The sequence below is a fragment of the Trachemys scripta genome, chromosome 14, assembly GCF_013100865.1.
Source record: "Trachemys scripta elegans isolate TJP31775 chromosome 14, CAS_Tse_1.0, whole genome shotgun sequence".
Taxonomy (NCBI): Eukaryota; Metazoa; Chordata; order Testudines; family Emydidae; genus Trachemys; species Trachemys scripta.
In genome coordinates, this window is record NC_048311.1 from 3,470,467 (window position 1) to 3,531,414 (window position 60,948).

At 45.9% G+C, this 60,948-nt stretch overlaps 2 protein-coding genes and 1 pseudogene across 2 annotated transcripts in view; all 3 read right to left on the reverse strand.

Moving 5' to 3' along the window:
* Positions 1–13,256, reverse strand: part of LOC117887179 (L-amino-acid oxidase-like) — a 15,418-nt gene extending 2,162 nt beyond the window's left edge. Inside the window, exons 1-5 of the mRNA XM_034789507.1 lie at positions 13,244–13,256; positions 5,001–5,224; positions 3,896–4,002; positions 2,363–2,564; positions 382–435 (exon numbers count right to left, since the gene is read on the reverse strand). Of these exons, the coding sequence (XP_034645398.1) occupies positions 382–435; positions 2,363–2,564; positions 3,896–4,002; positions 5,001–5,224; positions 13,244–13,256 (600 nt within the window). The remainder of the gene's footprint in view (positions 1–381; positions 436–2,362; positions 2,565–3,895; positions 4,003–5,000; positions 5,225–13,243) is intronic.
* Positions 13,257–33,171: 19,915 nt separating this feature from the next.
* LOC117887178 (L-amino-acid oxidase-like) lies at positions 33,172–48,902 on the reverse strand. The gene is made up of 7 exons (XM_034789506.1): positions 48,890–48,902; positions 43,491–43,714; positions 41,200–41,306; positions 38,593–38,794; positions 35,725–35,778; positions 34,694–34,827; positions 33,172–33,985 (listed from the first exon to the last, which is right to left on the reverse strand). Exons 1-7 carry the CDS (start codon positions 48,900–48,902, stop codon positions 33,172–33,174), a joined length of 1,548 nt encoding a protein of 515 aa, XP_034645397.1.
* Positions 48,903–59,042: 10,140 nt separating this feature from the next.
* Positions 59,043–59,964, reverse strand: LOC117887201 (annotated as a pseudogene).
* Between the last annotated feature and the right edge of the window lie 984 nt (positions 59,965–60,948).

Sequence of the window (60,948 nt, forward strand, 5' to 3'; positions counted from 1 at the left end):
GGAGGAGAGTCCTGTCTTCACGACTCAAACACTGGGTGTATGGGAGCACCAAGACTGCTTGCTTTCTATGGGCTGGTGTTTTGGGTAGAGAGAAGCAGAGATAACATGGATCCATGTCCCTGCCCTCCTCCTGCTGGAAAGCAGAGCCAGGAAGACCCAAGGGGGAAGTCCCCTGTATGTCCCCTGAAGATCCATGAATAGAATGTACTACCTCTGCCCAGCCAGGATCTTTAGGAGAAGTCCCATGCATTATCTTCTACCATGACTGTGTGCATGTGGCAAGATCTATCCCACAAGGAGTTCTATTGGCTAACGTAATGAAAGGTTTAGGAAACTAAAAACATTTAGATTCAAAGATACTGGAATGCCAACTTCCATTACCTTGGTGGAAAAGGAATCATACTTCTCTTTCAGAGCACTGCAGTCTGTTGTCACCTGGGGAGCAAACAAGAAAACAGTCATTTGTTTCATGATCATGGCTCTGCCTTTAAAGGTTCTCCTTCCGCCCCTCACCCCACCCCTATGTGATTATGTACTTACAGACTAGGGCTCTACCAAATTCATGGACAGTGGAATCAGAGGCAGGGACAGGGCTCTTACTGGCCCCCCGGCTCCAGTTGCTAGTCTCCTCTGGGCTGGGGAGGGATGTGACTAACCCTTCCCCTGTGCATCCACTCTGGGGTGGAGATCAGACCCACCTCTGGATATCTACACCAGGATCTCCCCCTCAGCCCGGCCTAGACGAGCAGTTAGGAGCCCCCAGCTGGGGCACTCCCAGCAGCACAGGGGAGATCAGACCCAGCTCCACCTCCAGAAACCTCTTGCAGCTGCAGAAAGCTCCAGAGGGTACTGTTGTGAAGGCAGCACAGAAGTGAGGGTGGCAATCCCACAACCCCTCCTCAACAGCTTTGTAACACCCCCCCATCCTCACCAGCCTCCTTTGGATCAGGACCCCCTAGGGTTACCACTCCATGAAATTTCAGATGTAAACATCTGAAAACATGAAATTGATTAATTTTCAAATCCTATGGCCATGAAATTGACCAGAATGGACCATGAATTTGATAGGGTCGTATTAAAGACAGTGTCCTAGTGCATATGAACAAGGGGGCGGGACATGAAATGACTGCTCAGGTGAAAGAGCTGTTAACAAGATTGTTTTAATAAGGGTAAGGTAGTTTTTTGTTTTCCACTTCTACGGTTTTCTAGCTAACTGAACTGCTTTCACTCAGACTTTCTAAAATATAAAAAATAAATAGACCAAAGGGAAACCTTTCAGTAGTGCCTAAATTAATTTGGGGCCTTAACTCCCATTTTCATAAGTGACTTAGGTACTCGGGGGGGAGGGGCAGATTTTCAAAGATATTTAGGCATCCAGAGATGCCAATAACCACCTTCTGGGATTTTTGAAAGCATATTGGGTTGGGATTCGCAAAGCATTTAGGAATCTAATTGTCATTAAAATAAGTGGGAGTTAGGAATGTCGGTCTTGTGAAAAAACCACTAGGTGCTAGGGCCCACATTTTGAAAGACATTGCTGTGCTCATTGACACACTGATTTAGGAGACTAAGTCTCATTTTGAGATGGTGCGATTGACAAAGCGATTTAAGTGCCTAACTCCCTTTGTAATTGATTGGAGTTAGGAGCCTAAATATCTTTGTGAATCCCATACTTAATCATCTCAATCCCATTGACTGTCTATGGGAATCCTAAGTGCCTAAATCCCTTTTAAATATGAGATGTAGGCTCCTCAGTCAGTTATCTTTAAACATCTGGGCCTAGATTCCCACAGGGACTTAAGCATTGCATGCTCAGTATTGCAATACCTAACAAGTAAGTGCCTAGAAATGCACTGGGATTCACAAAGTCTGAGTTAGACGCTCAGGTTCCTACCTGATGAATGGAAGGAGATAACACCCAAGAATGGGAACCACAAAAGCTAGCATGCCAAGTCACTTAAATGAGCCAATGGGAGATGCCAAGGAGAGGGGTGTGTCCTAAGCCCTACTCCTCTCAGCAGGGCTTAATTTTTAATGAAATGTTCAAGCAATTTTTTTTTACATTCATAACTGATGTAGCAAGCCCAGTAATGCCGAGGTTATGAACTTCCTAACCTAGAGGTGCCAGGGCTCAGTCTTGGCAAGCCCTGGCACAAATTAAGCACTGTCTCTCAGGCAGGTCAGCACCTAAAACTCAAGCTCTGCCAGCTAGCCTGGGTTGAAAGGACTCTTCAACTTGAGCGAGATGGTTTTGTGTCTGTGGATGAGACAGGTTTAGGACCAAAATCTGATGAACATCCCATGCTAACTTTGAAGTGAAGACCTACCTACAGTACATGATTCCATTCCACAACACACATACCTTATCCAGTGTCTGCTCATAAAGTTGAGTGGCAGATTTTCCCTTCTCTGCGGGATGCACAGGGTACCGCAAGATATCAGGGTTTTTTTCCACATCTTTATATCTTGCTCTGACATTGTTAACCAAATACCAGGCATTCGCATCAGTATTATAGAATGTATTCAGTTTAAGTCTAAATTGTTTGATAAATTCACGCACAATCCTAGAGATAAAGGAAAGAGGAGACAAAAAGAAAATGTCAAAAATGTGAAAGAATGTTATATGCTCATATATGATCCTCTAACAAAAATCAGATGGCTCCTACCTATGTAATTGAAATTATTTATGGGTATATGACCCTAAAGATATATTTCACCTGAAAACAATCATGCAACTAGTGCTGTTAACTTTTTTCAATTGTGAAAACTTTTGAAATATTGACATTATTTCAGTTTTGCAGGGCTCACATCAGACTCACTTTCACAACTTCTTAATTAAAAAAAACGGGGGGGGGGGGGGAGAAATGTACTACAAACCCAAGTTTTCAGTAAATGAGCAACATTGATAAGTATTTAAATAATGATTTGTTTCCAATAAAAAATGTAGGTAAATGTGTCATGAAAAACATTGGTAAAAACAGGAAATGCCATTTTTCAATGAAAAATACTTTTTGCTTGAAAAATTTTGACCATCTCTTCCAATCAGAACAGTCCCATTGACTTCAATGATTACACATGATGATCAAGTATTACATCTACTAATTGTAAAATCAGACTCTTTCTCACTCATTACAAGACACATGACAGCAAAAATGTCCCATTCCTAAAATTCTTCAGAGCAAAAAAAGATCAGATATATACATGTATTTGTAATAACACTACTAGGGGGTGTATCTGCAGGGATTGAACCTGGGACCTAAGGATTTAAAACAAAACCCTGCAGTGGTTGAGCTACAGGGTAAGGGAGTAGCAGACTCATAAGTAGAGCTGTTTGTGAAAACTGTTATTCTATTGCGAGAGAAATACTGGTATTTTCATGTTGTTTTCATCCCAGAGTGTGATGAAAGGTTCTGAACATAAATGTCAAAACATCTAGACATTCGCAAATCAAAATGTTTCAGTTTGGTTGGCTGACTTGAAATGAAATGTTTGTCTGCGACTGCCTGAGCAGCCACAGACAAATCTTTGATTCCATTTTGCTTCTGGGGGAATTAATTTGGAGTAATCCTGGGCCCTGGGATCTCTATGGTCATTTAGTTGCACTGGCTGGTGCAGTAGCAAGCCATTACTTAACCCACTCTCTGCTTCAGCCCACCCACTCCCAGCCCCTTTGTGCAAAAAGAGTGACAGCTCCAATTTTTCTCCTTCCTGCAGATAGACTGATGATTCAACGTAGTGCTTGTAGTCCACATGAGAGAATAAAGGGGTATTTTAACTATTCAAATCTGTACCTCCAAAGATTTTTTTCCCTAGGAATTATCATAAAAATCTTTAAAATGGGATTTCCACTATTCTGAACAAGATTGGTGGCTGAGCAGGACAAACTGTATATTACCTGTGATGTTTTGGCAAACGCATGGGTCCCAGATCCATGTACCAATCTCGTTCTCGATAGGTCTCGATGCGTCCTCCCAAGCGGCCACTGGCTTCCAGAATCATAACCTAGGAACATGGAACACAGGCCATCATTTTCAATCCCTTGTCGGTATGTTTCTTTCTTGTATGGTAAAGGATGATTTGGTCATCACAGAAATAAAATTAATATTTTATAAAAGTAATTTTGGACAGTAAGTAAGCACTCAGGCATTGATTCAGGAAAATGAGTAAGCATATGCTAAACTTGAATTTGAACTCCCTAGGATTTAAGCATGTACTCAATGTAAGTATGTACTCAAGCAGCTTTTCTAAATAGAGATGTATTTCTGAACTGAGATCTCAAGGATCAGATTCTAATCTGGTAGTTTTTACACTAATAGTAGCCTTTCCCATGTATTGTAAGTACCAGATTTTCAATGAGAAAGTGTTTAGAACAACAACTAAGCGCTTAAAGTCTAAGTGCACAAGTGAGCTCTGTTGATTTTTCCAGCCTTGGGGGGCTGTAGTTCATGGGTGGTCTCTAGAGGGAGAGTTGTGGATGTGTAGGCAGTGGATAGGGATAGTGGATTTCAGTCTTTCCCAAGGCTAACAAGAGTAGCTCCTTGGAAAAACAAAAACAAACAAAAAAGACCAGGTTGCAAATTAAGGTTTTTATGGAATGGCTAATATCAATTTTCTCACAGAGAATTTTGTTAGAAACACGTGGACTGTAAAGAGGTTATGGTGAAGTGTTTGAGTCTTTTGGAACATTTCCTTAACTATTCACCATCTTCATAAAATACAGTGATTGCAGGGCTTATTTGTTACAACATTATTATTTTTTCTTTTGGTTATGTTGTTATTTTACTAACAATCTTAAGTTTAAGTCAATTAACTTTTTGTCTGGAAATAAAAAAAAATCTGCCATCCTTCTTTCTTCTTTTCTTAGTTCACCCAGCTTACTTAAGTTCACCTCCTTTGGTTCTTCTGCATTGTTAATGCTTTGAAAAAGAAACAATAAGACTATTTCAAGGGAGCACGGACTCTCTGGCCTTTCTCTGGCTCCTCTCAGTTGATATAATTACCTTGCAACCAGCATCTCTCAACACTTTGGCAGCTGTGAGTCCACTGATTCCTGCCCCAACAATCACCACCTTCTTTGAATTACACTTTTTTTCCAATCCGTTTTTGGCAATATCCACCAGTTCGTCATAGTCAGGGTCATTGAAGCATTGTTCCCACTTCTTCAGTTTGCCAGGCAGGCTCTCCAAGCTCGGGAATGCCACAAGGAGGAAGAGCTGAAGAAATACTAGAGACAGATATACAAAGAAAACAGATGACACACGTGAAGGCAACTCTTTCTCTGAGAACACAGAGCTCAGTAATGTCACTGACATGATGCACCTCAGCTTTAGGAAGAGGCTAACACCCTCAAATGTGGAGCTCAGTTGTATGAACAAACTAGGAGAGTTATTATGATCAAATGCAGAGAGCATATAAGCTAAGGGAAGTTAATACTCAAATCCTCTAAGAGTTGATGCACTCTTCTAAACTAAAATATCACATGGCCCATTCAAAACGTTTTCTACACTGAGGGTCCTGGCCCCCACAGATACATTTAAATCTGTGCATCTCACAGCGAACTGATGATATGGGGGCTGGCTGACCTGTGAGGGAATGGCGCAGGACAAATTCATATGATGTAACTGATAATTAATATGGAGTTATACCTATCTCATAGAACTGTAAGGGACCTTGAAAGGTCATCGAGTCCAGTCCCCTGCCTTCACAGCAGGACCAAGGTACCATCCCTGACAGATTTTTGCCCCAGATCCCTAAATGGCCCCCTCAAGGATTGAACTCACAACCCTGGGTTTAGCAGGCCAATGCTCAGGGCAAGAAATAACCACAAACAAAGGTCAAATTGAAGCAGTACTGAGGGTTAATGTATTGCTTGCTTCCCTTATTTGCACAATTATACTCACACACACATTCCATGCATACTGGTGACAGGCTGTAGATGAAAGTGTTGCTTTCGATCTTAGGTGACTGAGACTGGCCAGGTTTCAGCTTCCCAGAGATCGAACCACTAGGTGACGAGACCCCGCGGAATCCCTTTGGATCTGCGGAAGGACTCTACTTCTTCTGGTCCAGTCTTGAGTTCTTGCTGTCGTGGGTTACATCTCTCTCTGGCCACTACTGCCATAGGTTTATATACAGTCCCATATACACCTTGATTATCCTTACATAGTAATATTTCAGTTCAAGCCTTGTAACTGGTTTCTTACACGCATACTATCTCACTCACTCCTTACATATTACTTACATATTCATAAGCATGAATACAATTGGTAATATAGCTTTAAGCAAGCCCCTCATATCAGCGAGGACTTCCACTGGTGTTTGTGGTTCAGACAGGAAGCTGTGCAAACTGCACTTCAAAAGCAAGGTAAGGACATGACAGGAAGTCTACACAGACACAGGCAGAGACTGCTTGAAAAGGCAGATGCAGGGGGGCCATGGGCTGCTCCTCGTCCCCATGGAGTAGGAGCTGCTCCTGCCTGGCAGAGACCAAGCCATGGATGGGAGCCACGGCCTACTACAATAATAAGGTCTTCAAGACTTGACCTCATGGGTTGAATTGAGGAACCTAACCAGAGTCTTCTTCACAGCATTTAAAAACTCAGTTCTGCTTTTCCTTTTCATGGTGCAGGACAATTTTTTCTTCTGTTTTTCCAACATATAAATCCCTGATTCCCCCTCTCACAAAGCACAAAGGAGTTCCCACTCCTGCTGAGCATTGCTGTTTAAGTGTCAGACAGCGAACAATGTGGTTCATCACATAACCAATTCCCAATCCAGTTAGAGCTTTAAAAGATCAAATCAACCATCTAAATTCTATTGTACGGTTCAGAGCAACCTTAGTAGCACCCACACCACCCTTCCTTCCCATGCTTGTGTAGGCAGCATTGTTGAACAAAAAAGAGGTGAACTTTATACCTCAGAGCTCTCTGACAGTTCCTGTGAGCCACTGGCCACTGAAATAAATATATCTTGCAAGACACGGCATAATATATCTTGACTTTTGTCAGGCTTTTGACAAAATCCCACATGACATTCTCATTAAAAAAATCTAGGGATATGGTCTAGGTGAAATGAATATAAGGTCGGTGCAGAACTGGTTGAAAAACTGTACTTAAAGTGTAGGTATCAATGGTTTGCTGTCAAACTGAGATGCTGTATCAAGTGGAGTCCTGTGGAGGTCTTTGTTTGGTACTGTACTATATAATATTTTCATCAATGATTTGGATGATGGAATAGAGATTATACTTATGAAATTGACAGGTGACATCAAACTGAAGGGCTTGAAAGCACTTTGGAGGATGGGATTGGAAATTGAAAATGATCTTGGTAAATTGGAGAACTGGTCTGAAATCAACAGAAAAAATTCAATTAAGTCAACTGCAAAGTACTATACTTAGGAAGGAAAAATCAAAGGTACACATACAAAATGGGGAATAACTGGCTAGGTAGCAATAGTGCAGAACAAGATCTGGGGGTTATAGTGGATCACAAACTGAATATGAGTCAACAATGTGAAAAGGCAAATGTCCTTCTGTATTAACAGGAATGTCAGATGTATGACACAGGAGCCAATTGTTCTGCTCTGCTTGGCTCTGGTGAGGCCTCCACTGGAGTATTGTGACCAGTTTTGGGCACCACAATTTAAGAAAGATTCGGACGACTGGGAGAGAGTCCAGAGCAGAGCAACAAGAATGCTAAGAGGTTAAGAAATAATGAACTATGAGGAAGGTTGAAAGAACAAGGAATGATTGTTCTAGAGGAAAGGAGGCTGAGGGGAACATGATAACAGTCTTCAAACATGATAACAGTCTTCAAAATATTGTTATGAAGGAGATGATGATCAATTGTTCTCATGTCCACTGAGAAAAGGACAAGAAATAATCAGCTTGATTTGTCACAACAGAGATTTACATTAGATAGTAGGAAAACTTCCTGACTGTAAGGATAGTCAAGCTTTGAAATAGGTTACCTAGGTAGGTTGTGGAATCCCCATCATTGTAGGTTATTAAGAACAGGTTGCACAAACACCTATCAGGGATAGCTGAAGTATACTTGGTGCTGCCTCAGCACAGAGATGATGGACTAGAAGAATGCTTGCGGTCCCGTCCAGCCCTACAATTCTGTAATTTCTGTGATGAAGTAAAGGATGTCTGAGCCTCCTCTAGTTTTCCTTTGGCAGTCAGCATAAAGTGGAGCAACTCTGAACATCCTTTCGCTTACACCACTGGCAGGCAAAAAGCTAAGTTTGGTCCAAGCTGCAATTCAGTCCAAGAACTGAGCGATTGAAGAGATGGAGGGGGACTATCTTCCATATCTGGAGACATAGTTAGTGCCTCATTTATAGTACCAAATGGAAAGTTTAATTTTTGTTTTGTGGTATTGAAAGAATAAGGCACTCTTAAATTTTCCTTAAAAGACAGTATTGTCTGCCCATTAAATCCATGACTCTGGGTGAGGACAGAGCCATATATTTCAGATTGACTGAAAGTAACTGAGCACAAAATGTATCCAACCCTTTGAGCCCAGGAATTATATAGGGTCTCCACAGGTAGAAATACGCTTATGTAATGTATTTCCTCCGACAGTGTGAGAACTCCAGGAAGATCTGGATTGAAGGCACTGAACATTGTGTGTCACAGTTCAGGGCAACTGCACCTGTGTTTCCCCTTCCCCACCCTTAGGCTTACAGCTCCCCAGCCATCACCCCTCTTGGGTGGAGACCTGCATCTCCCTCCTTCCTGACTGGGGTATTTCCAGGTTGCACAGCTGCCAGCCTACACTGCAAATTCCCTAGCAAGTCAGACTACTCCAGCAGGCCTAATTTGCTTTCTCCTCAGACGTCATAAACAGCATAACTGTCCACTTCTCATCACAAAACTCTTTCGAAACAAGTACATTCATTCTTAAGGTGAAAGCGTTACAGAGGCTATGTCTACACTACACAGCTTTTAGCGACATGTCAGTGTCACTACAGCCGTGCCGTTAATAGTCGCACAGCGTAGCTGCTGTTTGTCGGCTCTCTTGACGACAAAAAACTTCCATCCCCAAGGAGTGGCATTTGTGTTATCGGCAAGAGAGCATTCCTGCTAACAAAGCGCTGTTCACACTGGCTCTTGTCGTCACCAAAACTTTTGTCTTTCAGGGGTTTTTTTTAAACACCTCTGAAAGACAAAAGTTTTGTCATGCAATTGCCAGTGTAGACATAGCCAGAGAAAATCTATTAAAAACAATAAAAGAACTTAGACACGCAGTCCAGTAAGCTTACCAGAGACCACCCTAACTCCAGCCAGGGCAAGCCCTATAAACCCCACCAAGGCAGCTTTCTATGATCACAAGTTCATAACAGCTATTCCTCAGGACAAGCACCCTCATTAAAAGTTTAGTCCCTCCTTTATACAGCCAGGGTCTTTGATCTGTAAGATGTAAGCAGAGTCAGGATGAGCTCTACCCTGACATCTGGTGATGAATTATGGCGAGTGTGGAAAAGAACCTCAGGCTGATCTTGTTTGCATAGGCACACCCACATGCCTAGCATAAGCCCACAGCAACCGAAAGTGGTTACTTTGGCTGGTGTGGGATCCCCAGTTTCTCTGTTATTGGGAAAGGAAGAATAAAGTGTTGTTACCCTGATTATGTGAATCAAGGCCAGTGGAACTGTTGTATGCCACAGGAACTCACCATTAACTAAGTAGCACTCGCTAGACAAGGGGCATGGGTTCCAAAACCCAGTGAATTGAGAGAGGAGGGGGACAGGTATTTGTATGTGATGGTATAGGCCCCCCTTTGAGGGCCTGAAACACCAATTGCACCACCACCGTGGAATAGCAGAGCTAATTTTGATTCTATTGAGAGTCTAGTTACAGGCTGCTATGTGGAATTCACTTTGGGCCAGTGGTGCACCAGCACTAGGGCTCCCCTACTACTAGTGCAATCACTAAGAGCTGAAATCACAAAAGAGCTAAAGTTACTAAGAGCTGAGATCACTGTGTTAACTAGTGGGGGAGCCTGAAGCTATATTGCTAAGCGGTTGGCGGAGCAGTTTGCGTGGACGGCTGGCGGAGCGGAGCGGAGCCTTGTGGAGATGGTTGGAGGGGCCCAAGGAATGGTGAGTGGAGCCATTTGCGGGGACGGCTGGAGTGGCTCACAGGTCGGTGAGCGGAGCGGAGCAGCTGGTAGAGCAGAGCAGTTTGTGGGATGGCAGGAGCGGCTCACGGGACGGCTTGTGAAAGTGGACTGGCTTGTGGTGAAGGCTGAACCCCATGGAGAGGCGGCCATTAGGCCTCAGATCACGTAAGGTGCCCCTTAACACCATGCATGCCCCCCCTTTGAACTCTGGGGCTGCACTGACCAGGGACAGAGACTTTGGGGGTTGTTGGACTTTTGGGACTTTGGGTGATTCTTGGGTTGCTGGATTCAAGAACCAAAGGGAAAGGATACAGCCCAATTTGCTGGGGTGGGTCTTTTGCTCAGGGTTTGTGTTATGAATCCTGTTTGTGGTGTTTTTCCAATTTACTGCTGATGTTGTTTTCCTGATGTCGTTTTCCTCATGTTATTAAACATTTTCTGCTACACTCAGACTCCGTGCTTGCAAGAGGGGAAGTATTGCCTCTTAGAGGCACCCAGGGGGTGGTATGTAATTGTCCCAGGTCACTGGGTGTGGACTCGAGCCAGTTTTGCATTGCGTTATTGAAACAGAACCCCTAGATACTGAACCCGGCCCTTGTTGCTGCCAACTCAGATGGGCAGAAGTGTTACAAAATAGATAATTTGCAGGCAATGTTTTTCTCCTCAGGGTATAGCTTCAAAAGGCTGGGAACTTGCCCAACTGGAAGTGTGACATTTGCATACCCTTCCTCCTGTGGATTTCCTGGGAAACTCCCTTAACTTTAAACATTTACATTGTTTCAAATAGTCCTTTTAAGATCATAACACTTATCAAAGTTTAATTTGCCATGTCTCCTCCCTAGAAATGTCCCCTACAATCCCACAATGATAGATTAACATTTGCATTTTTAATACAGTGAACTCCTAAAATATTGATGCTTAATTTCGTAAGGTTTGTCTAGGATATTGCATGAGATTTCTATATTAGTCACACCTAGGTTCTTCTTACTCTGAAATTATCAGCATTCTTTTCCTTATCTTTTGTATGCGATAGGACTGATATGGAAATGATTGGGCTGGAGAGAGAAGTTCTGATGCCAGTGATATATTCGCTATTACATTACAGAACTAGAGATGTCTACCAGAGCTAAACACCAACCAGAGATTATTTGGCAGAGGTTATATCCATCAACAGGCAAGCAGGAGTGCTTGCTTTCAGAGCTCAGCTGGGAACATAAAAACAATGTGGATGGAATTCATCCTGGTGGAGAATAAAGTCCTACACACCACATGAGTTCCATGATCACTTGCTCCTGAAAGGAACAGCCATCTTCGGGATGGTATGGAGCCCTCTACATCAGAAGGTATGCCTGGAGGAAGGGACATAAGGATGCGTGGGTTGGGAATGGTCACCATAATTTCATTTTTTCTTTATTGATGGATTTGAAATTAGTCTGCAGGCAAGTGAAGCAAGTGGAAGAGGAAAGGAAAACAAATATAATGGCTATGTCGGACCGCTAAGCATCCAGCAGCAATCTTTGATCTAAGGAAACATCTGCAATTTCTTTTATTACTTTTTTCCAGTCATGTCCAACTCAATTCAGTTGTGGGCGGTGATATACAGCTGAACAATTCCTATGTTTGCTTCCCTCAGCCTACCAAATCTATTTCTCTCTTATTTGAAATGAACCTCAAGCAGCTAATCCTCATAAATGCCCTGATCTCTTGCAACCATGGGATCATCAGGTTCACTGCATTGTCAAGGGTCAAATGAGAGGGGATTATCATCAACACATTATCATCAGCAAAGCCTTACAAGTGCTGTATGTTCTCCCTCTCCTCTGTAACCATACACCATGAGCCTCTCATTGTCACAGCTTAATCATCCCCTTCAACTAAGTCTATACAAGTAGTCTCACTCAAAGTGTGGATCTGGCATTGACCCTTCCCAAGTTTCATGCCACCAAGTCAGGTATCTTGCACTATGGAGAAGTAACAGAAAAAGTCAGTCGACTGACAGTACTTTCCCGCTGAAACAAGTGAAGGCTTTGCAAATAAAAAGTTCCCAGTGCAGAAATAAAGTGAATTAGTGCTAGACAGAAAATTGTATTTTCCTTCTTTTTTGTTATTTATTTGTATTTTTTTGTAATAGACTGGTTTCATTTTTTCCTCAGAAATGCTTGTGGAAATGTTCTGTTTTACTGACCAAACACCAAGCCAAAACCCCTGGAAAATAATCCTTTTTCATTTTTTTTCCAAAATATTTCAATTTTTGAAAACAAACAGAAACCCCCCCCCCCCACAACAAATCAGCATTCAGTCTTTATTAAAAATGACTTCCTAAACAAATAAAAAATTCCATGAACATTTTTTATTTGGAAAGCAAATCAATTTTCCACTGAGTAATTCTTCATATGATACATTTTCATCAGCTATAAAATTAATTTAGATTTCCACATTTGCATTCGCAACTCGTTCCTCTTCCTTGGTCAAAATCAAATCTAAGGGCTTGTCTACACTTACTGGGAGATCGACAAGCAGCGATCGATGCATCGACCGCAGATCGCTCTCCCGTAGACCCCTGTACTCCACTGGATTGAGAAGAGTAGGGGGAGTCGATGGGAGAGCATCTCACGTTGACATTGTGTAGTGTGGACCTCATGGTAAGTAAGTCTAAGCTATGTTGATTTGAATTACACTATTCACGTAACTCAAATTGCATAGCTTGAATCGAATTTCCCCATGTAGTGTAGACAAGGCCTAGAATAACTGCCTCCCACCCCAGATACTTCCTCCACCTTCTGAAACAAAAAATGGTTTCCAGTTTGGACAGAGCAGAGCTATTACACCAGCGTACCACAATACAATTGATTTTGCGTGTAATTGAGGCCAAGTGCAACCAAAAATATGCCATAAGTGCTGTTGTCTGCCACACTTAAAGAGAAGTAAATGATAATGGGAGAAAAATGACTGAAAGAGAGAGAGAGAAAGAAAAAGACAGAAAATGAGACACCATAACAAGAGAATGAGAAAGATGTGAAACAGGAAAGTTAATTGAATATCTGGTAGAGTAAGATGTTCCCAAAACAACGATCTATCCCCATCCCTCTGCAAAAGTTTTAAGAGAAGTTTCACTCACAGAACTTGTCCATGTCTCAAGTGGAAGCTCAAGTCATCAAGGGAGCCCTCTCATTTTATACATACAACTAGCCTGGCTGATAAATAGCCTCTAGGGAACTGCTAGCTCCATGTCTAATAAAGCTTGGAGATCAAAGGGCTTCCTCCTGTGATGTATTCAGCACAGCTTGTGGGTTGAGTCAGCACGTTCCGGGTAAATGGGACTCAGGATCAAAGAATGTGTGGGTATTGAGAGGCTCTGCCCTTTCCTTAAGTCCCTCTGAATCTGGTAGCCCTCCATTCTTACCTGAAAAGCACGTTCTTTTCCCTTCACCTCCTTCTGCCTCCCTTGATCCTCTGTGCTCCATAGCATGCCCACTGAACCCAATAGGGTATGTGATACTTTATACCCTTTTTCATAGTCATATACTTTAATCACCATGCAAATTATGGCTTTGACTAGACCCATAACCAAGGCACAAACCACCCAGTCTTTATTTAGGATCCAGTCCTGCAAGTTGCTCAGGACACTCAGAACCTCACTGGATCAGACCTTATGGTTCTGGGTAGCACCCAGTTCTCTGAATTTCAAATGGCTCGGGTGTTTCCATATTCCAATTTTACCGTGCACCCGGATAATGGAATTGGAGCAAATCCACGTAAATAACTAGGATTAGTACAAGGAATATACAGTGCACTTGGTATCAGAGAGAGTTATACATGACACAAGGAGCAAAGCCAATTGTCTGTGATACATAATTGTTATATCCTACAGAGAAAGGAAGATGTTTGGCTGACATTTCTATTCAGGCAGAGCTAAAGTCATTTTGGGGCCTTGTTTGAAAAGCACAATTCAAATCTTTATTTCCTCAGTTTCATAGACTCATAGACTTTAATGCCAGAAGGGCCCATCATGATCATCTAGTCTGACCTCCTGCACATCACCGGATACAGAACCTTGCCCACTCACTTCTGTAATAGACCCCTAACCTCTGGCTCAGTTACTGAAGTCCTCAAATTTTGATTTCAAGACTTCAAATTACAGAGAATCCGTCATTGATTCTAATTCAAACCAGGAATTGAGCCACGCCTCATGTTGAACAGTAAGGCAGGATAAAACCAAACACCCCAGGATCTCTGCCACTCTGACCTGGAGGAAAATTCCTTCCTGGCCCCAAGTATGGTGTTCAGTTAGACCCTAAGTATGTGGGCTAAACTGGGAAAGCATTCTTTATACTAACAGAGAGCCCTCCTTCTTCAGCATCCCATCTTCAGGCATTGGAGATATTCACTAATAGCAGTCACAGATGGGCCATATGCCACTGTAGGACACTTTATCATACCATCCCCTCGATAAACATATCAAGCTCAGTCTTGAAACAAGTTAGTTTCCCCTCCCTCTTATTACTTCCTTTGGAAGGCTGTTCTTGAACTTCGTTCATATGACAGTTGTCTAATTTCAGGCCTTAACTTGCTGATAGCCAGTTTATATCCATTTGTTCTTGTGCTGACATTGGCCCTTAACTTAAAGAACTTCTCTGCATCTCTGGTGTTTGTCCTTCTGATGTATTTATAGAGATCAATCCTATTTCCCCTCAACTTTCATTTTTTTAAACAAGCCAACCTTCTTCTCTCATAAGGCAGGTTCCCCATTCCTCCGATCATCCTAGTACCCTTTCTCTGCACGTGTTCTAACCTGAATTCATCTTTCTTAAACATGGGATACCAGAACGGCTCACAGTACACTCCCTTGTCTCTACTGGAAATACATTGCTAATGCATCTTAGGACTGCATTAGCCTTTTTACAACCACTACCACTACAACCATTGGTAGCTCATAGTCATTTTATGATCAACCAGCAGACCCAGGTCTTTCTCCCCCTCTGTCACTTCCAACTGGTAAGTTTCCAGCTTACAGAAAAAATTCTTGTTGTTGGCCCCAAAGTGCATGACCTTGCACTTTGAACTACTAAATTTCATCCCATTTCTATTACTCCAGTTTTCAAGGTAATCCAGATCTTATTGTATGATATTCCTGTCTTCGTCCACATTGGCAATACCTCCCAACTTGGTGTCATTTGCAAATTTTATTAACACATTCCCACTTTTTATGCTAACGTCATTGAGGTAAAGTTAAATAAGATTGGTTCCAAGACTGATCCTTGAGGAACTCAACTTGTAACCTTCCTCCAGCCTGACAGTTCACTTTTCAGTATGACCCGCTGTAGTCTCCCCTTTATCCAGATCCTTACTCACCTTTCAATTCTTGTATTAATCCCCAGCTTCTTCAAGTTAAATGAAAATTTTCTCATGTGTAACTGTATCGAATGCTTTATTGAAATCAAGTTAAATTAGATCTACTGCATTTCCTTTGTCTAGAAAATAATTATCTTCTCAAACGAAAAATTCAGGTTGTCTAGCATGATCTGCCTTTTGTAAAACCATGTAAAACCATGTTGTATTTTATCCCTATTGCCATTTATCTTTTAAGCCTTTAATTATTCTCTCTTTCTAAATTTGTTCTAAGATGGTTGTTCCCAAATGTTTTCCCTGCATGACCCCATTTTCGGATATATTGCTTCCTGTGACCCCAGATAGCATGGAGGATACCATTCAAAAATAGCGTCCTCCATGCAGCTTGGCTTCTCACGCACTATACGTGCAAGGTCATGCCACATCAAGGACACCATGTTGCTTTAGAAAAATGGCATCATCCACACAGTGTGAACTTGCACATGTCTGGTGTTTGCAAGGTCATGCTACATGTTTTACTAAATAGCATTTTTCGCATACTTGGGATTGCCGCAACCCCATCTGCTCATGGAGTGGCTTCATGTGAGGTCATGACCCACAGTTTGGGAATCACTGTTCTACCACCATGGATACTATTGAGGTCAAACTAACGAGCCTGTCATTTCCTGGATCATTTTGTTTTCTTTCTTAAATATAGGTACTATATTTGCAATTCTCCAGTCATAGGATATGACCCCCGAATTTACAGATTCATTAATCATCCTTGCTATTGGGCTTTCAATTTTATGTGCTAGTTCCTTTCTTATTCTTCAGTGGAGATTGTCACTCTGTCTGGAGTGTTTCACAACTGTGCATGCCTACCTCAGGGCAGACTGTGAAAAACAGGGCAGACACCCCAAACTGGTGATATGGTCTATAATTACATTTTAACAAGCCAATAACAAATGTGAATTCCTAGATCACTATAACAGTTTTACTATGGAGTCACAGACTGGTCCCCTGAGACTCTCCAGTCTGTCTTGTCACCTAGGCAAACTGGACTTAGTGATAAATGGTCACTTACACCAAAAATTACACCAGTCCCAAGAGACCAGTCACTTACTCTAGATCAATTGGTACCGTAGAGCTGACACCAAAGACAACACCAGTAGCCAATTCTGTAATAAACTTTCTAAAGGTTTATTAACTAGAAAAAAGAAATAAGAGCATTATTTACAGGTTAAAGCAAGCAAACGTACACACAAAATGAGCTGCAATCTAAATCCTAAGAGAGACAGAGTTGTAATGTTTTGTTAATTCAAAATATCGTTCAGAGCAGACACAGGAGGTAGCCTCTGGGTCTGGCTTCAGTTTGGTACCTCTGGCCCTGTGAGAGACCAAACAGCAAAGAGATGGAAAAAGTTTCTGTGTCTTTTTTTCATTTCCTTCGTTCAGCGTCCAAGTCCACAGGACAAGCTTCCTTGCACGTAGCATTTCCAAGGTGTGATAGGGCCACTAACCAATCCTTTGTATTGCTGCGTTCCTTGATGGCCCATTTGATTTTGATAGTTCCTCTGGATGGAAGCCAGGGGAACACTCTTCCCATCTGGATTCACAAGTTTAGAGTAAACATTTTCAAAGTCGTAAAGCAAAACTAACATATTTCCTGCTAGCATGAAATACAGACATTATAAATATGATTAATGCATGCAGCAACTTACAAACATTCTATAGAGTCTAAACACTGAATACATTCTTATAAGACTAATACCTATTTTGAGCAACACTAACACGCAAGTGAACTGGTCTGATCTTCAGCTATGAGTTTGTCAGTTCTTAGCTAATGCTTGCAGCCTTGGCAAGAGCTGGCCTTTGGCGTGCCAGCATCACACAAATTATCTGGGGCCCCTAGTTTGGTCCCAATAAGCTGTTTGAGTCTGCGTTCCACCGCATATGTGGTAATTTCTACTTCCATATTCTTGTTTCCATGTGTCACTCTGGCCTTGCCCCCAAGCTCCTCATTACCCTTATTAAAAACGTAGGCAAAGCATTTAGGTGTGGACCATACCTAAATTATCTTTAATCTCCACCCATCTTCAATGTTTAGCAGTCCCACTTCTTCTTTCCTGCTTTCTTTTTACTTAGCTAGCTAAATAACCTTTCTTATTTGTTTTAATTTCCTTTGCAAGTCCATCTCTGCTTGGCTTTTGACAATTGTCACTTTATCCATCCAGGTAGCTTTCTTTGTTGATTCATCCCTTCTTCCATTCCTTGTAAGCTTTCTGCTTTCTCTTAATCACCTGTTTGAGATGCTTGGCCATTCATTTTAAAATATTTGAAATTTTATTTCATTTTGAGCTCTAATGGTCTTGAAAGGTAATATGCACTCAACAATGAATGGTGAATTTTGCCTCATGTCTCACATTTTGAATTAAAACATCATTTTGGCTTGGATTTTGGAAACTGAGAAAAAAAGTTTTCCTCTTTCAGTTTTCATTATTTTCCAGATTTCTCCCTTTTATGCCCTTTCAAAAGGGAGGAAAGATAAAACATATGAGAAAGTAGGTTGAGAATTACTCTTTGTATTATATCTTTACTGTTCCAAGTTATAAATTGTGAAATCATCGCTTAAAGATTTTTCAAGATTTGTTTGTGAAAAAAATTATTTTACATATTTTGTTTTTTCACCCTGTAGTGAGCCGTATTGGCAAACCGGGAAGTGGGCGGGCTTAGCCGCCCACTACTAAAGGCCCCTCCCCCAGCCTAGCGGGAGGGACCACTGGACCCAGTACCAAATGATTACGTGGGACAACTAATAAAAAAACAGGGAGCGAGGTGACGGTCAGAGGTTCAAAATCAGGGAACCAGATGGGGACACCGAGCAGAGAACCCCGGACAGCGCCCACTGCTCCTCGAAGGTGGCAAGGGAGCCAGCGGACGCTGCCCAGTGGAACTCCGCACGGAGACGTGAAACCAAAGAGGTATGAAAGTAGGCCCCACAGTCGCAAAGCACCCCCTCGTCCAACATCTTCTCCCTGGTATTATAGATGGTGAGTTTGGCCAGGGCCAGGAAGAGGTTGACGAGGAGGTCTCGCGACTTAGTGGGGCCACGGATAGGGTGTGCATAAATAAACAAGTGCGGGGAAAAGTGTAACCAGAACCTCAACAAGAGGTTCTGGAGAAGCCGGAAAAGGGGCTGCAGCCTGGCGCACTCAAGGTAAGCGTGCGCCAGGGTCTCCCTAATGCCACAAAATGGGCAGGCCTCAGGAATAGGGGTGAACCGCGCCAAGTACACGCCCGTGCTCACGGCCCCATGAAGGAGCCGCCAACCAATGTCCCCGGCGGGCCTTGGAACTAAGGTAGAATAAAGGCTGGCCCACCGGGGCTCCTCACCCTCCACAGGTAACAAATAGTCCCTCCACTTGGTGTCGGGGCGGGACACGAGGGTGAGGTGATGCAACGTGTGAAGCACGAGCGTGTACAGATAGTCCCTAGGCGCGGTTCGAAACTGAACCGGCTGCAAAGCGCGCAGCCGGCTCGGGTTATGGGAGCGGGGGAGCCGGGGGGGCTCATGGAACAGGGGCCCGAGAAAAAGGTCCGGAGGGCCCGGGGTGAGGGGTGGGCGGGGAACACCCTCCCGCAGGGCCCGCCACAAAAAGCCGAGAGCAGGAGGTGACAATGCAGCGCCCACCTCCTGGAGTACACGCAGAGGGGTCGCGAGGGTGGAGAGCCCCATGCGCCGACCAAGCGCGCGGGGATCCACCCAGTCCCCTCTGGTGTAGTCCAGGAGGTCTCCGACCCTGGTGGTTTCCGCCAGGACCAACCTCCGGCTCACCGAGGGCGACTCCGCCACCTGCACACGAAGATCGGGATTGTGCAGCAGGGGCTCCGCGAGGAGATCTGCGCCCTCGGTGGCCACAATGGACCTGGTCGCCGAGAAAAGCTTCCAGGTCCGGAGAAGGTCCTGGTAGAAGACCGGCAGCTCCGAGAGGTCTCGCGGAAGACCTCTCGGATGAAGAAAAAGGAGCTGCCGGTCGTATCGGAGCCCTCGGAGGCGGCGGAGGAAGGCGTGCGCTAACGTGCTCCATGCCGGACTACCTTCACCATAAAGGAGCCTCTGCAGGGCCTGGAGGCGGAAGACATGGACCTGGCTACGAAGGCAGACCAGGCCCTGTCCCCCCTCCTCCAGGGGAAGACTCAGAACCCCCGCAGAGACCCAGTGCAGTCCAGGCCAGAAGAACTCCAGGGCTATCCTCTGGAGCCTGGCCAGGAGTCCCGGGGTCGGGCTCAGGGTGTTGAGCCGGTGCCAGAGCATGGACAGGACGAGCTGGTTCAGCACCAGCGCCCTCCCCCGCAGGGAGAGACACCGGAGCAGTCCCGTCCATCTCCGCAGCCGCTCACGCACCCTGGCCTCCAAATCCAGCCAGTTCTCCGGCGGAGAGGGATGCGTGGCGGAAAGATAAACGCCCAGATAGAGCAGCGGGCCCGCGCTCCACCGAATGGCTTGAAGCGCGGATGGGAGGGAGCCCGCCTGCCAACCGTCCCCGACCACCAGGCCAGAGCTCTTGGCCCAGTTGACCCGGGCGGAGGAGGCGGTCGAATAAACGGCCTGGCAGGCCTCCACCCGCACCAGATCCTCAGGGTCCTGGACCACGAGGAGCACGTCGTCGGCGTATGCCGACAGGGTCAGCCGCAGCTCCGGCTCCCGGAGCACCAACCCTGCTAACCTCCGGCGGAGGAGGCAGAGGAAGGGCTCGATCGCCAGAGCATACAGCTGGCCCGAGAGGGGGCACCCCTGCCGTACTCCCCGCCCAAAGCTGACCGGCTCGGTCAGGGTCCAGTTGAGCCTGACCAGACACTCTGCCTCAGCGTACAGCACCTGGAGAAAGCCCACAAACTGGGGCCCGAAGCCGAATGCCCGCAGAGTGCCCAGGAGGTACCCGTGGTCCATCCTGTCGAACGCCTTCTCCTGGTCCAGAGACAGGAGGGCGAACGACAGACCATCCCTACGTCCCAGCTCTAATAGGTCCCGGACCAAGTACAGGTTGTTAAAAATGCTCCGGCCCGGGACGGCGCAGGTCTGGTCGGGGTGGACCACGTCCGCCAGTACGGACCCCAGCCGCAGCGAGATGGCCTTCGCTACGACCTTATAGTCCGTGCTGAGGAGCGAGATGGGACGCCAGTTTCGTAAATCGCGGAGGTCCCCCTTCTTCGGCAACAGGGCGAGCACTGCTCGCCTGCACGAGAGAGGAAGGACCCCGCTCTGCAAGGACTCGGCCCAGACGGTGACGAGGTCTGGGCCGAGGACGTCCCAGAACACACGGTAAAACTCCACGGTCAGCCCGTCCATGCCTGGAGATTTGTTAGTGGGCATGAGTCGGAGGGCCGCCGAGAACTCAGCCAGAGAAAGAGGCAGCTCCAGCCGGTCTCGGCCGCCCGCGCTGACCGTCGGGAGCTCGGTCCAGAGCACCCTGCAGGCCTCGGCGTCGGTCGGATCTGGGGAGAAAAGAGCGGCGTAGAAGGCCCTGGCCCTGCCACGCATCTCCTCCGGATCCGTGAGGGGGGCGCCGTCCTCCGCCAGGAGGCAGGTGACATGCTGTTTGGCCCCCCTCCGTTTCTCCAGGGCGTAGAAGAAGCGGGAGCCGCGATCCATCTCCCGAAGGAGACGGATGCGGGATCGAACAAACGCGCCCCAGGCCCGGTGGTCTTCCAGGGCCCGGAGCTCCTCCCGCTTCTCCCGGTACGCCGCGCGGAGGGGCGGATCCTCGGGGCCGGAGGCCAGACGCCTCTCCAGCTCCAAAACCTCCCACTCCAACTGCCCTAACAACACATCCCGCCGCCGGCTGGCGCCCCGGGAGTAGTTCCGGCAGAAGAGCCGCGCGCGGACCTTCCCCACATCCCACCACCGCCGCGCCGAGGGAAAGGCGCGCCGCCGCCCCCGCCAGGCCAGCCAGAACTCCCGGAAGGATGCCACGAAGCCCACGTCCTCCAGCAAACTATTATTAAAATGCCAATAGGCCGGCCCCGGCCGCTCGGAACTGAGAGAGGCCGTCACGGTCACCAGGTGGTGATCTGAGAACGGGGCCGGCCGGACGCTGGAGGCATGGGCCCGCGCCAGATGAAAACGGGACAGATAAATGCGGTCCAACCGGGAGTGGCGCGACCGGTCGTCCTCCACCCGGACATAGGTGAAGGTGGTGTCGTCGTCCGGGTGGTGTTCGCGCCAGACGTCCACCAGGGAGTGATGGTCTACGATCTCCCTGAGGACGCCCGCGGCTGCCTGGGAAGACTCAGGCCCGGAGCGGTCCCGGTCCTCGAGGGTGGCGTTAAAGTCCCCGCCCAGGACCAGGCACTCGCGAGAATCCAGAGTGCCGAGGAAGGCCGCCGCCCGCTGATAGAAAGGTACGCGTTCCGAGCCCGTGGTCGGGGCATAAACGTTGACCAAGTTCAAAACCAGCCCCTCCACACGGGCCCGGACGTGCAGCAGGCGGCCTGGCACGACTTCGGCGACTCCCAGCACCTCAGGCCGCAGCCCCGGGGAGAACAGGGTGGCCACTCCAGCCGAATGGGCGCTGAGGTGGCTAAAATAAACCCCGTCTCCCCACTCCAGCCGCCAGCTAGCCTCGACGGCCGGAGCCGTGTGGGTCTCCTGCAGGAAAATCACAGAGTACCCCCACTCCCGAAGGAAGGAGAGCACCTGGCTCCTGCGGAAACCCACCCTACAGCCCCGGGCGTTCAACGACGCAAAGGTGGTAGCCGTCATGCGGAGGGCTGGGGCAGATCCTCACGGGCGGAGGGACCATCGGCCCCCAGCGGGCCCCGCAAGATCCCGGTCTCGACTCCGAAGGACAAAAGGGAGTCGCGGAATTTGCGGGCCCGCCGATAGGCCGCGATGTCCCGCCGACCGGACCCTCGCCCCTCCCCCAAAAGCGCCTTCACGGTCCGGAGGACGAGATGGAAATCCCCCCAGCGCTGAAGGGCGAGCTACACCTTACCCGTGGAACCACGGGAATCCGAAAGAAAGAGGCGCAACTCATCCCGCAGCGCAGAGGGGGAGGCAGCGGCCAAGCCGCCGCCAGCCTCCGGCGGGGCCCCTGAAGGGTCCTCGCGGCCCACGGTAACAGATAAACAAGGGGCTGAGCTCCGGCGCTGCTGCGCTAGGCAGCCCGTCCCCATCCCCGGCAAAGGAGAGAGCGGCTGAGGGAACAACGCAGCCCCAACAGTGGCAGGAAGGGGGGGCACGAAAACCGCCCCCTGAGGGTTGTCTGCAGGCAACGGAAATGCGACAACCCCGGGGGCGGCAGTAACACCAGAGGTGGCAGAAGGAGACACCTCGGGGACAGGATCTGGGGCAAGGGCGGGAGTAGGGGCGGGGCTCGAGGCGGGAACAGGGACTTGGGCAGGAGAGGGGACAGGATCAGGGACGGGAACGGGAACGGGCTCCCCATCTCCTGCTGCCAAGCCGCTAGACTGCGGCTCCCCTCGGCCAAGGTCAGCATCCGAGGGGACGGAGGCAGCAGGGACAGGGGAAGCCTCAGGGGCAGGAACGATGGAAGGGGCAGGATCGGGGGCAGGAACCGGCCGCTCAGCAACGGCCATCGCCCCGAGGGGCTCGGCGGCCGTGCACGAGATGGTAGTCGCGGCCGGGCTGGCAGGTAGGGCTAAGGGTTCCCCCAGAACTAAATCGGGGGCAGCAGAGTGGGGCGAGGAACCGGGAGCAGGAGAAGGGGGCGGGACTAAGCCAGCACCCGGATCGGGGCCCGCTGGCGAAGGGTCGTCCTCCCCCTGAGTAACCGGGGTCAGACCCAGGGCCTCGATCTCATCAAAGATGGAGGCGAAAGCGGTCCCCTCGGCCCCGGCGACCTCCCCGCCAGTCACGGAGACAAAGGCCGCCCCGGCATCGGCGGCGGCGGCGGGGGGCACGGACGGAGCAAGGGCCGGGAGAACCGCTACAGAAGCCTCCTCAGGTGTGGGCTCAACAAAGGGGACAGAAGTTTCCCCAGCCGCTGCCACGGCATCCACGGTCTCCATGGCCGGCACCTCCTGCTGGGCACCGTCTGGGGGCGCGGAAACAGAACTAACAACGTCGGCCCCCCGCGGCATCTTTCGGGGGGCCTGCTCTCCCTCCTCATCAGAGGGGAGGGAGAGAGCCCGCAACCTGCGGGCGCCGCGCTTCCCCCGGACGGTCACCCAGCCCCCCGAGGTGGAAGAGGAGGTGGAGGGCCGGTCAGCAGGGGCAGGGCCAGAGGGCAAGGGCGATGGCTTCGGGGCTTGGGGCGGCAGGGTCGGAGGGACAGCAGGGGGGAGGGAAACCTCCCCCTGGGGCGGGCCCTTCCCCGCAGCCGGCGGAAGCTGCCCCGCCCTCTCCTCCACATGCCCCGCCGATCCAGGGTCGGCGACGGCAAGGCCCGCCCGCCCGGCCGTCTCCGCGGCCAGAGCGGGAACCGCGGCAGAAGGAGGAGGGGCGGCGGCAGCAGCAGTGTCTGAACCGCCAGGGTTGCCGGCGATGACAGGGCCGGCACCCTCCCGGGCCCCGGGGGTCTCGGACGCCCCTCCAGGCCGGGCTAGGGGACAGTCCCTCCGGACATGCCCCGGCGCCCGGCAGAGGAAGCACCGGGCCTCCCCCGTCGAATAGTGGACCCGATAATGGGCCCCCCGGTAGGGCACCAGGAAGGACCCCTCGAGCGCCACTCCGGCACCCGCCGCCGGTGGCAGCTGAAGCTGGACCTGCCGGCGGAAAGACAGGATGTGCCGGAGGGCAGGGTCCTTACAGCCCAATGAGAGAGAGCTCAGAATGGAAATGGGCTTCCCCAGGGTGGAGAGGGCCGGCAACAGGGCGGCGTTGGGGAGGTAGGGCGGAACGGAGGTCAAGAGCACCCGTACGCCCAGGTCCTCCAGGGGTTCCAAGGGCACAAACACGCCTCCCACCGCCAAGCCTCGTTCCACCGCCTCCTGCGCAGCGGCCACCGACGCCAGGAAGAACACGGCCTTCCCGTACATCTTGGAGGCCGCCACGATGGCCGTAGGCCCCACCACCCTCGCCAACGCCCGCACATAGGTCTCAATGTGGGGCGAGGCAGGCACCAAATGGCAACGGACGCCATGCCTCCTAGTCAGCGAGGGGAAGGGGCCGTGGTCACCAGGGACAGGTCCAAAGGCGGCGGTCGGGGCGGACGACGGGGCGGCACGCAAAGAGGCGGCGGCCACCTGGGCGTATGCTCTGGGGGCCGGAGGTGGAGCGCCACCAGAGCTGGTGGAAGGGACGGCAGGAGAGGGAGGGGCCGCGGCCGGTGTCGGGGCCGCAGCGGGGACCGTAGCCCCGCCCGCAGGAGGTCTAGCTCCACGGGTGGGGCCCTTGCCCTTCTTCCTCCCTTGGCCCTTCCTGCCGGTGGAGGGGGCAGCCGTGGCAGCGGCGGTATCCGGGACAGGGCCAGCCGAGAGGCCGGCCACTGGGGTGGGCGGGGACAACAGGGCAGGGGCAGGGGCAGGAGCAGGGGCAGGGGCAGGGGCAGAGTCCCCCGCCATCACAACCAGCAGCCGCTCCTCCCCTCTAGGCAAAAGACAAAACGAGGGAAAGGCAACCACTCCCCCCCGCTAGGCTGCAGGCTGGGGAGGAGGGTGCCAATGGAGAGGGCACACAGGAGCGAAAAGAGAGGGGTGGGGCACAGGTGCCAAAAAAGAAAGCCGGCTCCCCCGGCTACACTGGGGCGGGGGGGGGACTACAACAACAGTAAAAGGGGGGGGTGAACAGTGCAAAAGGGGGGGGCAACAAAACGGGGGCACAAGCGCGCGCGGGGGGGCGAAGGGGGGGGGGTGCACCGGAGCAGCGGCTCGGAAACAGAATGGAATGTCCAGCCAGCTGCAGCCCAAGGACAAGGAGGGGTAGGAGGAAAAAACTCCAGCCAGCCGCAGCCCAAGGACAGGGCCGGGAACACAGCCAGCAGGCTAGGAACCAAGGGGGGGGGAAAATGGGCACCNCTGACTGAGGGCCTGGGCCTACTAACTCTGCTTGGGGCTCAGCCTGCAGGAAGGTTCTGAGCCCCTGGACTATTGTTTGTTGCCCCGCCCTGATTGAGGGCCGGGCCTGAACCCCTGACTGTACTGCTCAGCCTGAAGGAAGGTTCTGAGCCCCCTGGACTATTGGGGGTTGCCCTCCCCTGAATAAGGGCCTGGGACGTCCTGAGCTTGTCAGGGCTCAGCTCCTGATCCACGGTGCTGAGCGCCCGAACTATTGTTTATTGCCCCGCCCTGAGCTAGCGCGGGGGGGCTTGACTGACTTTGTAATCCCCAGCTCCGGCAGTGAGGACCGGAGCCCGGGCCTGAGTTACTGCCGGACCCTGACGGAGAGCAGGAGCTCATTGCAGAGGCCGTGTAGTGAGCCGGCCTGGCCCCCGACGGCCCCTGAGAGGCCCCGACCCCCGCACCGGACGTTTACACACCCTTTTCCAGTTGGTAATAAATATGTAAAAAATGTTATTTCCCCTATTTTCCATTACTTTCTAAAACTCCTCCCCCAGCCCCACCAAATTTGGGTTTTTCCCTACTTTCTTTCACTTTTGTACCTTTCCTACAAGTTTTCCATTGGAAGGAGAGAGAAAAGGAAAAAAAGGCAGAGAAAACTTGGGAAAGTACCAATATTGCAATAAAACAAAGAGAGGATACTGACATCATTCAATTTCCAAAAACAGAAAAAAAAACCCTGACATTTGGAGTCAAATCCTTGAAATATAAAAAATATTGAAAATCTCTATTTCATATGAAACTTTTTCATCATTCAATTTTGTAAATTTTCCATGAGACAATGGAAATTATTTAGTAAAAAATAAAGAGATTTTCCCATTAAACACTGTGTAGTCAACACAAGGACTGTAAAGTTTCCTTCCCTGATTCAATTTGAGCTAATATTTTTGGCCAGGCTGGAGCTATATTCTGACATTCTAGCTCTACAAGGTGGCTGTTCATATATGTATGTATATAATGTAATGAATTTTAGTGGTAGTATGGGAACTCCTAGCATTACCAGGAAAGGCTGGGTTAAAGACATTGACATTCTTGATAATTACTCTGTTCTTTTTACTCTGCAATTATCTTCATCTCCTTGCAAATGTTTGTAAGTGATATGTTAAGAGAGACGTCAGGATGATTGGGCTGGAGAGAGGAATTGCCACCACAGCTATTTTTGCAATCACACTGCAAATCTGAAAACGTTCCCTGTAGATTAACTTCCATGGATGTGAATACCAAGCATAGATTCATTTGCAGAAATTATGTCCATCAACAGACAGGCAGGAGTACTTAACTCCATCTCCCAGCTGGGAGCATGAAAATGATTTAGGGTGAACTTAACGGAAGGTTATGGATAGATTTTTATACCTCCATGAGAATAGCTGGAGGCCAAGGGCACAAAGATGTCAGAACTATAAAAGACCGTCACCATGGTGATGTGTGAGGTGCATGTGGAGAAGGCCTGGGACCTCCCCTCAGCTGGATAGATCCACAAGATGGCCATTAGGATGAAAGCCTAAGATACCAAGATCAAGGAGAACTGAATCAGGAGCAGTATCAGCCCCTCAGTGAAGTCTACCACCTCACTAACTCGTATGTCCATTCAGGCCAGCTTCAAAATGGCCAGCATCTCACAGAAGAAGTAGTTGATCTTGTTCAGGCTTCAATAGACCAGACTCATGGGGTGAAGCTGATTTGCCTTGTGGCAAAGAGGAAACCTCATGTCCATGAGCCAGTTGCCATCCTGGCATTGATCAGCCTGCTCGTGATAAGGGTACAACACAGAGAACAGCAATTGGCTAAGTATCAGTTGTAGAGGAAGATATACATCTGGGTGATGAAGCCAGCATAGGAGATACTCTTCCTCCTGGAGAGGAGGTAGAGCAGTATCTGGAGCATAGTGGTAATGGTGTAATTGATGTCCAGGAATGACTGGTTAGCCAGTAAGAAGTATGTGGAGATGGTGTGATGTTACTGACATAACCTGTGACCGTATAGATCATTGTTGCAACCACTGTGATATATTTCCAGCAAATATTGTACAAAGGTTGTCGTGTAAGGAGTCTATGGAAAGGTTATGATTTGCTGATTATGATTATGCTATCTGTATGTGTGTATCATTTTTGTAGCTGAAGTTATGAATATTGGCTAGATACTTTTATCTCAATATGTTTTGATTCTAAGTAGCCTCAGTGAAGCATTTGGTCAGCTTCTTGAGAAGGGACTATTCTCAGTAAGTGCCCAATCAAGAAACACTTAACGGACAATGGACTTTGGAAGACGCCAATCCACATCTTAGCTTTCCTGGGAATGTTCAAACTAAATTGTAAACAATGGCATCGGCCTGTAAAGAATTGAGTCATGCATGGACATGTGACTCCAAAAGCCATCTTGCTGTAATTTTCCACAGTAAGAACAAAGAGGTGTCCTACCACCTGGAAGAGACTATAAAAGGCAGCTGCCTCATTTTCATCTTGTCTTCAATCCTGCTTCTTACTTCTTTAGGAACATTGCTACAAACTGAAGCTTTTCTCTGTTTGGCTGGTTTGGTTTCCCTTGGCGTGCAAAGGAACCTCAGCCTTGGACTGTAACTGCCCTGCTTTAAGCAATTTGTCCTGAATTAGTACTCTCACTTGGGTCCCACCAAAGCCAGCATCGTTACAGATGGGAGCCCCAAAGACGTTTTCCAGGATGATGGCCTGGAAATCTGCAAACAGCAGCAGCTCCATCCTCCTACAGATGGAGAGAATCCCAGAAGGCTAAAATCTAACATGGAGCTTTTGCACTTGGAGCTGGCATCCACATGGCCATGCAGAAGGACATGGAAAGCCATACTTAGCTGAAGGGACAATATGGACCTACCTGATTACCCTTGAAGGCTAAGTTTCTGTTGTCTGGGAACTCCAGGACATGGGATGAATGTCTGTGGCCAAACTCCTTTCTTCTGTACTCCCCAGAATAGGTGGGGTGAGCATTTGCAAGAACCTATTGACAAGGTTCATGGGTGGTGGGTGATGCTTCCCTTTGGGGAAGCTAACCCCCATGACCCACCTCTTCCGGCCGAGACCCTGCCCTATCTTGCTGCTCTCAGCTCCCCTCCCCCACCGCCTATGGCCCAGGGTGAGGGGGATGAGAGCTTGGTCGTGGCCCCTGGGTATGGGGGCGCTGAGAGCTTGGCCTCAGCAGGGGTCAAACTCTCAGCCTCAGCTGGGACCACGGTGGAGCTTTCTGCTCTACCTGGGGCTGGGGCTCCCCCATTTTGCCCAAGGCCCCATCCATGGCCCCACCCCATTCTGCCCCTTCCCCCGTGGCCCTGCCCCAGTTCTGCCCCCACTCCGCCTCTCCCACCCAAGGCCCCTCCCCTGTGTGCTCCTTCTCCCCTCCCCCGCTATGACCCCACAGACCGGAAAAGCTCTGTGTGCCCGAAGTGGCTCTGAAGCCACTTAGCGAGCTCTCCTCCAGCCCTGGGACTATGGTGGGGGAGATTTTCAGGAGGCCCCAAATCCACCACTGCCTGTCCTTCCCCAGTGTCATGGGGTTTGGGGAGGCTTAGCCTCCCCTGGTCTCCATTATGTGCTGCCCATGACAAGGTCCCTCTATCTATTTGCCAAGGGGTTTTCTGCAAGTCTCTACTGGTGTAAGCATAAATGGGGGTCAACTTTTATAAATTTGCCAGGTGCCAGTTCGACTTTAAAGCCCAAATGTAACAAATACGATTTGCCTATTTTTAGTAAATATTATAGCTCATATGTGTATTGTGACAGACCCAGACCAGTGGGGTACAGGAGTCTGGTAGAGGGCAAATATACTGGTCACTGGAAGAGTAGTTTTCTGTTCCCTGAGTGACCAGAGCAGGGGCTGCACTAGAGTAATCAGGAACCTGCTAGAACCAGTTCAGGCAGGCTAATTAGGACATCTGGAGCCAATTACGAAGAAACTGCTAGAATCAATTAAGGCAGGCTAATCAGGGCACCTGGGTTTTTAAAAAGGAGCTCACTTCAGTTTGTGGTGTGAGTGTTAAGAGCTGGGAGCAAGAGGCGCAAGGAGCTGAGAGTGAGAGGGTGTGCTGCTGGAGGACTGAGGAGCACAAGCATTATCAGACACCAGGAGGAAGGTCCTGTGGTGAGAATAAGGAAGGTGTTTGGAGGAGGCCATGGGGAAGTAGCCCAGGGAGTTGTAGCTGTCATGCAGCTGTTACAGGAGGCACTCTAGACAGCTGCAGTCCACAGGGCCCTGGGCTGGAACCCGGAGTAGAGGGTGGGCCTGGGTTCCCCCCAAACCTCCCAATTGACCTGGACTGTGGGTTCTTCCAGAGGGGAAGGTCTCTAGGCTGTTCCCCAACCCACATGGTGAATCTCTGAGGCAAGAAAATCCACCAATAAGCGAAGGACCCACCAAGATAGAGGAGGAACTTTGTCACAGTATGAAATTTAATAAAGCCACCCCAAATCCAGAGATGGTTACCTTACTAATTTTAATGATAGGATCATCTCAGGACAACTTTTACCTTGGACAGTTCTTCTCAAATCAGGACATTTTGCTATTCTTAAGTAAACAGTTTTATTAATTCACCATCAAGTCTATATGTATACAATCAACCGTTTAAAGAAGGCTTGTAGATTAAGTTTGGATGCTAGCAGTTCCAGGCACATATTGAATACAACATACAGTTGCGAAAGCAATTGACATAGCCTAATGCTGGGGCCAAGCACAGAACAATCAAATTGTCTACAGTTCTTTCTTACAACAGTTACTTTATAATAATCAGTTCTCAACAATTCTTTTGAACTTCTAATACAATTAACATATATAATATAACTCTTAAAGGAATGAAAGTTGCACTTTGTCTCCTGCTTTTGATGAATATGCTTAATTCCTGCTGATTAGTTTGAGAGGGACTAGTTTAAAACATCAGAAGGAACCACATAAAAATAGACCTACATGGGAATGGAATTTTCCATTTCATAATAAATCTTGTAAGAGTTCAAAAAAGGTAGGTGGTTTTCCTGGCTGCTCAGGGGGCTCCCAGGCAGTCAAGCATACAAGTTGCTTCAGAACCAGGAGTCCCTGAGACCCTGATAGCTCACCTACCATTTAGGTGGCTGGTGGGTGACCTAGTTTTTGACCTATGTGTCTGCTAGCATAGAAAATGGCAATGGAATTAATACATACCTGCAGAACATTGGTGCCGACTATGTAGGTGCTCTGGGGCTGGAGCATCCATGGAAAAAAAATAGTGGGTGCTCAGCACCCAACGGTGGCCCCACCGATCACCTCCTCCCCCCCACAGCGCCTCCTGCCTGCTGGCAACCCCACCAATTAGCTCTTCCCCCTTCCTCCCACTGCTCCTCTCTGCCATGATCAGCTGTTCAGTGGCATGCAGAAGGCACTGGGGGGAGGGAGAGGAGCAAGGGCAGGGCACGCTCAGGGGAGGGGGTGGAATGGGGGGGGAAGAGGGGGAACAGGGGTCGAGTGGGAGCGAGGTCTGGAGAGCGGGGATCAAGCACCCCTGGGCAAATGAGGAAGCCAGCACCTATGCTGCAGAACACCTTGATTCCTTAGAACCAGCATTTTCTGATAGAACTCTGTGCTGACCTACCCTGCCTAAAAGTTATTCTTTGAGATTTCCCTTCAGCCAACCAGTTTGGACATGTAAAGAATAAACCAGCATGTAGCATTACTCAATCAAAATCCTAAAATTCAGTTCTTCTAGGGGTAGTTAGAGAGCACAGACTCAGTGCAGCTAACTTTGCAGGTACTTATATTTAATAGAGCAAAGAGAAATACACTTCCTCTTAGTCCTGGTAACCATGGGAGGAGGAGAGAGGTTGTCCACACTGGCTGGTCCGAAGTATCCAGTCACATTTTTGGGGATGAGCAGCTCTTTGGTGCATTCAGGACCTCAGACGTTCCACTCAATGGTCCCATGTTCCATGCCCTTTCCTGCGGTCTTTGGGGAATGGTTATCATCTTATTTTTAAATTAAACTTACCATTGTTCTCTCACATTACTACTCCTCCAGTTTCTCTGCTATTTCCTTCAGTAGCTGGAAAAAGGCATTCATGGCACTTATTGGATATTTTTCTTGTCAGAATTTTTTTTTAGGTTTTATTCATTTCAGAGATTGTATTTCTCTATTAGCCCCCATTATTATTTAGAATTTCCCCTTTTAAGTAATTCCTCTTAATAGTCGAAAGCCATACATATTAAGTATTTACATCTTAAGTATTTACATCTTTCACTGTTTGATTTTTTTCTTCTTCTTCCGTACAATTCATAGACAAGTTTTTTACATTCTTTGATACATTTCCTTTCACCTTCTCTAGGGGTTTACAACAAAATAAAAGACATACTATTGGAGGAATAAAACAGATTGGTCACGTGTAGAGAGACGGTATATCAGATTCATAAGGCAGACATGAGTACAAGTTTTTGGGATTTAATTTGTGGTGAAAGGCAGGTGGTTCATATTCTGGGGGTATTAAGACCTTCATCCTTCAGTTTTTTGGGGACGAACAACAAGGGTTTTTGTTTTTTGTTTTGTTTTCCCTAGTTAGTTCAATCATGCAGTTTCCACTCATATATCTGGAACATGATTCAATCAGTGGATACAACGGGCCAGTCTGTTTAGGAAATAAGGTTTTTATCCTTATTTTTCAATTTTCCAGGAGGGAGCTTCAGCTAGCAATTTCAAATTTGGGGGATTCCTTAGACAATGTGATTCATACCTTGGGATGTGGATTGATGTTCTCCTATAGTTTTAATTTTCTAGCTGGAGTTAGAAGTGGCGAGGCATGATTTTGGGGTAAACAGAGGTGTGTGTAAGATTTTCCTGTGGCATTGAGAGGAAAATGAATTTGGATTTTACCCTTGCAAACTACAATGGCATGTAGTTATTAACAATCTATCCAAGGGATAGTCAACATCTACATACATCATGCCAGCTTCCATCCAAGTAGACCATGGAATGACCATGACCATAATCAAGGCTGAAGATGAGCTAAATGGCTTCCTATTAGGCACCGCATATCACCAATGGACTGATTGTGTCTTTGAGGCACAGACCTGAATGGGCTGGGGTGCAGAGCTATCTATCCCATCTCAGGAGGAGCCCTATGAGACAATTTTTCCTGCAGCGACTTTGCTACCTGTTTGGAGATGAAGACTGCTCTGTGCAGCCATTCACTTCTGCACCTTGTCCGCTTTGGGGAGTGCCGGGGTGGCTGACAGGATCTGCAAGGGTGCTGGAATTGTGGCTGGCTCCAGAAGCGGGAGGCAAAACAACCACAGTTTCCATGCAACCTAGACAGGAGGTTAGAATGTGGTTCAGATTATGTGCCTGATCAGGGAAATCGGAGGGAGTAGAAACCCCCTTTACACTCCAACATGGGCTACCCAGACCTTGGAGTAGGATACCTACGAGTAACTGAGGCTATTTGCTCACAAATTGCCTTTCTGGAGCACGGGGGAGTTAGGGGACTAGGCACAACCTGGGTTTCACCCTTTGGTGGCTGAGCACAGTGACCGAGGCAGTGCAGCAGTGTGAGTGTAGCAGTCTATTCCTGGTGCAGGAATCTTATGCACCCCCACTTCAGGGCTGCACATAAAGTCACAATCTACTGATGCCTGGTGATTTGCGGTGCAATTTCTAATTCCCCAATCAGGAGCTGATGCATCCCCAATCACCTTTATTATAATTATTATTACTATTAATTACAATTCATTTTCTTTCAGCTTCTTCTCCTGTTGCCAGGGCAATGCATTTATAGCACCATGTATGTTCCTGGCTGCTCTCACAGCAGATTTCATAGAAGTTTCGATCCAGGCATGAGGCTGGGCAGTGTGTTCTCCTGAAAAATGGACCCTCCCTTCATTCTGAAACAAAGCTTTGGAGTAGTCAACAAACTGGTACGGGGTGAATGAAACATATCCTCCCATTGTATATTTGTCCAGGCCCCATTTCTTGATTACGTGTTTATTGCAGACCTTCTGGATATAATTCTTGGGCACCTGGTGGATTTCTGCCAGGTCCTCCAGCACCACATCAACACACTTTTCGTCATCGAGGGGAATGAAGAATTCAGCATCATCCACCCAGGTGTAGGAAGCCAGGATCACCCCCGCCCCACTGGAGAAATTGTGGCTGGGGTAGTAGATGATTCTAGATGGGCGATCAGTGATTGACCTCCCATTATAGATTCCATCCTTCTGCCAAAATTTTTCAGAACAGATCAAGAATATCTTAGTGGCTCTTGCGTAGTGAATGGAGCGCAGGGCATGGGTCTTCTTAGCAGAAAGAGGGGGAGAAAATTTAATGAGCCGTGTAGCTTTTGCCGTAGCTGTGACAAGGACATAGTCGGCCATCACAGATAAGGGGAATGAAGTGTGTGGTCTGCGGTAAAACACTTTCACTTGGTCATTGTCTTGTAGTATCTTCACTACTGGGGAGTTAAATATAACGCTCCTGTGAATATCCTGGTAGAAAGCTTGCGGAAGCTGATCGAATCCCCCTGTGATCTCATCATAACTGAAAGAAAGGTGGGGGAAAGATGATAGTCAAACAGTTACAGCATCTGACCACAGTTATCTGAGAGAATGTCACAAGAGTAATAGGCAGAGCTTGCATAATAGGAGAGAGAATCTAGCCACTAGTGACTGTACAACTCTACCTTGTTTTATTAGAGCAGAATGCTAGGTCTGTGGTAATTAAGCTTAAGGCCAGCTTTCAGTTTAAAGCTTGTTTCTTCTAAATGCTCTAAAATCCCCATGGTTCTCAGATTGCCTTGGAAGTTGGTGTGCCTCATGGAGGTGCTGGGTGGAATTAGTGAGCCATGATTTGAGATCATTTGACCAAGGGCTTCCTGAAATATGACACAGCTACGGTCCAATATACCCTTAACACATACTCGCACTATGGAGTTAATTATTGAATGCCATCCCATCAGAACTCACTTAGTTAGAAGCTGTGGACACTTTCAGTAATGCCAAGCTCATCTCCAGTGAAAGTGTCCCCGGCCTTCCGTGGCTATAAATCTATAGTAATGAGCACCTACCCTCTATGACAATTCAGACCATCAGTGCCTTCTTCAGAGAAGGCAGCCAGCTGTACTGTTAGCTGAGATGACAAATGGATGAGATAGTAGGAGGTTGACAGACAGATGGATGTACTGAATAACCATAGACACATTGTGCTTCCACATACAAAGCAAGTAAATAAAGATGCTTTTCTACTCACCTCTTCTCAGAGAAGGTGGAAAAGACCATGACAGAGTAAAGAAATGACATGTGGAATACACCATCTTCATTCATCACGTCACCAATCATGTCAATGGCTCCTCTACTTAAATTTCCTTCTTTAATCAAATACTCCTGGGTGGGGAAGAGCGGAAATGGTAGAAGGCGCATGCATATTATATCCTCATTGAGAAATGACAGTCAAAGGGATATTTCATTTCAAATGAACACAGGAATTATTCAATATCAATGAAGCAGGGGAGGTGTCAAACCCATTCACTACCCTCCAGTGTGATTTGTCTTCTTCCTCATTACCAGCCACTGAAATAATGCTGATGCTCACATTCAAGACCCAATCCCTCATCCCTTTTGAGTCACCAGGTTAAAGCCTGACCCGAGTGAAGTCAATCAGAGCTTTGCTATTGACTTCAATGTGGCCAGGATTTCACCCAAAGTGTCCCTACTAAGATATCATTGTCTTTGGTTAAAGAACTATGGTCCAGTCCAAAATCTCCTGTGGGGTAAAAATAATGATTGGTAGGGCCACAGAGGAAGGTTATCTCATAGAAATAATTGTGGATGAAGATTCATAGCTGGATGTCACACAGCGAGCTGGGATAGGAAGAAGAGATGCCAAGTTGGTTGCACAGGACTGGAATAGGGTTGTGTCTTCATGACACACACACTGGGAGTATGGGAGCACTGAGACTGCTCCCTTTCTATTTGTTGGAGTTTTGGGTAGGGAAAAACAGAGATAACATGGATCCACGTCCTTGCCCTCCCCGTGCCACAAATCAGAGCCAAGAAGACCCAAGGGGGAAGTATGCGGTGTCCCAGGAAGACTCATGAAGTGAGCATGCAAACTCTGCCCGGCCAGAATCTTTAGGAGGGTTCTGATGCATTATCTCCTACCATGGACCGTGTAGACCTGGCAAGATCTATCCCACAAGGAGTTCCATGGCTAATGTGAGGAAAGATTTAGAAAGTCGGCACCTTTAGATTTAAAGATACTGGAATGCCAACTTCAATTACCTTTGTGGAAAAGGAATCATATTTCTCTTTCAGAGCACTGCAGTTTGTTGTCACCTGGGGAGCAAACAAGAAAACAGTTGTTTGTTTCATGCTGACGGCTTTACCTTTAAAGTTTATTATTTTCCCTGTATGTGACAATGTACTTATAGGCCATATTCTAGGGCATAGGCACAAGGGGGAAGGACATGACATGACTGCCCAGGTGAAAGAGCTGTTAACAAAATCTTTTTAATAGTGCTCTTGTTTTCTGCTCCTACAATTCTCCAGCTGACTGAACTGCTTTCATTGAGACAGTCTAAACAACAAAAATAAATAGACTAAATGTAAAATTTTCAAAAGTGAATATAGGGCCTAACTCCGATTTCCAGAAGTGACTTAGGTACCTAAGGGCCAGATTTTCAAAGATATTTAGACATCTAAAGATGCAGATAGGCAGCTACATGGATTTCCAAAAGTGCCTAAATCTCATGGAATATTATGGGCTAGATTCACAATGGGACTTAGGAGTTGCAACATTCAGCATCACAATGCCTAACTTTCTTTGCCTGGAAAACTGCTGGGATTCACAAAGCCTGAGTCATGTGCTCAGGCTCTCTACAATGAATAGCATGCTCTAAGCGCTGCAGAACAGAATCCACAAAAGCCAGCACACAGAATCACCTAAGCCAGCCAATGGGAGACACCAAGGAAAGGGATGTGTCTTAAGCCCTTCCCCATCCCCCCCATTTTAGGGAGTTCAGCACCTATCTCTGCTTTGGATTCTAAGCCGTGAGCTCTTCCCACCTACAGCATTTCTAGCAAGCAGCACAGTACAGCCCTCATAGCTTTTACCCCAGTGGTTAGGGGATTTCCACAATGTGGGAGACCACCAGTTCATGTTCCCCTTCTAGCTGATAAGGAGGAGTCTCCCACCTCACCTCATGGGGGCCTCCCTTAGTCTCTCCTGTTAAAGCTGTTCCAGCTTGGATAAATAATCAGTGGAGCAGGGGGATTGGATTCGGAGTCTCCCACATGAATGTCCTACCCACTAGACCAGTGGTTCTTAACTTTTCCAGACTACTGTACCCATAGGTGCTGTGGGTGCTGCTGCACTCCCTGGCCGGGTTTACAGTTTGGTTCAATGGCTCTCAGCACCCCCACTATACGAATTGTCCCAGCAACCCTGACTGTACCCCTTGCAGGAGGCTAATTTGTCTTGCATACCCTCGAGTTTCACCTCACTTGAAAACAGCTTGCTTACAAAATCAGACCTAAAAATACAAAAGTGTCACAGCCACTATTACTGAACAATTGCTGACTTTCTCATTTTTACCCTATAGTTATAAAATAAATCAACTGGAATATAAATATTGCACTTACATTTCAGTGTGCAGTACATAGAGCAGTATAAACAAGTCACTGTCTGTATGAAATTTTAGTTTGTTCTGACTTCGCTAGTGCTTTTTATGTAGCCTGTTGTAAAACTAGGCAAATATCTAGATGAGTTGATGTACCCTCCGGAAGACCTCTGCTTTCCCCCAGGGGTACATGTACCTAGAGTGACCAGATAGCAAGTGTGAAAATTGGGACGGGGATGGGGGTAATAGGCGCCTGTATAAGACAAAGCCCCAAATGTCAGGACTGTCCCTATAAAATTGGGACGACATCTGATCACCATCCACATACCCCTGGTTGAGAACCACTGCACTAGACTATAGAGTCATTCTCACTCTATCGCTCTGGTGGCATCTATGTCCCTTTCTGAATCTAGCCCCAGGTGCCTCTCTGCATTCTTTAGACGGTAAATACCTTTGAAAATCTGTCCTTTAAGAGTATGTCTACACTGCAATAAAACACCAGCAACTGGCCCGTGTCAGTTGACTCGGGCTCACGGAGTTCAGGTTGCGGGGCTATAAAATTGCGGTGTAGATTTTTGGGCTTGGGCTGGAGCCTGGGCTCTGGGAACACATAACGTGGGAGGGTTCCCAGAGCCCAGGCTCCAGCTCAAGCCCAAAAATCTACACTGCAATTTTATAGCCCCATTAGCCCAAGTCAGCAGACACTGGTGTTTTATTGCAGTGTAGACACACCGTGAGAGCCTAAGTCTCATGCGTACAACTATAATTTAGCAATTTTGTGTGTGTAAATCGACAAAGAAAACTAGCGAAACTCTCAGAAGCGAGAAGCCATCACCTATTCAAATTAACAGTTCTCTAACAGTGGTTAACTTCAAATTTTCAACAACCAAAAAAATCTGCATCTGGTTAGCCTACCACGGGCATGAGCTGCCACACTGCGAAGACAAGGGACTGTCCCTTCTATGGTGCTACGTTGACCCATGTGTGTCGCTAGGACTTCCAGAGGCATGTTCCATGGTTCTCTATGGTGCAGTAGACAAAGCCACTTTATATTTCATCCCTGGAACTTGTTTGTCTTCCTGAGCACCACCACCCAGGGGGAATTGTGGGAAGGCACTGGAGGCCTATCAGCACTCAAGGATTTTGCAGACACAGACTAACACGGCTGCTACTCTGAAACCAAGGATTTTATCCTCCATCTTCACTGCACAGTGGGCAGGGCCGGCTCCAGGCACCAGCTTAACAAGCAGGTGCTTGGGGCAGCCAAGGGAGAGGGGTGGCATGTGCGGCAATTCGGGGGCAGCAGGTCCCTCACTCCCTCTAGGAGCGAAGGACCTGCCGCTGAACTGCTGCCGCCGCCGATCGCGGAGTGCAAGTGAAAGCAAAGTCCAGGCTCCAATGTGCCAGTGAGACTGGGCTGAAAAGACCACTAAGTTTTAGGGGTTTAGGGCCAACACCCAAGCGAGAATCCAAGTTAACTCTTTAGTGAGAACAAACCGACATTCACGAATCCTTTCCACAACACACATACCTTATCCAGTGTCTGATTATAAAGCTCACTGGCAGATTTTCCTCTTTCCGTGGGAAGCACGGGGTATTGCAAGATATCAGGGTTTCGATCTACCTCTCCAGCTCTTGCCCTGATGTTGTTAACGAAATACCAGCCCTTGTCATTACTATTATAGAACGGGTTCAGTTTCAGTTTCAGTTTTTTAATAAATTCACGCACAAGCCTAAAGAAAAAGGGAAGGGGGGAAAAAAGAGAAAATTTCAAAAATGTGAAAGAAAGTTATATGCTTGCATATGATCCTCTAACACAAATGCCACAATCCTACCCATGTAACTGAAATAATTTGTGTGTAATGACTCCAGATCCACACTTTACCAAAAGTCAATCGTGCAACTAGTGCTGGTTACTTTTTTTAATTGTGAAAACTTTTGAAATACGGAAGTTATTTCAGTTTGGCATCATTTGCATCAGACCCATTTTCACAAGCTTTTTAATACAAAATATCAAAAAATGTATTTACTGCAAACCATGTTTTGCAGAAAATGAATCACCTTGGTAACCATTTCAGTAATGATTGTAAGTATGTTTACAATTTTAGTGAATATAAATTTTAGTGAAATGAAAAATTTTCCTCAAAACTAAAAAAATTTGAAAATTCGCAAAACAGTTTACATTTGGAAAAATGTCATTTTTTTTCAATGAAAACTACTTTTTGTTTGAGAAATTTAGACCATCTCTCCCAACATTGTCTGCTCCCTGAACAGTCCCATTGACTTTCAGGATAACCCATGAGGAAGTATTACTTCTACTAATTGTAAAATCAGACTTTTCCTTGATTATTACAAGAGACATGATAGCAAAAGCTGCCCCTTCCTAAAATTCTTAACAGGAAACAAACAAACAAACAAACAAACAAACAGGCTGGTGATATAGATGCATCTTAACAATGCTCCTAGTTAGTATAAATGCACAGATTGAATTTAGGGACCTGTGGATTTAAAACAAAGCCCACTAGTACTTGAGCTAAAGAACCAGATGAAGCTGTCTGAAGGTAGTAGTAGACTCATATATAGAGCTGATTGGACAAATGTACATTTTATCCTGTGGGAAATGTCAAAATAACAGATTTTGACATTATTTTTACCCCAAAGTGAAATGAAAAATGCCAAACAATGTCTATTTGGAAATGTCAAAACACGTTTGTCTGAGTGGAGTTGTGACCTGGCTCATGGGGTTGCAGGGTCACTCACTCAGATTTGGCCTAACCAGACTCCTGTCGTCATGACAGCTGGGCCAAACCTGAGTGGCACGGGGACACCAGAGGTTGCAGTGTCTGGAGCAGGGAGGTGAGCCCAGCCAGCCCCATGGGACAGGAGCTGCTACTTGACCTTTTGAAACATTTAAAAGTGGTCTGGAACTTCAAGGTACATGTACACCTCTTTCCTTTGATAATACACATGGGCGGATTCGGAACCAGATCTCCTCATATCACAACCACAGCTCTATGATGCTCCTGAAACAAATCCTTCGGCATCCTCAGGTCGCAATCACCACTTTTCCAACCTGCTCCAACATATTCCTCCACCATTACAATACAGCTACACCTAACACAGTGAATGCAGCTGGCGTGCATGCAGGTACTGCCCAGTAAGTATTGCCAGTTCTAGAGTGGCCAAGTTAAGTTTCTGTGGGCATTTACTTTGACTCTGTATTTTCTGGTTTCTAGATGGTTTGAGTTTTGCGGAACTCAATTTTTTGGGAGGGCATGAGCAATCACAGGCCAACGTCAATGCTGTCTTAAGTTTTTTGCTGTTTAATTATAAAACTTACCCTGAGTCCCATTTTTTTCAATAAGCAACATGGACCCAGAAAATTGGAGGACCTATGTGGTCACCAGCTGGTCAGTCTGAAACCCTGACTAGCTCTAATAAATATTCAGAAAGCCCTTTGAAAAAATCCATAATACAAAACCAGCACATTTTACAAAGAAGGTATGAAAGAAATCGTGGCTGGAAGGTGGCTGGGGTCTCTATGGGGACAGAGCATTGGTAGCTTGGTATTTTATATGATGAGGTCCAAACCTTCCAATATGTGGGGGAGGGGGGTTTGTAAGATCAACCTTAACTGTTGATTTCCTGGGTTATAAAGTATTGTTGTTTTGCTGACTGAAGTGTTGTAGGTGGAGTTTTGTCCTTCATTTACTGATACATGCTCCCAGTCGTAACTTCACTTTAACGCTCCATTGTGGTGTAGTTGCATAGTCCAAGAACATATCTGGGACCTAATTATGACTCTAATATCCAGTTCCCCATTTGCTGCGGGGGTGGGGTGGGGAATTAATCTGGTCCAGCCCTAAAACCTGTGTCTTCTAGGCTGGTTTAGCTACTTGTACCCACCTACTCTCAGCCCACCTATGCAGGAAAAGTGACAACTCCATGGATATTTCTTTCCCCTCTGCACACAGACTGACAGCGTGATGTCATGGAGTAAAGGGGCATTTTAGCCTATTCAAATTTGAGCCTTTAATGAGTTCCCCCGTCCCCCAGGAATTATCACAAAAGTTTTAAAAATAGGGCTTCCCCTATTCTGAACAAGATTAGTGGCTGAGGAGGGTTAACAGTATATTACCTGTGATGTCCTGGCAAACGCATGGCTCCCAACTCCACATACCAATCTTGTTCTCTGTGGGTCATGATGCGTCCTCCCAAACGGTGACTGGCTTCCAGAATGAGAACCTGGGAACGAAATACAGATTATGATTTTCAATCCCTTGCCGGTACCTGGTGACTGTATCAGAGGTTCTAAAACTGGGGGTCATGCACGGGCAGCGGGTATCATAGACTGGGGTAGGCTGTGCCTCCCCAAACAGCTTGGTGTAGCCCTGCCCACCCTCCACCTCCAGTCCCCCTCCTGCAGTTCCCAGTGCTCTGCCCCAGCCCATGCTGGCTGGGACTGGGGCTCGCTGGCCTGTCATGGGGATTCGGGGTGGCTGGCACTGGGGCCGAGCTGGCTGCCTGGTGCTCGGACTGCACTGTCTGGTGCTTTGGGGCTGGGGGCACTGCTGCCGCATCACCTGGCCTCCCCAGGGCTGCGGTGGGGGTGCTCTGGGCTCCTGCTGGGGAGGTGGGCTAAAAGGGAGGGGCAGGATCTTGAACAGAAGGGAAGGGGCCGGGGGCTAGCCTCCCCCACTGGCCAGATCACCAGCTGCCCATGGGGTCATGACCCCTCAGGGGGTTGCAAGGTGGTTACATGGGGGTTGCAAGCTGTCAGCTCTGTGGGGCTGACAGCCCCGAGCACCATTAAATTAAATTAACCCCCAATTTTTAATTTATAAGGGGGGGTCACACTCAGAGTCTTGATGTGTGAAAGGGGTCACAAATACAAAGAGTTTGAAAACCTCTACTGTATATTTCTCTCTTGAACGATAACAATTGATTTATCTATTGTCATTTCTATTGCAAACGGTCACCACACAAAGAAAATGCTTATTTTATAAAAGTAATTTTGGACAATTTATGGACGCACTCTATCCTTGATTTGGGAACCCGTGTAAGCATGTGCTTAAGATGAATCTGAACTCCATGGGACTGAAGGATGTGCTTAAAGTTAAGAATGTACTCAAGCAATCTTCCTGAATAGAGATATAGTCCTGAATTGGGCTCTCAAGAAACAGATTCTAATATGGAAGATATTATCCTTTCCCGTGTATTACAGAAAACAGGTTTTCAATGAGAGAGTCTTTAATGCAACAACTAAGCCCTTCTCATATAAGTGCCCAAGCGATTTCTGTTGACTTTTGCAGCTCTAGGAGCTGTATTTCTTGGGCGATACTGAGAGGGGAAGTAGCAGATATATGGGCTATGGGTAGGGATAATGGGTTCCAGTCTTTCTCAAGGCCCACAGGCAAGCCAGGAGAGTAGCACCTTCGATGGAAAAACAAAATAAAGAAAAAGAGCAAAGGGCAAAGTTAAGGTTGTTGTGAGATAGTGAATATGAATTTTAACGCGTATAGAATTTTGTTAGAAATACATGAACCTTTGAGAATATTCCCTTAACTAATCACCATTTCCATTAAATGTAGGGATTGGGATTATTTTACCTGCAACATTTTTGGTATTTAAGTTTTCTTACGGCAATGTTATTAATATTCTGGCAACCTTAACTTTAAGTTAATTAACTTTTCCCCTCTGGAAATGGCAATAATATACTGCACTATGCTTTCTTGCTTCCTTCCTTTCACAGTTAGCTTACTTAAGTTCACCTTGTTTTATTCTTCAGTATTGTCTACTCTATGAAAAAGAAGCAATAAGACCGTTTCAAGGGAGCACTTACTCCCTGGCCTGTCTCTGGCTCCTCTCAGTTAATAGAATTACCCGTGAGCAGGGGGTGAAGCTTCCTCTTGGGGAGGCTAGTCCCTTGCCCCACCTTTTCTGATTGAGGCCACGCCCCCAGTCGCTGCTTTCAGCCCCCCGTGTCCCTGGCCAGGAAGGGGGGCTGAGAGCTCAGCCCCTCCCACCCACGGTCCTGGCTGGGGTGTGGAGGGGAGCAGCTCAGAGCTCAGCCTCAGCCAGGGTCAAGCTCTCAGCCCCAGCCGGGACTGCCCCTTTCCCTGCAGCCCTGCCCCCGCTATGCGTCTTCCCCCTGAGGGCCCGCACCCACTCGCTCCTTTCCGCACCCTCCCCCCCACTGTGACCCTGAGACCAAAAAAGCTCTGTGCCGCAGCGGGGAGCAAGAGCTTCTCCAGCCCCGGGGTTATGGTGGGGGAATTTTTTCCAGTGGCCCTAAATTGGTTCGGGGTCCCTGGGCACGGGCCCTGTGGACCCATGTGGCAATCCACCACTGCCTTCCCCCCCAGTGATGCGAGGTTTGGGGAGTCTTAGCCTTCCCCAGCATCCATTACATGCTGCCCATGGAATTACCTTACAACCAGCATCTTTCAACAGTTTGGCAGCGGTGAGTCCACTTATTCCTGCCCCAACGATCACCACCTTCTTTGAACGACACCCATTTTCCAGTCCATTTTTGGCAATAGCCACTAGTTCTTCATAGTCAGGGTCAATGAAGCATTTTTCCCACTTTGTCTCTATGCCAGGGAGAATCTGTAAACTTGGGACTACCACCAGGAGGAAGATCTGGAGGAGTACTAGAGAGAAAGAGATGGAAAGAAAACAGATGACACAAATGGTGAAGCAAACTCATTCTCTTAGACCACAGAGCTCAGTTATGTCATTGATATGATCCATCTGAGCTGTAGGGGGAGGCTAAGAGTCTCAGCTGTGGAGCTCAGATATATTAACAAACAAGGAGTTTTATTATGATCAAATGCAGTGAGCATATAAGTTGAAAGCAGCAAAGTGAATACTCAGACCCTCACAGTTGTCTTATAAACTGTAAAATATCACATGGACTATTCAAACCACAATCTACCATTAAGGGTCCTGGCCCCACCCTCTCAAATACACTTAGATCTGTGTGTTCCACAGGGATCTAACAATCTGGGGGCTGGCCATTCTCAGAGGGAATGATGCAGGAGAAAATCATGTATAGTGGACACTGTGACTCTGAATGAGGTCTTCAATATTTGGCCTCATGAGCTGAATTGAGGGACCTAACGAGAGTCTGCTTTATGTCATTCAAAAACTCAGGTATGTTGTTCCTTTCCATTAGACAAAATAAATTTTTGTTTTTTCCATGATTCTCCCCTCATTGAGTGTGAAGGCGCTGTCTCTTCTGTTGAGCACAACTATGGAAGTGTCACATGGAGAAACGTGTGGTTCATCACATAATCAATTCCCACTCCACTTAGAGCTTTAAAAGATCAATTTAACCATCTAAATTCTATTGTATGGTTCAGAGCAACCTTAGCAGCACCCACACCACCCTTCCTTCCCATGCTAACATAGGTAGCATTGCCTGGCAAAAAAGGCATTAACTTTATATCCCAGAGATCTCTGACTGCCCCTGTGGGCCACTGGCTGCTGAAATAAATATATCTTGCAAGACATGGCATGAAATAGCTTGATTTTTGTAAGGTTTTTCACACAGTCTGTCCTACGTGACATTTTCATAAGAAAACTAGGGAAATGTGGTTTAGGAGAAATGAATATAAGGTGGGTGCACAACTGGTTAAAAAACCCTATTCAAAGAGTAATTTATCAATGATTTGATGTCAGTCTGGGAGGATGTATCTAGTATCCGACAGAGGTCTATCCTGGGTCTGGTACTATGAAATGTTTTCATCAAAGGTTTGGATGATGGAGTAGAGCATGTGGGTATGAAATTTGTAGGTGTCACTAAGCTGAAAGGGGTTGCTAGCACTTGGACCAAGCTGGAAGGGGTTGCAAGCACTTTGGAGGACAGGATTGGAAACTGAAAATGATTTTGATAAATTGGAGAACTGGTCCAACATGAATAACAAGAATTCAACAAAGACAAATGCAAAGTATTGCACTTAGGAAGGAAAATCAAATGCACAAACACAAAATGACTGACTAGGAAGTAGTCTTTCTGAAAAGGATCTGGGAGCTAATAGTGGATCACAAATTGCATGAGTCAACCATACCTGGTCCCAAGCCCGGCTGAAAAAGGAGGAGGGTTGGTGTCAAGCTGACAGCTGGCATTAAAAACATGGCATAAACTGACACGAGGGATAGGACTCGGAGAGCTGACCCTATTTGATGGGACTGTTGCAAGGAAAAAGAAGAATGTGCTGCTGTTGTGAAAAGGCAAATGTCATTAACTGGAGTGATGTATGTGTGACACGGGAGGCAACTCCTCTGCTCTACTTGGCTCTGTGGCCTCAACGGTGACCAGTATGAGGAACTACAGTCCAGAGAAGAGCAATAACAATGATAAGAGGTTTAGGAAACATGAGCTAAGAACATAAGAATGGCCAGACTGGGTCAGACCAAAGGTCCATCTAGCCCCATACCCTGTCTTCCAACAGTGGCCAATGCCAGGTGCCCCAGAGGGAATGAACTGAACAGGTAATTATGAAGTGATCCATCCCTTGTCACCCATTCCCAGCTCCTGGCAAATAGAGGCTAGGGACACCATCCCTGCCCATCCTAGCTAAGAGCCATTAATGGGACCTATCCTCCATGAATGTATCTAGTTATAGTCTTGGCCTTCACAATATCCTCTGGCACGGAGTTCCACTGGTTGACTAGCTAAGAGGAAAGGTTGAAGGAATTGGGCATCTTTAGTCTAGGGAACAGAAGGCTGAAGGGGGACATGATAACCATCTTCAAATATGTAAAAGATTGTTATCAAGGGGATGATGAGCCATTGTTCTCTATATCCACCAAGGGAAGGACAAGAAGTAATTAGCTTAATTTGTAGCAACTGAGATTTAGCTTAGATATTTGGGGAAAATGTGTAACTGTAAGGATAGTTAAGCACCGGAACAGGTTAACTATGTGGAATCTCCGTCATTGGAGGTTTTTAAGATCAAGTTAGACAAACACCTGTCAGGGATTGTCTAGGTTTATTTGTTCCTGCCTCAGCAGGAAGATGGACTAGACGACCTCTTGAGATCCCTTTCTGCCCTACTGTTCTATGATTTCTATGACAAAGTAGAGCATCTCTGAGCCTCCTTTAATTTGCACCAGTGACTGGTCTGGCAGACAGAGAGCCCCCAGATCAGGGATGCAAAATCTCCTTTTTCTCACACCCCTGACCAAGCTACACTCAATCCAAGCTTTGACTCAGTCCAAAAACTGAGCCGCTAATGATATGGAGGCCTATGTTCCAAGTTAGGGGACATATTTCAGGTCCCATTTCCAGTACAAAATGGACCTGTGTACAAACAGATCTGGGAACAAATGTATTCTAACTTTGTTCCCGACATGGTAGCAACTGTAGTGTAGACACAGCCTTGTAGATTGAGGGGAGAAATCCAAATTCCAAGAACCTTTCTGGAGAAATGAAAAATAATTTTAAAAGTACAAAGTGTAATTTTTCCGGGTGTTGGAAGAATAAGACACTATTTTCCCCCTAAAATCCAGTGCCCTTTAAATTCCCAACTCTATCTGAGTCCAATGCCATATATTTCAGAATCACTGAAAGTAACCTGAGTAACCCATCCCATCTTTTGAAATCAGAAATTGTTTATGATCACCGCAACCAGAAATATGTTTATGTAATGCATTTTCATAGGTGAAACCAGAAAGGAGTAAATTGAAGGCATTGATGCTCTCAATAATTACTATGTTCTTCCTCTGTAATTATCTACATCTTTTGCATGTTCTGTACATGATTTGCTAGGATTTCCAAAGGGATGCGTGGGCTGGAGATAGGAGTTGCCACAACTGCTGTTTTTGCAATTAAATTACAGAACAGGAAATACTCTCTGTAGGTTAATTTCCATAGAGCTACATACCAAACAGCGATTAATTTGCAGAGGGTAGCTCTAGCAACAGGTTAGCAAGGGTAATCACTTCCAAAGCTCATCTGGGGCATGAAAACAATTTAGGGTGGAATTCGTCCTGGGTCAGAAAAGGTCCTACACACCACATGAGTTCCATGCTCCTGGTTCAGTTCCTAAAAACTACAGCTGTGTTGACAAGGGTGTGGAACTCTCTGCACTGCATGGAACTCCTGGAGGAATCATAGACATGTAGGATTGGAAAGGGACCCCAAGAGGTCTTTTAGTCCAGTCACCTGCACTCAAGGCAGGACTAAGTATTATCTAGACCATCCCTGACAGGTGTTTGTCTAACCTGCTCTTAAAAATCTCCAATGATGGAGATTCTGCAACCTCCCTAGGCAATTTATTCCAGTGCTTAACCACCCTGACAGTTAGGAAGTTTTTTCTAACATCCAACCTAAACAGCCTTTGCTGCAATTTAAGACCATTGCTTCTTATAACAACCTTTAATGTACTTGGGACTTATGTTATACATTCATTTGGGATTTACTGATGGATTTGAAATTAATTTGCAGGCAAGTGGGAATGTTCACCCAAAGATGGAAAGAAATTTGTATCATGGTGATGACTTCCCCCTGAGCACCCAGCAGTAATCTTTGATCGAACCAAAACCCCTAACATTTATTTCAAATCATGCTCAGCCCCACCCAGTTGTGGGGGCTGATGTATGGCTCAGTAATTCTTCATATTGCTTTCTCCAATCTACCGACATTATTTTGCTCATCTGAAGTGAACCTCAAGCAGCTAATCCTCATAAATGCCCTGATCTCCAGCAAGCATCGGATGTTCAGTTCTACTACATTGCGAGGGGCAAATCAGAATTTTGACAAAGAACAAGATACCAGCACACTAAATACATTGCAGCTCTCACAGTCTCCCCATGTTCCTCCTCTCCAGTCTCCTTCATAACCATACACCGTGAGTCTCTCATTAACCAGCCCCTCCAGCTAAATCCATGCAGTGTGGGTTTGGCATCAGTCCCATCCAAATTCCATGCCATGAAGTCAAGTATTTTGGACTATGGAGGAGTAACAGAAAAAGTCATGTGACTGCTAGAATCTTCCATCTAACATAAGTGAAGGCTTTGCAGATAAAAATTCCCCAGTGCAGAAATAAAATGAACTAATACTGGACACAAAATGGTATTTTTCCTTTGATATTTTTTAAATGCACAGATTTCATTTTTTCCAAAAATTCTCATTGAAATTTTCTGTTTTATTGACTAAAAAGCAAGCAAAAAGTAACAAAAACAAAAACAAAAAAGAAGCCCCACAAATAATCATTTTTCTGCTGTTTCCAAAATATTTCGGTTTTTGAAAAACAAATTCAGTTCTCATTTTTTCATTAAAAATGATTTTTATAGAAATTAAAATTTTCCATAAATTATTTTTCATATGATACATTTCCAGCAGCTGTAAAATTAACTTAGATTTTCACCTTCAGATTCTCAACCAGTTCCTCTCTATTAGTCTGAATCAAATCTAAAACAGCTGCCCCACAAGTAACTTCCTCCATCTCCTGAAATCCTAATTTGTCCCCAACACATTCTCTGTACCGGAGCATTGGACAATAACATTGATCTTAATGTGTAGCTGAAGCCAAGTACAAACAAAAATACACCATTGGTGTTGTGTTCGCTAAATTCCACACTTAAAAAGGAGTAAAGGATTCTGGGAGAAAATCAACTGTAAAAGAGGGAGAAAAAGAAAAAGACAATGATGGTAACGAGAGGAAGAGAAAGATGTGAAATAATAAAGCTAATTGAATATCATCAGCTAACTGATAAAGTAAGATGGGCCCAAAAGGGCAAACTGTCCCATCCTTCTGTGCCCAGAATTGCAACCCATCACATCCCATTGCAAAAGTTCTAAGACAAGAAGTTTCACTCACAGAACCTGTCCATGTTTCAGCTGGCAGCTCAAGTCATCAATGAGCCCTGTCACTATATACACTCCGCTAGTTCCTGGTAGGAACTGTTGGCTCTGAGCCTAATGACACTGAGATGGCTGTTATATGGACTCATAGGGCCTCTTCCTATGAATTGCTCAGCACAGCTTGTGGGTTACTCTGGATTGAATCACACATTGGCCTCGGGGAAAAAAATATGTTGGTATTGGAAGGCTCTGCCTCTGCAATCTTTTGCTACTGCCCTCTGAATCTGATAACTTCCCCCACATAGGAGGAACTGGAATTACTGCTGCAGGAGATCAGAGTAGCTATTACAGGGATCATAGGAACATAGTGCAATAGCACTCAGGACTGGAATACCGGCATTGAAGGGTGTGTGCTGTTTAGGAGAAATAGAAATAAAGGCAAAGTTGGTGGGATGACATTGTACATCCATGAAATGGTAAACTGTAAAGAAATACAAAGTGATACTGTGGACAAAACAGAAACTGTTTGGATCAAAACCTTTTTGCTGAAGGATTGTAAAAGAGGTTCTGTTCGGATAGTGTTATGGGTCTGCTATAGAAGCCCAGACCTGAGGAAAAACTCTGCGTAGCCCAAAAGCGTGTCTCTTTCACCAACAGAAGTTGGTCCAATAAAAGATATTACCTCGCCCACCTTCAGTCTCTTGTCTCTCTCATAGAACTCATGGGTCAGATTCCAATATGAATAGTGATCTCTTTATTATAATTAGAACAATAAATACTTTTGGAATTGTGTCATAATGGGAAACTTTAACTTCCTAGATATAGATTGGAAAATACATCCAACTAATAATGGTAAGGCTCAGTTATTCCTGGATGTGACAGAGGACAGCTCTCTTCATCAAATCATCGCTGAACCAACAAGACATGATGCAATTTTAGACTTCATTTTGGTAAATAGTGAGTACATCACAGATGAGCTGGCCATTGGAAATAACCTTGGATAGAGTGCTCACAGGTTGATTCAGTTTAAATTAAATGGAAGGATAATCAAACCCAGATCATCAACTATGGTTTTTGATTTGAAAAGGGCAGATTTCGGGAAATTGAAGGAATTAGTCAAGAAAGCCAGCTGGCCTGAAGAGCTCAAGGACTTAACTGTGGAGGAGGCTTGGAATTTCTTTAAATTAGCTACTGTGCAAAAACCAACTAAAATTTGCATCCCAAACAAGGGGAAAAAACGTGTAGGGAAAGGCCAAGACCCATACGGATGAATAACCATCTCAAAAAAAATTATTAGGAATAAGGCGAGAACCTCAAGGGACTGGAAAAAGGGGTTGATCAGCAAAGAAAGCCACATCATGGATGTTATAAAATGTAGGCACAAAGTGAGAATTGATTAAAGTCATGCTGAATTTGCTCTTGCCAAGGAAATTAAAGTAAATAATAATAAGTTATTTAGTTATGTAAATAAAAAAAGAAAAGGAAGGATGAAGGTCGGGGTGCTATGCAGTATGGATGGGAAGGAGATTAAAGATAATCTAGGAATGGTCCAAAAACCAAATGAATACTTTGCCTTGGTTTTCAATAATATGGAAAATGTACATGAAGGCAGTATGGCTGGTGGAAATGAGTGCCTACAACTGGACATGACTACATCCGAGATGCAAGAAAAACTTAAAGAGCTTAATGTGCTCAAATTGAGGGCAATGGTTAATTTCCATGTTGGAATACTGAAAGAACTGGCACATGAGTCTGGTAGCAAGGATTTTTAATAAATCTATCTATTCGGGGGTTGTATCTTATGACTGGACAATAGCTAACACTGTGCCTATATTTAAGAAAAGGGGAAAAAAGATCTAGACAATTGCAGACCTGTTAGTCTGAGCTCAGTAGTATGCAATTTTGAAGGTCCAACTGTGAAGGAAAGAATAATTAAATTCACAGAGGTAAAGAGATGTAACGCAACATGGGTTTACGAAAAGTAGACTAACCTAATTTCTTTCTTTGAGAAAATAACTAATTTTTTTAGATAGATAGAAAATAACTAATCTTTTTTAGTAGATCTAACATACTTGGACATCAGTAAAGCATTTGACACTGTACTACATGGGAAATTATTAGTTAGGGAAAATGGGGATTAGTATAAGAATTGTAAGTAGTATAAGGAATTGATTAAAGGGGAGAAGTCAACGGATTGTGCTGAAACATGAATTATTGGACTGGAGGGAGGTTACTAGTGGAGTTCTTCAGGGATCTGTCTTGGGACCAATCTTATCCCAAATTTTTGTTAATGACCTGGCACAAAAAGTAGGAGTGTGCTAATGAAATTTGCTGATGATGCATACTGGGAGGCATCATCAATACAGAGGAGAATTGGACTATTATACAGGAAAATTTGGATGACCCTGAAGACTGGAGTGACAGAAGTGGTACAAAGTGTGAGCTCATGCACTTAAGCCTAATAATAAGACCATCCGTTGGAAGTGACAGTGGAGGAGAGAGACTGGGTACATGGACTGATCACAGGATGACTGTGAGCCACCAGTGAGGTGGCTATGAAAAGGCAAATGTGGTCCTATGATGCATTAGAGGAGGCATTTCCAGGAGAGAGAGAGAGGGGGGGGGGGGTATTAATGCCATTGTACAAAACACTGGCAAGACCTCATTTGAAATATAGTGTATATTTCTAGTCATCCATGTTCAACTTAAACTAGAACAGGTGCAGAAACGATTTACTAGAATGATCAGGGGAATGGCAGGCCTATCTTATGAGACAAGACTGGAAGAGCTTGGCTTGTTTAGTCTAGCAAAAAGAGGGCTGAGAGGGCATGATTACTCTCTCTGTATATATATATTTGGGGGGCGGGAGGGTAAACACCAGGGAAGATGAAGAGTTATTTAAGCTAAATGATGAAGAACAAATGCATATCAATTGATCATGAAGAAATGCAGACTTCTAATAGAAGAAGGTTTCTAACCATCAAAGGGGTGAGATTCTGGAACAGCCTCCCAATAGGAGTTGTGGGGGCAAACAATGTAATTGGTTTTAAGTGAAGCTGGCCAAATTTAAGAGTGCAGTTGTATGATGGGGTTGCATGTGATGGTGGGAGGCAGGGCTCAGCAAACCCAGGACTCACTTCTGGTTTATGTCTTCTATTCCCAAAGCTCATGCTTCAGGGTTTCAGATGGCCACTGGCAGGGGTCAGGAAGGGACTTTTAAAAATCTCCTTCCTCTGAAGAATCAGAGAGGGCCATGGCTGGAGATGAGGCCTTGAGTAGACGAAGGATCTGAGTTGGCACTGATCATTGTCTCTCTCTCAGGTGCTTAGCTGGCTGGTTCTTGTGAACAGGCTCAAGGTCTAACTGGTCGCCATATGTGGGGTTGGGAAGGAATTTTCCCCCAGGTCAGGTTGGCAGTGACCTTGGGGTTTTTTCACCTTCCTCGATAGCATATGGGTGTGGGTCATAACCCAGGATTACTTGGGTATATCTCACTTAATCATTTCCCTGCCTTTGCATTGGTGCACCTTGGTCCCTTTACTCTTTGCCTGTGGCCCATAATAGTCTAGTTTCCTGAGGGCTGTAATACTTGGGTGTCATTGTGGTTGCTGGGGTTTAATGTGCGGGGGCGGGGTAGTGTTGGTGGCCTGAGATATACAGGAGGTCAGACAAGCTGATCTTGTGGGCTCATCTGGCCTTAAATGTTGTAACTCTATGATTCTTCCCTGGAAATCACCCACATTTCCTGCCATCTCCTCCTACACCCATAGCCTCTCTGTCCTGCAAGTCATGCCTACTTAACTGAATAGTGATTGTAGTGTTTTACCGCCTTCTTTGTAGACATTCACAGTACACACCATACAAATTACTGCTCAGACAAGCAGCATAGCAAAGGCACACGCTAAGTTTTATTTTGTTTGATGTTGCACTCTAATGTTCTTGAAAGGTAATATGCAAGAACCATGAATGGTGAATTTTGAATAATGTACCACATTTTTGATTAAAATATCATTTTGTTTTGGATTTTGGAAACTGACCAAAAAAAAAAAAAAATCCCCTTTCTCTCTTTTTTTCCATTTTTTCAAAAGGAAGGAAATGTTTAAAAAATAGGTCAAAATACATCTACATCTTTACTATTTTCCAAGTGAAAAGATAAGAAAACATTTTTTTAATTTGTTGTCTTTTAAACCTTATTTAACTTATTATTTAAAAAATAATCTTTTTCATTTTTCCAATTAATAAAAAGAAAATGCTAAATGTATTTCCACCACTTTCTCATATTTTTTAAAAAAATGTTTTCCAGACATTTGGGTTTTGTCCTTCCCTCTCTCTTGTTTGTATTTTTTCCACAATTTTTCCCTGGAGGGAGGGAGAAGCAAGCAAGCAAGAAATTTAAAATCCAATCAAAACAAAGGCGGAAAACTGAAAATTTTAGTTTCTAAAAGCCAAAACAAACTGAGAATTTAATCTAAATTCTTGAAATATTAAAAATGTTGACATATTTAAAATGCCAATTGGAAATGAAAAGATATTTTTGTTTCATTCCATTTTGAAATTTTCCAATTTCCAAAAGTTGAAATATTTAGTAAAAAATGATAAATTTCATTTTCACCAAGCCTTTCTTTTTCCAGAGGGTTAACAAATTTGACCATCCTAGTTTTAATTTGCTGCTCCATCTCAGTTTGAGTTCCATGCCAATATTTTTGTCCATGCTGCAGCTTCTGCAAGCAACTGGGCACAATGATGAATGTGTGTTATGTATATTCAGTGGCACTGTGAGAACTGCAAGCAATTGAACTAAAGGCTTTGATGCTCTCAACAATTACTGTCTTCTACTTACTCTCTAATTATTTAAATCGTCTTGCATACCTTTGTACGTAATGTGCCAAGACTGACATGGGGATGTGTTGTAATAAATGCGCCTACACATTTAAGGTGACTGTGAGCTCAACTGTGGAAAAGTGAATACAACTTTACAAAATGTTCCAATCACATATATGTAGATGGGAAACAGTGCAAAAAGGGAGATGGAATGACTGAACTAGTCCAAATGAAAAGGCATACTGATACAGCTCAAGGACTGTGTTAAGATCATTTCTGGTAAACAAGAGAAATTTGGGACAGGAAATCAATGAACTAAAATTGGTGTGTCAGAAATTAGGCCTAATTGATGGACAAAATAACAATGGGGACCAGCTATTCCATCCATCACTCGCCTTCGGGGTCCTTAGAAAAAGAGACATTGGGATGAAAATTAGAAGATGGGGTCAGGGATGCTGGCTGATTGAAAGATGTAACATCACTGGGCCATTGTCATTCAGATCCTGTGAGATGTCCTGACCAGACCAGATTAGGGAGAGGGACCAGATGACACCACCACCTCCACCAGCTCCTGATAAGTCCTGAAAACGATCTGTGAGGTAAGCCTGTGTTTCCCCCACCAACAAAGTGGAAATTTTCTGTAATATTTTTTTATGAATCCTAGACATGTCTCAGTTTCCCCTGTGTTTTGCATTGTTACCACGTGGGGTGGGGGATGGTTTACTCTCAGGACAGACTAAGAGACATAGGTATGAATGAGGCCTAGCTGTCTGAGACTGAAAGAATCATTGCAAAGGACTGGCCAAGGCCAACACCTTGCCAATGGAGAATCTGAGAAGACAATGGCAAAGCCAGTCACCAGGACATTGACACTTTGCAGCCAAGGACCCAGAAGGAGATGGATTTTCCCACCTCTCAGCAGGGAAATGGAACAACATAGCTCAGTTCAAGAACTGTGAAGGTGTGAGGTGAGAGGATGAGTTGGCTGCTGGAAGGAGTTGGGGCTCTCACCTGGATCTGACCAAGGAAGTCAGAAGAAGAGACAGACAGAGTTTGAAAAATGGGGTTCTCTACAGCTTGTCTGGGCTCTGAGCTCACCAGAATGGACTAGGCTTTAATCAGTGCTTCATATGTAATGAAAGAGGTGCCAGGACGCATGCAATTTTTTTACATTCATAACTGATGCAGCAATGCCAGAGGAGCCGGGGATATGAACTGCCAAGCCTAGAGCTTAGCGGGATAGGTCCATCAATGGCTATTAGCCAGGATGAGCAGGGATGGTGTCCCTAGCCGCTGTTTGCCAGAAGGTGGGACTGAGCGACAAGGGATGGATCACTTGATAACTGCCCTGTTCTGTTCATTCCCTCTGAAGCACCCAGCATTGGCCACTCTCGAAAGAAAGGATATTGGGCTAGATGGACCTTTGGTCTGACCAAGTATGGCCGTTCTTATGTTCTTCTTATGTTCAGCCTTGGCACAAATTAAGCACTGGCTTAATTAATCGAAGGACTTCCTAGGTTGTGTTCCAGTTCATTAATAAACTCAACTGTTTTGAGTGTCACTGTGTGAGTGTCACTGCAAATGTTGGATGATGTGCATTAACCCCCAAAGAGTGGACAGGTCTCGATGAGGAGTCTGTCTCCGTTGGACTCACTGTACAGAGCTCACCGGGGGAAGCAGGAGGGCTGAAGATCAGAGGTTCTATCAAGAAGCTAATGAGGCCACATGGCCTACCCTGTGTGGGAGGAGTGAGAACCCTTTGGGGTCTGGCATACTGAAGGGGTTCCTCCTAGAGACTGTTCCAAAGCTGGGGGTGTAGCACCAATCCTGTGGACCCGTGACCACCCTCACTCCCGTGTGTCCTTTATCTTCTCCACCTCATTTCTTCTTTTTCCTACCCATCTTTTGTCTTCTGTTTATAAAAAGTCTGGCTTAGCTGGCTGAGACAATATATTTTGCAATACTGCTGTAAAAAGTCAAAAGGCTGTTTAATGATGTGTTTGCCATGGTGCTAAGCAAACTAAGGTCTTTATATACCAAACCCCAGACCTTGTTTAAAGCTGTTTAATGTTGGACAGTTTTAGGGTCATGTTAACACCTTTGGCTCTTCGGACCCATTTATTCCATCGTCATTAATACAACAGGGGCCAGGTGCAGCGTACGTGTGATTTGGGAACAAAGGTAGTGTGGGTGTTCCTACAAGGAAGTCCTAGTTGTGTGACTGATGAAATATGGGGAATTTGCTGACACATTGAATCATCGGCATTATTGTAGGATGTGCTGAGCACAGTCCCAGGCTCGCTCTGGGTGGAGTCAACAACTTCCAGACACTTGGGACTTGGGAACAAGGGAAGTACGGGTGTGTGATGAATGTGGAAATGTTGGCAATATTTTTGTGAGTCATGTGCCTCAGTTTCCTTCGGTGCTTTTTACGGCTATGTACTGAGTGCAAAGGGAGGAGACAAGGTTGGACAGCTGATTGGAGACCAGAATAATCAGAAACCAGAATATACCTCCATCTGGCTTGGCTGAACTTGCTGTAAAGAGACACAGAGGGAGACCTGGTGCGGCTGTGACAGGGTGTTGGGAGGCCCTGCCCCTTTCATCTGCCATCAGACACATCTGAATCTGACTGCCCTCTATTCTTCCTTGAAAAGCATTCACTTTCCCCACCATTTCCTCATGTCCTCTAGTCTTTTACGCCACTTTTGCTGAATTGAATAATGGTCATGGTGCTTTACGGCCTTTTTCTTAGCCCTAGTCTACAATATGGATTTACCTCAGTATAACCACATTGCTCAGGGGTGTGGATGCAGTTATACCTACCAAACTCCTGGTGTAGACTGCACTAGGTCTATGGGAGGACTTCGCCTGTCAACACAGCTACTGTCTCTCGGGGTCTGTCCTGGAGTCTCCAGGAATTAAAGGTGAAGCTTTAATTAAAGATTATGTCATGTGATGAAACCTCCAGGAATATGTCCAACCTAAATTGGTCAATCTAGGGAGGTGGAATATGGGAGAAGGTCACCCGTCAGCATAGTTAGCATCTTCACTAAGCGTTACAGCGATGCAGCTGAGCCGGTGCAGCACTGTACATATAGACAAGCTCACAGACATTGACAGTATGCAGCATACAAGAAATTGCTTAGATGAGCAGCATAACAAAGGCACACAATACCCAGTCTTTATTAAAGTATCTGTCCTGCAAGGTGCTCATGACACAAAGTACCTCATTGCATCACACCTTCTGGCGCTATGCTTCCGATTGTCTAAATGTCATATGAGGAAAAGCTAGACTGGCTGCATATACTGCCAATAATTCAGATCATGAAAGTGGAGCAAATGCATGTAAATAACAAAGATTAGTGCAGTGAACTTGCAGTACATTCAGCATGAGACAAGTTTATATTAAACAAGTAGCAAAGCCAATTTTCTGTTATACATACATTTTATCTTCTACAAAGAAGAGAATGTAATCAGCAGGCATTTCTAGTGGGTCAGAATTTAGACCGTTTGGGTGCCTTGTTTGAGAAACACAACTTTAAAACTGCATTTCCTGAGTTTCTAAACATTTGATGTTTTTTATTTTATTGTTAGCACTCATATTCTTGAAAGAGAATATGTGCTCTGTTATGAATTGCAAATTTTGAATAATGTCCTACATTCCAAACTTGGAATTAAAAATATCATTTCCTTTTGACTTTTGGAACCTGCCAAATTTTTGTTTTCTGTTTTCAGATTTTGAATTTTCATTTTTCCCCAAGTTCCTACCTTGCTTTTTTTACTTCTTCAAAAGGTAGAATATATAAAATATGTAAGAAAGTAGGTCAACCATACTCTTTCACACTTCTTTTCTTTGTTCCAAATGGTAAATTGTGAAAAAGAAAAAAAAAATGGGTCACGTTTACATTTTTTAAATTTGTATTTTACTTTTCATATTGTGCTCAGACCCAGGTGCCAGTCACTCAAGTGAACTCTGCAGAACAGACATGCCTGGGGAGAGCTTTGAAGGGAGATCAGCAATTTTGAAGAAAATTTAAATGGAATTATTTGGTAAGTGTGGCAATAAATCAAAATTGTTCAATCACTGGTAAATACTTGAAAAGTCCCCTAATGTATTGAGCACTGAACTTAGTCTCAACAGCCCTGGGTTCTATTCCTGGCTATATGACTGGTTGGTGGATTTGCCTAGAGCTAGACACTGCAGGCCCTGTGCCTTAATTTCCCCAACTGTAAAAGGTGGTTAATAATAGTTACCTGCTTTGACGTGTAGGGATGAAAAAAATCCCTATTGGAGCTCGTCATTAATATGAATTAATTAGTTTTATTTATATAAAGTGTCTCTATCTCTATATGCATATTTAACATAAACATACAAGCCAACAAACATAAACTGGATTGTTAATGAATGTGTCCCTGCCCATGCAATCCAGCCCTACTAATAACTGGCCCACTTAATTCTCCACAAAATCAACCTCTTCCCAAAGATTTGGGTTGAAACTCACAGCCAAGCAAAGGGCCAGGAAAATACCTATGCACCATTTACATCCTATTTTGAGAGTTTAAGTTCAATTAAGCTCTGATTGGCACATAATTTAATGAAGCATTTACTTCTGCAACTTTGTGTATTGACACCATTCTATTAGTATACATTTGCCTTATAAACCAACATAAATGTGTCCACATAGGCGTTTGCACCAGTTTTAAAACAATGCAAATTCTGTCCTTTCATGGCACATAGGTCTTCTGCTGGATCTTTACACAGGAATGAATTTCACCTTAGGGAATAGATACACCTTGTATTGCCTTAAACCATCTAAGGATGTCAGTCCAAACATAATGGATGGAGCAGTGATTTCTATAGTTAAGGAGCCTTCACTTAAAATGTCTTGTCATTAGCTCCCTGACGTATAACAGGGCAGCTCTATTAACTTAAACAACTCAAAATTGAGAGGCAGTATGGCAGGCAGTCAGGGGGAGTCCGGGGTTTTGAACACAGCTCATTCCCTTTCTCTGTGCCTTACTTTCCCAGTGTCACACAGTTATTCTGGGCCACAGCGAGGGATAGAAATCAGGAGTTATGATACCTAGTGCCCACTGCTCTAACTCACTAGATCCCCATTCCCTCCTGGAATGGTAAATAGAACCCAGGAGTCCTGAATCCCAACTCCTCCCTGGTCCAGCCACTGGACACTTCTCCCCTCCAAAAGCTGGGAAAAGAACCCAGGAGTCCTGACTTCTACTCCTACTGGCTGTAACCACTATCCCCCACTCCTATCCTAGAACTGGGACCAGAACCCAGGAGTCCTGAACCACATGACAATTCTTCTTCCCCCTTGATGGAAAGGTCATTTTTTACCCATCAATTTGACCAGAGCTCCTTTGACATCCTTGTTTCTCAGGCTGTAGATGAGAGGATTCAGGAGGGCAGACACCACACTGTAAAACAAAGAGAAGTATTTGTCCCTCTCGGGTGAGTAGCTGGAGACAGGACGCATGTACATGAACATGGCAGCACCATAGAAGAGTGTAACCATGGTGATGTGTGCAGTGCAGGTGGAGAAGGCCTTGAACCTCCCCTCCGCTGAGGAGATCCTCAAGATGGCCGCTAGGATGAACACGTAAGAAACCAGGATCAAGAAGACCGGGGTCATGAGCAGTATCACCCCCATCACGAAAAGCACCACCTCAGTGACCCGTGTGTCTTCACAAGCCAGCTTCAAAATGGCTGGCACCTCACAGAAGAAGTGGTTGATCTCATCTGGGCCACAGTAGGGCAGCCTCATGGTGACGCCAGTGTGCACCATGGCAAAGAAGAAACCACCCACCCAAGAGCTGACGGCCATTTTGACACAGACCGACCTGCTCATGATGCGGGTGGCAAATGGCCACGTACCGGTCATAGGCCATCACAGCATAGAGGATGCACTCAGTTATCCCCAGGAAGAGGAAGATGTACATCTGGATGATGCAGCCTGTGTAAGAGATGCTCTTCCTTTTGGAGAGGAGGTGGAGCAGCATCTGCGGCACAGTGGTGGTGGTGTAGCTGATGTCCAGGAAAGAGAGGTTGGCCAGGAAAAAGTACATGGGCATGTGGAGACGAGAGTCGATCCTGATAAGGGCAAAGATGAGGCTGTTCCCAAAGAGGATGGCTAGGTAGATGGCCAGGAAGACCGAAAAGAACAGCATCTGCATCCCGGGCTGGCTGGAGAATCCCAGCAGGATAAACTCTGACACGGAGCTTCTGTTCTGCCATGTAAGATTTCTCATCATGTCTTACATGACAGGGGGTGAGATGGGGTGGGGAGAGGGGTGGGGAGAGACAAATGATAAAAAACACATTCAAGGGGGATAAAGCACAGAAGGTTCATAGGTTCCATCTATCTCCACACATATGTGATCTTCATCACAGTAGTATCTGTGCGCCTCACAGTCAGCAATGGATTTTAGCCTCATGATAGCCCTGCGCATGAAGGAAGCAGACACTATCTCCAATTTACAGTTGGGGAAATTGAGGCAAAAGGTAGATTAAGTCATTTACTTAAGGACATCTTTTCTTTAACCAGATAACATCAGGGCAGCATCATATTAGGCTCTGTTTGTACATGTAACCCTTCTACCAGGTGGAGTTGGCAGCACTATCTAGAGGTTCCTCTTAACAATACAAAACAGAGCTGGCTCCAGCCCCCACCCAATAATTTGAGAAAACTAAACGCCACCCCTGGGCACTTCTAAAAGGCAATAACTGCCCCACTAGCAAGCAATTAATCTGTGTGTGACAAAAGAGAACTTTTATTACAAGGGAAAGGGAACCTGGAATTAATTTTGAGAAACACCCACAACCATGATTCCAAAGCATGTAACCCTAAGCAAACACCCACCTCGCAGTGCATTGGGCAGTATCTTCTGGCTCAGTTTCCAATTGTGTGGAGAGAAAATCTGACGAACGAAAGTCCCTTTAACACGCCACTCCCTTTCCCTCCGCTGCACCCCGCTCATGGTTGGCTGTCCTTGGTCAGCAAAGATCCGGAGGTGTGTTCACCTCTCATCCCTGAAAATGAGAGGGGAAGGACATTGACCAATGCTGCTGCTGCTGTAGTCTGGTGCCACTTGGCAGCACAGTTATCTCTGCAGTCATTAGCTGCTTGCTGTTACCCCTGTAGGCTCTCTAGTGTAGCCATAGCCCCGGAAAGCTTTTCCTGATACCCAAACTAAATATCCCTTGCTGCAAGCTAAGCCAATTACTTCTTGTCC

Coding starts and splice junctions, on each gene's coding strand:
- LOC117887178 (XM_034789506.1), bottom strand. Junction 41,307..43,490: donor TGAAAGATGCTGGTTGTAAG/GTAATTCCATGG, acceptor TTTCGTTCCCAG/GTTCTCATTCTGGAAGCCAG. Junction 38,795..41,199: donor CGTTTGCCAGGACATCACAG/GTAATATACTGT, acceptor CTTTTTCTTTAG/GCTTGTGCGTGAATTTATTA.